Source organism: Phoenix dactylifera, unplaced genomic scaffold, assembly GCF_009389715.1.
Source record: "Phoenix dactylifera cultivar Barhee BC4 unplaced genomic scaffold, palm_55x_up_171113_PBpolish2nd_filt_p 000291F, whole genome shotgun sequence".
NCBI lineage: Eukaryota > Viridiplantae > Streptophyta > Magnoliopsida > Arecales > Arecaceae > Phoenix > Phoenix dactylifera.
Window position 1 is genome coordinate 364,090 of NW_024067771.1, and position 72,089 is coordinate 436,178.

Below are 72,089 nucleotides of genomic sequence, written 5' to 3' on the forward strand. Positions count from 1 at the left end.
ATATTCAAAGAAGCATGAATGGAAATCCAACCTTCCTCTTTTTTTGAAAGATCTTTAATAACAATTATGAAGGCTTGTTCATTTAAGATCTTTTGCCTAATATATTAATTATATAGCAATATGAGAGCAATCTAATCAATTTTTTAGAGTATTAATATCAAAACTTATATACTCAAAAAATATAACATCATGTTGGATCATTAATTCTTAATGACTTCAAAAAATTTTTATGATATAAAAAACATTATGGCACAAATACCAAAACATGAATTCATGCAATTTATGATATATCTTAGAGTATACATAAAATGCAAAGCTTTGAAAGTTCTTATAGATCTTTTTTAAAGACTTTCTTTTGCTCCGTTAAAGAGAATAACACCAAAATCAATTAAAAGGAATTGGCACAGGATAGAAACTCTAAAGTGCAAGCCAATAAGAGCTCATTAGTGAATTCCAAAATAGATTTTCTAATAGAGACAGATGGAATTCTTTTTTTAAATAATTTTTAAAATAGTTGATTTGCCAATTAGGTGCATTTTAAAATCTATAAATCTATCACATGTAGTAGTTACTTTAAAATTGTGTTCATAAAAGATACTGAAGGAAATTTAGCTCAACACATTATTCTCCTCCTCTTTCATTAAACTAGAGGGTCTTAAGATCAACTGTTTGAATTGTAATTTGGTTCATGAAAGTTATATTAACCAAATAGCAAGCCTCTAGGTGTATCATAAAGATTTTCAGATTTAAATTTTAGATGATACATATTGGAGGGTATTAGAATCACTTCTTATTTAGTATTCTTTCTCCCTCCTTTAGTTATGGATTTATGCGATTAAGTTCCATATGATCTCTCCCCCTAAAATTTTTTTCTCTCCCTTAATTGAGCATTCCATTTAAGAGTTTAGAATTTAAAGATAATTTTCAATAAAACATTCAAATTATTAATCTTGAAAATATGTTTTCTACAAATTTCAGCATATTTTCCACTTAATCCATTGAGAGCATATTTGCAAGTATCAAATCATATTCATTTGAGATAATAAATGCTCTATAGAATTAAACTCAAAGTATAGGCTATATATAACTAAGACAAGTAATGGCAACACAAGGAGGTTCATCAAAATCAATTCATAAAATATTCAAGGTATGAATCATATGATGGTGATTTTTAAATAAGATGCAAATCTAGAGAGATTGATATGTCTAAAGCTTTCTCTCAAAAGATGCATTCTTCTTTAATCATTCTTTTCTTTTTGTTGAATTTCAGATTTTAATAATAAGTGTGAATAAAACTGAAATTCTATGATATCAAGAATGTAAAGTGATCTAGAGTTTTTCAAAATTTATAGCAATCACTCTTTTTCATCTTTCATGAACAAGTTATGCTTCCTCTTAATCTTTGAAAAAATGTACTGAAATATTAATCAGAAAATAATTCATTTGAAGCTCAATTTCTTTCAAAAGCAATTACATTTTCTTTCTTTTAAAAGTCATTTAAGTGAGCTAAAATGTTTCTAGCTTTAAGATCATTCACTCTTCTTTAAAAAAAATATTTTTTTTTTAACGATAGAGGCCCTTAATTATACAGAAGAGAAAACATATAGATGATCATTGAAGTGTATATTTATAGAACTCAATTTCTTAATCATAGTTTCACAGCAATGTATGCATAAAATACAATGAATCCTTTTAATATCAACATAAAATCATATATTTAGAAACATTTGTTCGCAATCAAGATCATTGAAAGACACATCATTTAGACCAATATTAGTACACTTTAAAGATAAGAAATGATATGTTTCAGATGCATATCAGAGCAATCAACCAAGGCATCAAAATTAATTCTGTTTTTCTTAAGTTATAATTTTCATCTAGGAATCATGTTGAGTTATTCTCCTGAATGATGCGATTATTGAAGCATATAACTAAAGTTACAAAGATGCAATGATATAAGTATTTTTAATTAAGTTTAAGCTTTACACAAAATCAGATTCTGAATTTCATAAGAATTTCCAAGAAAGCTTTCAAAATTATAATTTGAGATATGTATTTTCTACATTGTAGCTCATCTTAAAATACTAAGATTGAAAACACATATTTCAATAACATTAGAGCACATTCAGAATCTTTATTTTAATATTGAGTTTTGGTACAAATTGGAGGATATTTTAATAAGTATTAGGACATTATGTACCAAAGTTAGGCAAGTAGAAAGATAGATCAAGATCAATTCATTTTGCCTAAATTGAAATATCCTTCTCTTCTCCTTTTTGTAAATTTATTTAACTTTCAGATTTCAAAGATAATCGTGAACGATAAATCTGAATTTTTTTTTAATATTACTTATAAAAACTTTATGTAGTATTTCAAACATTCAAGCATTGGAACTGATTTAATGAAGAAAATTTTTGATTAGAAGAACACAAGATGAATTCAAATGCAACTGAAAATAATTTTCATTAAGCTTTGGAATACAAGTTATTTTAAAGCAAGGGTGAAACAAAGACTTGTGTGCAAAGTCAAAACATATTCCAAGTTATTAATATCAAATTGTTGTTGATAAAAATGTTTCAATCAACTTATCCAAGCATGAAGCATTGCAACTTATATTTAAGGAAGATCTTTGTTATCTGAATATTGTAAGCACATAATTCAAAGCATGCCAATCATAACAAGCATTTCATGGATCAAAATCAATTATTTTTAAATAACCTTTTCCTATTTAAATATAATTCTACATTGATTTTATCCTTGAGGTGTGTTTTCAAGTGATTGAAGCTTCATTTGATTCTTCTTGTGTACTTTTATTTATTTTATCATCATTTTTTTAAAATTTCTTTCATTAACCAATCAATGAACATTTTGATTTTATTTTTTGTTTTTACTTTCTTATGCTCTATACTCTATTGCTCCCTATCCGGTGAAGTTGGAAGGGGCACGAGGTACTACCACTAGCCTCCCTCTTGTGCCGTTCCTAATATATCCTACACCGAATAGTTGGGTCAAATAGTGCCGGGTACCACCACTAGCCTCCCCATTGGCACCATCCCTATGATAAGCAATATAGAAAGGTTAAATCGTTCCTTTTAACAACAAAGTATTCACTCCAAACTCTTCCTGTTTAAATATAGTTATTATGGATTTTATCCCTTCCAAGAATAAGTTTCACAAATGTGCTGAATATATTTACTTATGGTTGGAGTATTTAATTTTACTTAGTTTTTTATTTTTCTTGAACATGTTAATTTTCATTTTCTTTATCTTTCTTTTCTTTCTCTTTTTATGAAAGAGTAGAATAAAGATATAATCTTATATGCTGCATACAACATAAATATATATCATGCAAACAAATTCTTATTATGCTCAAAAGATCACAAATTAAGTTTTAATCTGATTATCAGTTGTTTCTATCAAAATTCTGATTTATTTGTTATCAATAAAAATATGATTCGTTAGAGTTAGATTGAAGTCTTGCACAAGGGCACATTAATGAGCATACAATCTGGTCTACTAGCTGCATGATAAAATAATTATTCTATCATACTTTAATACAGCTTCAAACAATAGATCTACCTTGTTCATCCTTTTCAAATTCTACAAATTGGGGTCATAGACATACCTTCTTTATGCCAATCTTCCATAAGAGTTTTCTTGTAGACTTACTTTGGCCAATGAAGATCCCCTTTCTTGTTTGTCTTAATTTGGAGTTCGAGAGAGAATGTTAACTCATTCATCATACATATTTCGAACTCACCCTGCATGAGCTTAGTAAAACCTTCATATAGAGCTTCAATAGTAGAACTAAAAATGATGTCATCAATGTATACTTTAAGCAGATAAAATATCACAGATTTTTCTTTTTGATGCATAGACTTATCAATATTGCTTTCTATCAAAAAGTTACTCAAGGTTTCATATCATGCTTTTGGTGCTGTTCCAAATCATATATTGCTTTATCATATTTGTAATGAGTGTTTTCAAATAAGATGGTTATTTTACATAGATCTTCTTTAATGAAATAACCACATAGGAGTGCATTCTACACATTCATTTGACAGAATATAAAGCTCATAAAGCAAGCAAATGATAATGGTGATCTTTACTTCTAATCATGCAAGAATTTCATCAAGATCTATTTCATATTTTTTGATTGAATCTTTTAGTAGTCACCAATTTTTCTTTCATTAAGTGCATTTGGTGAAAAACTCAATTTGGTTCTAATTATTAACAAATTTTCAGATTTTATCAACAAGATTTCAAATTCTATCTCTTTCAAAAAATGATTTAGTTTAACTTGACCAATTATAATCTTGTTCATTCTTCTTAAGTGTTTTAATTTCAGATTGTTATATGTAAGCAAAAAGATTAATCATATACATATCATATAATCTGATTTTAGTGTCTTGATGAAAGATCATTAGCCTCATAAAAAATAAAATGAATTGAAATTTCTATAACTAGGATCTTTTCATTGAATATTCTATATACATTGCTTGATGATACCCGAAGACAGGAGTATCTTTATCAAATTTGGCATTATTTTCATAAGAACATATCAAGCAGAACATGTACGACTGAAAAATATGAAAGATATGCAATAGTTAATTTTTTATTTTCAGAAGGTCAAAAGAAGTTTTCATCAAAATATGTCTAATAGAAACCATATGTATGACAAGCAGTGATGATAGCTTTTAACAAAAATCATTTAAGCAGATGACTATCATACAACATTGTTTTTTTTCATTTCTTCAAGAATTCTATTAACCCTATTTTACTTATGGCATTCTTGGTGCAGAAACAATTATATTCAATATTATTTTCTGTGCAAAACTTAACAAGAAATTGGTTTTCAAAACTATTTCATGATTCACAGTTTGCAAACCTTTTTCATTTGAACCCTTTTGTGAGTTTATGCCAATGCAGAAAATATTTCAATTTAAGTGCCAAGAACAAAACCAACGTTAGCTTTGACAAATCATCCACAATTACAAAATCAAGAAATTTATCTCCTAGGTTCATAATTTTAGAGATCCAAATAAGTTCTTATGGAGAATTTTCAAGGACTATGAGGTAGAAACAATGTTTTTAGATTTAGAAATGATTCTAGTTTGTTTTCCTAGATGACATGCATAGAAAACTTTTGATCTTGCAGAAATTAATCTAAGTAAACCAATGACAAGGTCTTTTGAGATTAAGTCCATACTAGTATGAGTTGATTTATATGCCAAAACTAGTTTTCTTAATCTTGGTATTCATAATACATATATCTAAAAATATACCAAGTACACATTCTTATGCCTAAGATCAATAAAAGATAATACCATGGATATAAAAATTCTCAATCAAGCATATGGAGAATTTCATAGAGTTATTCTTATAAAATTGATTGATCATTTAGCAACTTATCCAACAGTAAGTAAAGCATACTATAAAATGAAGTAATTTAAATATATTTCCAAAAATATTTCCTATATCACAAAATTGATTAATACCTGCAATTCATGTTTTAATCAAATACTAAAGCAAAGAGAATGATGAGATGCAAGGATTACTGATTTCATTATTATTATTTTTTAATTTACTTTTATTAAGTATATTTTAAGTTCATTGTCTAATATGTGTCTAGAGCACCCAATGTCCAAATAACATTTTTGTTGGATCCTTGAGTGCTAGACACTCCTATAAAAATATTCAGATTTTCAACCTAGGAACCGAAGCTCTTTTGGTCCTTGTAGGTTAGCAATAATTATTCCTTTGGAACCTATATTTCTTAATAGCTATTTTGTCCATAGGCTTGCAGATTTTAGGATTACAAGGAGTGTATTTCTGCATCCTCTTGTTAAATTTAACAAACATAGATTTAACATGAGTAGTAGATAAACTTCAGTTTTCTGTTTTTGCTTTTAGGTTCATTAAATTTGTAATGTACAGATTTAGGAACAACAGAAGAGATTTTGCTTAGCTTTTGTTCCTGTTTATCAGCATTATAAGAATCTGTTTTAAAATAATTAGAAACTGTTTTAACAAACATATTCTTGAAAGATTTTTGGGTGTACCAAGGTTGATATTCCCAATCCAACTTTATCAATTCAGCTCTTTGATATATTTATCATTAGGTTCAACTTTTCAGAGCTGAAAGTAAATCTTTCAACAACAGGTTTCAATTTGTCAGTTTCTTATTGGGAACCCGCCCATGCCGCAGAAAGTTAAAAAATTTCAGATGGCAGTAGAATTGGCATGCGCGGGATCAACGTTCATCTCATGAACATTATTCAAAAACCGTTCGTAGATAGATGAGGATTAGAAACTTTTAAAAACATTAGAAGATCAGATCTTCATCTTGTGCGGGTAGATGATCACCGCAAACTGAAGTTCGTGGTCTAGGATGAAGGTTCGCTTGTAGCCACACACGTGTCCGGCCTCTACGGGTATCCACACGAATCAGAAACCGATCCAAGCTTCTTTGTCTCCCCGGGGTGCTAGCTCCCTTGCAGAGACAACTTTAATGGCTAATGTCCTCCCTTTGAATCAATCCTTGATTGTGCTTGGGAGGAGGAAGAAGAAGGATGAAGGAGAGAAGAGGGAACGAAGTCCCTGCAGCCTTCTTCCTTTTCCCCACATTGGAACCAAGGAGGAGGGAAGAAGATGGCCGCCAACACCTTGGATTTTCTTCCTTGCTTGCAGCTAAAAAACAAGAGGAAGAAGGGGGCCACGGCACAAGGGAGAGGAGAGAAAGAATGCCCTAGGTGCTGCCCCTTTGATCCTTTAAATAAACATGTGGAGCTCCTAACTTTAGGAGCTCCCTTGAAAATTTTCCAAGAGGGGCGCCGGCCCCTCTTGTGTTGCCGCACCAAGGAGTATAAAGGGGGAGGGGCGCACGCCCCTCCCTCATGGTAACCCTAATCCTCCTCTAAGGAGGATTGGGGATGCCCTAATGTGGCTAAGCCCTAATCTAATTAGGCTTAGTCCAAGGGTGAACCATTTTGGGTTTGATCCATGCAATGTCCTAATCCAATTAGAACTCAATGAATCATGACTCAATTGAACCCTTCAATCCTAATCTAATTAGCAGTCATCTTGATTCATTAGATTAATAATTAATTAGGACTTAAGAAATCCTAATCCAATTAGGACTTATTTAATCTTATCCTAATCCATTAGATTTCTAATTTGAATCTGAAGTCCTAATCTGATTAGGACTTCTTAAGAATCCTATTCTAAGTAGGAATCCAAGTTGGATTCAAAATCCAAATTTAATTAGGATTGTAGGAATCCTACTCTACGTAGGACTCCCAGTCCTAATCCAATTAGGACTCCAGGAATCCTACTCCAAGTAGGATTCGTGTTTAAGTCCAATTAATTAATTTTCCATTGTTCCTTCTTCAACTGATTATCAATCGAATTGATTACTTGTGATTCATAATCACAATTCAACCATCGGATCAGTCAATACCTCTAGTGTGTGTGACCCATAGGTTCTATTCTGACTGTAGTGAGAATATATCGCGATCTCTATCACAATATCATTGAAAACTTCTTTTCAATGGGTTGGAACGATTCCAACTCTATTCATTAGGATTTATCGAACCATCGAGATATTTCTGTGAGTCTCACCATCCACCAGTGACACCTAGCAGTATGTAGTGGCTATCCAGCAGAATGGAATGACGAACCTCTAGGTGCAGTTATCGTATGATACAGTCCTACTATCGTGGATCCCTAAGGGACGGAGTTCATAGACAACTCGTCAAATCCCATCGTCTGTCATATGTCAAGATTTATTCGACTTAAGTTCGAGAGTAAAAAACTCTTTCTCCACTATTTTTACTGTCCCGACCGAGGTCTTACGAACTCAGTCTTATAAATCACATAAGATCTCTCCTTATCTACCAAGGTCGATAGATTCCATATAGGTGCATACCCTACTCCTACAATGAATCTATTGCAGCCAATCTACACTGCATGGACCCGCATGTCTAGAGACCATGTGTACGTGCAGTCAAACTATAATAACCTCATTGTGAGTAGCCGAAGCACCGCAGGTCAAAGGACTAGTCACACTACTGCAACATCAAGCAAATTACTAACGAGTGGATAGATATCCAAGTAACTTCTTATCTTGGTCACGCTCAGTACCCTTGTTCTTTAACAAGCACCTGCACTATTACTTCAGTGTCATCACACCGTGGACTCGAGTCTCGTTCATCCATAAGAAAAGCAATGTGTGCACTGATCCCATCGGATCGATCACCATCCTCGTGATGATCCATCGATCAGGAGCATTTAGAAATTAATCACCAATGATATATGGCTCAAATTTTCAACTCTTGAGAATATGCATCATCATCTTATTAATTCCTTGGACGATTCATAGACACATAAACAATATGAATGAAAAAGATGCCTTTTATTTATTCAATAATAAATAGTCAAGTATAAAATTATGTCCTACAATTAACAATGTGTCAGCTAGATTGGCTTCTAGGGCATACATCTAACAATCTTCCACTTGCACTAAAGCCAATCAGTCATATATCTAAGTCCCATCTTCTCAAGATGGGCTTCAGTGTTTTGTTGACTCAGCTGCTTAGTGAATGGGTCCACCACGTTGTCCGCGGAGTCTACTCTCTGCAGCTCGACATACTTCTTCTCAACATAGTCGCGTATGAGATGGAAGCGCCGCTCTATATACTTGGACATCTGATGAGACCTTGGCTCCTTAGCAAGAGCTATGGCGCCATTATTATCGCAGTAGAGTGTTATGGCATCTGATGATATTACATCCAATTCCTCAATGAATTTCTTGAACCAGAAGCCTTCCTTAGCAGCTTCAGAGGCGGCGATATATTCAGCTTCCATAGTAGAATCAGCAATGATCGGTTGTTTAGAACTTTTCCAATTTACCGTACCACCATTGTACAAGAACACATATCCAGATGTAGACTTTTTATCATCGATATCAGTCATGAAGTCTGAATCTGTGTACCCTTCTATCTTTAACTCTGATGTTTCTCCAAAAACTAAGAATAAATCTTTAGTTCTTCTTAAGTACTTAAGAATATTATTCACAGCTGTCCAGTGCTCTTCACCTGGATTCGACTGATATCTACTAGTGACACTCACAGCTAGGGCTATATCAGGTCGTGTACACAGCATGGCATACATGAGGCTCCCTATTGCCGTTGCATAAGGGATCTTGCTCATGCGTTAAATCTCTTCAGATGTGTTGGGGCACATCTTCTTGGAGAGATGAATTCCATGCCTAAGGGGTAAGAGACCCTTTTGGAGTTTTCCATGCTTAACCTTTTCAGCACTTCTTCTATGTACATTTTCTGTGATAGGCTAATCATCCTTTTAGATCTATCTCTATAGATCTTTATCCCCAAAATATAGGATGCTTCCCCAAGGTCTTTCATGGAGAACTCTTTTGATAACCAGACCTTGACCGAGGTTAGCATGGGAATATCATTTCCTATCAAGAGAATGTCGTCCACGTACAATACGAGAAACACGACAGCACTCCTACTAACCTTCTTGTAAACACATGGTTCCTCTTCATTTTTGATGAAATCAAATGTTTTGATTGCATCATTGAAACGAGTGTTCCAACTCCGAGATGCTTGTTTTAGTCCATAAATGCACCTTTTGCAGCTTGCAGACTTTGTGATCTCCATTATTGGAAGTGAAAACTAAAGGCTGCTCTAGATATCTTCATCAAGATATCTATTAGGAAAGCAGTTTTCACATCGATCTACCAAATTTCATAATCATGAAATGCTGCAATGGCGAGCAATGTTCGATGGATTTTAGCATAGCTATAGGTGAAAGGTCTCCTGATAGTCAATGCCTTCGCATTGACTATACCCTTTCGCCACTGTCTTGCCTTATAGGTCTCTACCTTTCCATCCGAACCTATCTTTTTTTTGTAGATCCATTTGCATCTAATAGGTACAATACCTTCTGGTGGATCCACTAAAGTCCAGACTTGGTTGGAATGCATGGAGTCTAATTCTGACTCATAACTTCCAACTATTTCTCGGAATAGATATCTGATATTGTTAGATGTATGCCCTAGAAGCCAATTTTGGCTGACACATTATTAATTCTAGGGACATAATTTTGTACTTGACTATTTATTATTGAAATAAATAAAGGCATCTTTCTATTCATATTATTTATGTGTCTATGATCGTCCAAAAATTAATAAGATGATGATGCGTTATCTTAAGAGTTAAAGAATTTGAGCCATGCATCATTGGTGATTAATTTACTGATGCTCCTGATCAATGGATCATCACAAGGACGGTGATCGATCTGATCAGTGCACACATTGCTTTTCTTATGGATGGACGAGACTCGAGTCCACAGTGTAGCGACATTGAAGTAATAGTGCAGGTTCTTGTTAGAGAACAAGGGTACTGAGCGTGACCAACACAAGAAGTCACTTGGATGTCTATCCACTCGTCAGTGACTTGCTTGATGTTGCAGTAGTGTGACTAGTCCTTTGACCTGCGATGCTTCGGCTACTCACAGTGAGGTTATTGTAGTTTGACTTGCACAAATACATGTCTCTAGCCATATGGGTCCATGCAGTGTAGATTGGCTGCAGTAGATTCACTGTAGGAGCAGGGTATGCATCTACAAGGGAATCTATCGACCTTGATAGAAAAGGAGAGATCCTATGTGATTTATATAAGACTGAGTTCGTAAGACCTCGGCCGGGGCAGATTACACAGTGGAGAAAGAGTTCTCGCTCTCGAACTTAAAGTCAAATAAATCTTGACATATGACAGACGAAGGGTTTGACGAGTTATCCATGACCTCCGTCCTATAGGGATCCGCGATAGGAAGGACTGTATCACAAGATAATTGCACCTAGAGGTTCATCATTCTTATTCTACTGAGTAGCCACTACATGCTACTAGGTGTCACTGGTGGATGGTGGGACTCACAGGGATTATCTCGATGATCGATAAACCCTAATGAGTAGATGTTGGAATCGTTCCGACCCATTGAAAGGAGTTTTCAATGATATTGTGATAGAGATCACAATATATCTCACTACCAGTCAGAGTAGAACCTATGGGGTCACACACACTAGAGGCATTGACCGATCCGATGGTTGAATCGTGATTAAGAATCACAAGTAATCAATTCGATTGATAATAAGTTGAAGAAGGAACAAAGGGAATTGATTAATTGGACTTAAACAAGAGTCCTACTTGGAGTAGGATTCGTAGAGTCCTAATTTGGATTAGGACTAGAAATCCTACTTGGACTGGAATTCCTACTTGGACTGGAAATCCTATTTGAGTAGAACTAGGATTCCTACTTGGAGTAGGATTCCTATAATCCTAATTAGATTAGGAGTTTTAAATTAAATTTGGATTCCTACTTGGAGTAGGATTCCTAGAGTCCTAATCGGATTAGGACTTCGAATTCAAATTAGAGTCCTAATTGGATTAGGACTAGAATTAAGCAAGTCCTAATTGGATTAGGATTTCTTAAGTCCCAATTAATTATTAATCCAATGAATCAAGATGACTCCTAATTAGATTAGGATTGAAGAGTTTCAATTGAGTCATGGTTCATTCAAGTTCTAATTAGATTAGGACTAGCATAGATTGAACCCAATTGATTCATGATTTGGACTAAACCAAATAGGAGCCCTAGATGCCCTTTAAAAAGGCTTTTGAAAGGAGGTGCCCTAATGATAGGTGAAGCCCTCCTCCTCTCCAACTCGTGGCCACCCTTCTCCCCTCTTGGTTTCAGCGCCATCAGCAAAAAGGTGAGAAGAAGAAAGCTTGGCGGCAGCCTCCTCCCTCCTCCTTTGCTTCATCCAACGCAGGGGAAAGAAAAGGGCTGCAAGGTGCTTTGATTCTTCTTCAAGATCCCTCCTTCTTCTTCCTCCTCCCAAGCACAATCAAGAGTTGATTGAAAGGGAGGTGATCAGCCATCAAAAACATATCTCTGCAAGGGAGCTAGCACCCCGGGGAGATTGGAACGTTTGGATCAGTTTCTGCTTCGTGTGGATACCCATAGAGGCCGGGCACTTGAACGGCTTCAAGCGAACTTCATCCAAAAACCACGATCATCAGTTTGCGGTGATCATCTACCCGCACAAGGGTGAAGATCTGATCTTCTAATGTTATTTAAAAGTTTTAATGCTTATCTATCTACGAACGGTTTTTAAACAACGTTCATGCGATGAACGGTTTGATCCCCCGCATGCCTCTTCCGCTGCATCTGAATTTTTTTGAATTTTCTGTGGCATGGGCGGGTTTCTAACAATGGTATCAGAGCCCAGGCATCGTAGATTAAGGTAAGGATTAATTATTAATAGGCTTATTAGATCTAAAATTTAAATGATTATGCATGCTGAAAATTTTCTGCATGCAGATATTTTCTAGGGTGCTAATTTTTGCATGCTGATTTTTATATGATAAAAAGGATGATTCTAATTGCATTGTTAATGGGATTAACAAGGTTTAGAATCATGATTAGCATGATCAGCACCTATGTCATGAGATAATCAATTAGATTTTAGATCCAAAAATTATAATTGCTGCATGTGGTGATGATCATAGGATTCAAACCCTTTTGGTATCAAATGTAATGACCTGCGATGTGATCTGTAATGTCATGTAATTTTTCAGATGCTTGCATGCATCTTATTTTGATGTTTTGAGAGGCCTGCGTGCCTCCTAAAAGGAGATGTAAATTTATTATTATTTTTATTTTACATCTGGTTGTATTTCTGTGATGTGATATACGTCAACGATCAAGTTGAAGACAAGGCATGAGATGAACGGCGATCTAAGCGGTTGATGGCGATTGGATCAAGAGTTGATCAAGGATCGAATCAAGGAGGCTTGGAACCAATTCAAGAGTTGAAGACCAATTGATCGATTGACGTGCATGTGCTTGTAATATGACCTAATTAGAATCCATGATCATCACTTATTTAAAGTTTAGCTTTATTTGATGCTACGATTATAACTGCCTGTGATGTGCCATTTGCATGTGATGTGAATGAGAGCGGGGTAGATAGGTTTAACATGTGATGTAACAAACCCAATTGAGACCTAAATTAAAACCTTCTCAATCAAGTCGAGAGTGAACCAACATGAGCGAGTCATATTAGATTAATTGATCTAATTGGTGTCTAGGAAAGCATGAAAGGTGGTTACTTAATTAGGACCTTACTCTCTGAGTAAGGGGAGCCTCCCACCTGCTTACCTGGCTAATTGTTCGATTATCTCTTATGAAGAGCTCAAGTGGCAAACACTATGACCTGATTAACCAATATTAAGTCAATAGGTCTTCCACTGTAGTAGAGCTGCTAAGGTCTTTCTGATGTTGATTTGTCTCGGCTGGATACAGTGGGCAAGTTGCATCGGGGGGGCTGGACCTCTCTATAGACATGAGATGTTGTAGGGTAAAGGTGGGGTTGGGCACCAATAACTGTTAGGTGAGGATCCAATGATGACTTTATTTCTACAGTTATACGGTGGGTCTGACTTAACTAAGAAATGGGACCAATAACTGTTAGGTGAGGTCTTCATGGCTTAGAGACCAAATTGCACTGCAATATGCTTGAGAAGCATTGTATAAGAGTTTGTACACTCATCCATCTATGTGTCACCAATAACTGTTAGGTGAGGTGCCATGTAGATTGGTTGAGACTGCAGTACCTACTAGAAACCCTAGTCGCGTAGGATTTCCATTTTTCTTACCAGGGGAGTGTAAGAGATTCGAGAAAATAGTGGAAGGTACATTTGTTCTAAAAGACCTTAAAACAGATTAAGTATCAAGTACAAAAGTCTAACTAGAATCTTTACTCTCTACAGATCATAATGTCAGCCTCAAACCCTTTGACCCGTATTCTAGAGACGAACTGACTGACCGGAACCAATTACAAGGTCTGGCTTAGAAACCTCAAAATTATTTTGAATTGTGAGAAACTGGGCTACATACTCGAAAAATGATATCCCTAGACTACCAGCACGTCCTACTGATGATCAGCGTGTGACGCATCAAAAGTGGACGGATGATGACATCAGAGTCAAGTGCTATATCATGGCATCCATGTCCAATGAACTACAATGCCAGCATGAAAATATGAAGACTGCTAGGGACATACTGGCACACCTGCAATAGTTGTATGGTGAGCAGAGTCGCACAGCTTGTTTTGAAGTGTCCAAGAGGCTCTTCAAAGCAAAGATGCGCGAGGGGCAGTCTGTCCATGATCACGGTCTGACTATGATCAAGGACCTAGAGGAGCTTGAGAAAGCTCGGTATGAACATGCACAAGGAATTGCAAGTAGATCTGATTCTTCAATCCCTACCTGATTCATTTGGACAGTTTATAGTAAACTACCACATGAATAAGATTGAATGCACTAAGACTGAACTGATAAATATGTTGGTAACTGCTGAGGGAGCCTTGAAAGGTTCAAGGGGCAATGTCCTTGCTGCTGAGTTGACTTCTGGTTCCAAGAGAAAGTCTACTTGGAAGAAAAAGAAGCCTGCTAAGAAGCAGAAGAAAGACAAGAAGCCAAAAAAGGAAGTTCAAAAGAAAAAGGCTAATGACAAAGAAAAAATGTTTCCACTGCAATGTCGACGGCCACTGGAAGAGAAACTATCCTTCATACCTCGAGAGCCTGAAGAACAAGAAAGGTGACACACCTTCAGAAGGTATAGACTTGCTCATAATTGAAACTAATCTAATGGTTTCTTCTACTTCTAGTTGGGTTATAGATTCTGGTTCTAGTGCTCATTTGTGCAACTACCATGGCAGGGTCTAAAGGAAAGTAGAAGGCTGGCGGAAGGTGCGGTAACCCTTCAGGTTGGCAACGGGGGGAAAAAGTTGCTGTTGTGGCTGTGGGCACCTACCATCTGCGACTACCGTCTGGTTTTAGTTTATTACTTAGAGACTGCTATTAATGTACCTGCTGCTAGCAAGAAATTTAATTTCTGTTTCATGTCTAGCACAGGAAGGTTATGTTTTTATATTTGACAAAGACTGCTATTCTATTTATTTCAGAAATAAAATAGTAGCACGTGGTTTTATGATTGACAGTCTCTATCATTTGTATATAGATGTATCTGTAAATGTGTCTGAGCAAGAAGTGAGTGCCAAAGGATCCAAGGAGATCCAGGGATGAGATAAACCAAAAAATATTTGTGGCACCTCAGGCTTGGCCCTATTGGAGAGGACAGAATAAACAAAATGGATAAAGATGGGCTTCTCGGCTCATTGACTTCCGAGTCATATTCAGTTTGCGAGTCTTGTCTTCAAGGAAAAATGGCTAGATTGCCCTTTGTAGGACATGGGGAGAGGACCACTGAAATACTTACCCTGGTACACACAGATATGTGTGGCCCATTCGATGTGCAAGCCAGGGGACGTTATTCGTACTTCATTACCTTTACCGATGATTATTCACGGTATGGGTATGTGTATCTTATGAGACATAAATTTGAATCTTTTTGAAAAGTTCAAAGAGTTCAGAAATGAAGTAGAAAAACAAACTGAAAAACCTCTTAAGGCTCTTCAATCAGATCGAGGAGGAGAATACTGTTAGTACCCGCCCATGCCGCTGATATTTCAAAAACAAAATCAGATGGCAGCAGAAGGGGCATGTGCGGGATCGACGTTCATCACATGAACATCGTTTGATAACCGTTCGTAGTTAGGTAAGGATTAAAAACTTTAATAACTTTAGAAGATCAGATCTTCACCTTGTGCAGGTAGATGATCACCGCAAATCTGAGTTCGTGGTTTTAGGAAGAGGGTTCGCTTGAAGCCGTTCAAGTGTCCGGCCTCTACAAGTATCCACACGAAGCAGTGATCCGATCAAAGCTCTCTTGTCTTTCCCCGGGGTGCTAGCTCCCTTGCAAAGACTTCTTTTGATGGCTGATTTCCTCTCTTTCTTTCAACTCTTGAATGTACTTAAGAGGAGGAAGAAGAAGGATGAAGAAGAGGAAGAAGAAGATCCCCACGCAGCCTTCTTTTCTTCCTTGCGTTGGATGAAGGAAGGGAAGGGGAGGAGGCCGCCAACACTTGGAGTTGTTCTTCCTTTGCTTGCAGCCGAAACCAAGGGAGGAGAGGGGGTGATGACGGCTGAAGAGAGGAGAGGAAGCACCTTAGGGGCGTCAGCCCATGATCCCTCCCTTTTTTATAGCCATCACTACAGAAAAAAGGACCTATCCCCGACGCTTTTTTGGACCTTTAGCGACGCTTTTTCGCGTCGGCTAAAGTACCCCCGACGCAAACAGAAGCGTCACCAAAGCGTCGGCCATACCGGAGTGGAAAAAGTTTTTTCCGATGCTCTGAGAAGCATTGTAAAAGGTTGATTTTTAGCGACGCTTTTTAGCGACGCTTAAAAGCGTCGCTAAAAACCAAGACGTGGGGAGCCACATCATAACGGAGGAGCCCAATGCCGCACATCGTAACGGAGGAGCCCAACGCCGCCGCCGTCTCCAAGTTGCTCGATATGCCCCTGCGGCACATCGTAACAGAGGAGCCCAACGCCGCACATCGTAATGGAGGAGCCCAACGCCGCCGCCGTCTCCAAGCTGCTCGAGATGCCCCTGCGGCAAGTACACCACCACTCTCCCCTTCCTCGGCAAGAAAGGCCCCGCGCAGGCGTGCTAGAGCTCCAAGCACACCGGCAACTACTCCGCCCGACGCCGCAGCCGGCGGTGGAGGATGAGGGGGCTGCCGCCGGTGGTGGTGGTGGGTTTGCGGTGGCTGGAGTGAGGTCGGGTGCTCCGCTGCCTCCTCCTCCTCCTCCTCGATCGTGTTCAAATCGATCCCCATCCTCTCCCTCCCAACACCCCACGCCAAACAGAAGCAGAAAGAAGAACGGAGAAGCCCAAAGGTGCAGTAGATAAAGAAAAGGGGAGAACGGGTGGGGTCTCCGGTGTGGGATTAAAAGAAGAACTTCGGCGGATGGAGCGGCTGGGTGAAAAAGGAGGAATCGGGGGAGCGGCTGGGTGAAGAAGGAGGGATCGGGGGAGTTGGGCCCCTTTTGGCCTCCGACGACGCTTTAAAGCGTCGTCGTCTCTAAGATCGGGGGAGTGGCTGGGTGAAGAAGGAGGGATCGGGGGAGTTTGGCCCCTTTTGGCCTCCGACGACGCTTTAAAGCGTCGTCGTCTCTAAATTTCACCCGACACTAACGAAAAGCGTCGTCGAGTTTCGACCGCCGCTCGAAATTCGCCGACGCTTTTTGATAGCGTTGGCGGGGAAGAGTCGGGAAAACCATATTTTTTTGTAGTGCATCTAGGGCTCCTACAATTTAGGAGCCCTAGACTAGATTCCTTAAGAGGGGGCGTCGGCCCCCTTCTCTCTTCATCCCGCACCAATCAAGAGGAGAGGGGCTCATGCCCCTCTCACTTGGTTAACCTAATCCTCTTCCAATGAGGATTGGGTGCCCTTCTCATGGTTTAGTCCTAATCTAATTAGGATTAACCAAATCATGAATCAATCGGGTTCAATCTATGCTAGTCCTAATCCAATTAGAACTTGAATGAACCATGACTCAATTGAACTCTTCAATCCTAATCCAATTAGGAGTCATGTTGATTCATTAGATTAATAATTAATTAGGACTTAAGGAATTCTAATCCAATTAGGATTTTTTTAATTCTAGTCCTAATCCAATTAGGACTTTAATTTGAATTCAGAGTCCTAATCCGATTAGGACTCTAGGAATCCTACTCCAAGTAGGAATCCAAACTTAATTCAAAAACTCCTAATCTAATTAGGATTATAGAAATCCTATTTCAAGTAGGAATCCCAGTCCTACTCCAACTAGGATTCCCAGTCCTAATCCAATTAGGACTCTAGTAATCCTACTCAAAGTAGGATTTGTGTTTAAGTCCAATTAATCAATCCCCTTTGTTCCTTCTTCAACTGAATATCAATCGAATTGATTACTAGTGATTCCTAATCACGATTCAACCATCGGATCGGTCAATACTTCTAGTGTGTGTGACCCCATAGGTTCTACTCTGACTGGTAATGAGATATATTATGATCTCTATCACAATATCATTGAAAACTCCTTTCAATGGATTGGAACGATTCCAACTCTACTCTTTAGGGTTTATCGATCATCGAGATAATCCCTGTGAGTCCCACCATCCATCAGTGACACCTAGCAGCATGTAGTGGCTACCCAGTAGAATAGAATGATGAACCTCTAGGTGCAGTTATCGTGTGATACAGTCCTACTATCGTGGATCCCTACAGGATGGAGGTCATGGACAACTCGTCAAACCCCATCGTCTGTCATATGTGAAAATTTATTCGACTTAAGTTCGAGAGTGGAAAACTCTTTCTCCATTGTGCATACTGCCCCGGCCGAGGTCTTACGAACTCAGTCTTATAAATCACATAGGATCTCTCCTTATCTATCAAGGTCGATAGATTCGTTATAGGTGCATACCCTACTCCTACAGTGAACTTACTGCAGCCAATCTATACTGCATGGACCCATATAGCTAGAGACCATGTATGTGTGCAGTCAAACTACAATAACCTCACTGTGAGTAGCCGAAGCACCGCAGGTCAAAGGACTAGTCACACTACTGCAACATCAAGCAAATCACTGACGAGTGGATAGACATCCAAGTGACTTCTTGTATTGGTCACGCTCAGTACCCTTGTTCTTAACAAGCACCTGCACTATTACTTCAGTGTCGCCACACTATAGACTCGAGTCTCGTCCATCCATAAGGAAAGTAATCTGTGCACTGATCTCATCGGATCGATCACCATCCTCGTGATGATCCATCGATCAGGAGCGTTCAGAAATTAATCACTAATGATACATGGCTCAAATTCTCAACTCTTGAGAATATGCATCATCATCTTATTAATTTCTTAGACGATTCATAGACACAATAATTATATGAATGAAAAAGATGCCTTTCATTTATTCAATAATAATAAATTCAAGTACAAATTATGTCCTAGAATTAATAATGTGTCAGCCAAAATTGACTTCTAGGGCATACATCTAACAATCTCCCACTTGCACTAAAGCCAATCAGTCATATATCTTAGTCCCATCTTCTCAAGGTGGACTTCAGTCTTTTGCTGACTTAGCTATTTAGTGAACGGGTCTGCCACGTTGTCCGCGGAGTCTACTCTCTGCACTTCGACATACTTCTTCTCAACATAGTCGCGTATGAGATGGAAGCGCCGCTCTATATGCTTGAACTTCTGATGAGACCTTGGCTCCTTAGCAAGAGCTATGGCGCCATTATTATCGCAGTAGAGTGTTATGGCATCTGATGACATTACATCCAATTCCGCAATGAATTTCTTGAACCAGAAGCCTTCCTTAGCAGCTTCAGAGGCGGCGATGTATTCAGCTTCCATAGTAGAATCAGCAATGATCGGTTGTTTAGAACTTTTCCAATTCACCGTACCACCATTGCACAAGAACACATATCCAGATGTTGACTTCCTATCATCGACATCAGTCATGAAGTCTGAATCTGTGTATCCTTCTACCTTCAACTCTGATGATCCTCCAAAAACCAAGAATAAATCTTTAGTTCTTCTTAAGTACTTAAGAATATTCTTCACATCTGTTCAGTGTTCTTCACCTGGATTTGACTGATATCTGCTTGTGACACTCACAGCAAGAGCTATATCAGGTCGTGTACATAGCATGGCATACATGAGGCTCCCTATTGCTGATGCATAGGGAATCTTGCTCATGCGTTGAATCTCTTCAGATGTGTTGGGGCACATCTTCTTGGAGAGATAAATTCCATGCCTAAGGGGTAAAAGACCCCTTTTGGAGTTTTCCATGCTGAACCTTTTCAGCACTTCCTCTATATACATTTTCTGTGATAGGCCAAGCATCCTTTTAGATCTATCTCTATAGACCTTTATTCCCAAAATATAGGATGCTTCCCCAAGGTCTTTCATGGAGAACTCTTTTGACAACCAGACCTTGACCGAGGTTAGCATGGGAATATCATTCCCTATCAGGAGGATGTCGTCCACGTACAGTACGAGAAATACGACAGCGCTCCCACTAACCTTTTTGTAAACATGTTGCCCAGATAGACAACCCAAGAGGGGGGGGGGTGAATTGGGTTTTAAAATAATTTTGCAATTAAAATGTTTGTGGATGACTAATTAATACTGTTGCAAGATGATTAATTAGTTGCTATGTGCTGTGAGTGAAATGAGAGTAAGAGAGAGAGAGACACAAGCAATCACAAACACAATATTTTTATAGTGGTTCGGAGCTAACCCTTACTCCTACGTCCACTCCCCAAGTCTCACTTGGGAATTCACTATAACCCCTCGGATTACAGCCGGTTGTTTTCCAAGCTCACAACCAAACTTGTTGTTTTACGAGGTCACAACGAACTCGGTCGGTTTTCCCAGGCTCACCGACTAGAACCACCCCGATTATTTTTTCGGGATCACAATCGAACCCTTACACCGTTGGTTTCAACCTAGGCTCACCAACAAACCTATATATCCTTGATTCAATCCCCTGATTGAATCAAGTAAGGACAAGATGGAAAGAACAAAGACAAATAGAAAAACAGAGCTTCTAAAAAGTAGATATACAGCGATATTAATAAAAGTAAAGTTAAGAGCCCTCAAACACATTTGAGTTGGAGAAGAGAAGGGCTTCTTGAACTTTGGGTCTCCTCTTGAAAATCTGGAAGACTTGAAGGTAGGAGGAGACTTCTTTTAATGCTGGAAAGAGTCGGTTGAATGGAGTTAATGGCCCTCTTCCTTCTTTTCCGTTGAAATCAGTTTGCAGAGAAAGGATGCTTGATTTCTTTGAGTGGAATGGTACTTCTCTGCCTTGCTACAGTCCTCTGTGGCTATTTAAGCCATCCCCCACGGAAACTAGCCGTTAGACACATTTTTCTGCCCATTCTGCACACTCTGCACATCCTGACAATATGTCCGTTGGGGTCGGAGTCGACTCGCGCGATCTGGAGTCGACTCGGCTGTAACAGGAGTCGACTCATGCTTTTCTGGAGTCGGCTCGGCAACTGTTCCGAATTTGAATTAAAGTGACCTCCTCGACTGGGAGTCGACTCGACTTAACCCGGAGTCGACTCGCCAAAAACTGGAGCTGACTTGGCATTCTTGGAGTCGGCTCATCCCATGGAATTCATGGAGCTATTTTTCAACTTGGCCCACTCGAGTCGACTCGACAGTCCTGGGAGTCGACTCGGCGCTCAGAGCCCAAACTCCCTATCTTCTGTCTTTTGGCTCGTCCAGTCTTGGAGTCGACTCGAACTGTTCCAGAGTCGACTCGGCTCTCAGTTTCTGAAACTCAGTCTTCTGCCTTTTTGGTGTAGCGCTGCCTTGGAGTCGACTCGAGCTGTCTTGGAGTCGACTCGGCTCTCAGAGACAACAATTTGGTCTTCTGTCTTTTTGGGGTCGCGTTGTCTCGGAGTCGACTCGCGCATTGCGGGAGTCGACTCGGATCTCAGTGTCCGAAAACTACTCTCTGACTTTTGCCTTGAATACAACTGAGAGTCGACTCTCGCTTTCTTTGGTGTCGACCTGCCAACCATCGGAGTCGACTCGCGTTCCTCAGGAGTCGACTCGGCTCTCAGGGTCGAAACTTGCTCTCTGACTTTTTGTCTGTAACTCCCTGGAGTCGACTCAAACTACTCCGGAGTCGACTCGGTAAGCATCGGAGTCGACTCGCGCACTTCAGGAGTCGACTCGCTGACAGGTTTTAAATTGTGTCTTTCTGTTCATCTGTCTGTTCTCAGTCGGAGTCGACTCGTAATGTTCCGGAGTCGACTCGAGCCTGTGCCAATGCTTCTGATATGCTTGGAGTCGACTCGTAATATCCCGGAGTCGACTCGAGTCTCAGACTTTGGTTCATATAGACTTCTTAACTTATCCAAATTGTCTTGAACCAAATCTAGAGACTCTTAACCATAAATTTACAAGATTTTCACTGAAACACTAGATTGAATTCATTAGTAAACATAAGATATACTCAAATGCTTTGAGCTCATCAAAATCAAATAGGGTTACAATCAATCACTCCACAATCTTCTCCTTTTTGATGATGACAAAACATTGAGTATATGTAAAGTGAATTGCTCAACCAAAAAGAAAATTTACAGTAAAATTTCAAAATGAATTCAAGTGTCTAGTTATTTGATTTATCCAAAACTGAAAGGTGTGAAACAGTAAATTTTGAAGTTAAAGCTCCCCCTTTCATTTGGAATTATATAAGCCTTCATATCATGCAATCAATTGTTTGGCTAATATATATTTAATGATTTTGCTTTCTTAAAAATTCAGATTCTCCCCCTTAACATATGCATTCAACTTTGTTTTGATTCTCTGAATTTTCTTTTAGTGCATTGAAACTTTTGAATTGAAATTTTTGGTTTTTAGAGGAAAAATCTGTCAATTTGTTTTAAGAGTTTTTTTTGATTTTCATTTTGATTCCTTTTCCATATCTATTAAATATTTCTCCCCCTTTTTGTCATCATATCAAAAAGGAGGCAAGCAGAACACACAAGCAAGTAGAGATCAATGTGCACAATATTGAAGAAAAGCTGTCTACTCATTGTATTGATGTATATGTAAGTACATTTGTGAATACAATAAGTAGAGCAGTAAATACATGTCAGGATAAACAAAATAAACTAGGGCTTCCTCGAGGAGGATGCGGTTCCCTTGGGCAGTCTGGACTGTTGTTCCATGAGTAGGGTGACCGCATTGGTGACGTGCTCTAACTGTCTGATAATGGCTGAGGTGGCCCTGCTGTGTGTCGTGGAGAGCTCAGTCACTGTCTCCTGGAGTGTGTCCAGCTTGGCGATGAGCACATTCGCCAAGCGCTCGGCCCCCTGACTAGTGGTGCCCATATCCTGTCGGATGCTATCTCGCAACTTTCGTGTGTTGCTTGTGATATCGCTCATGTTTGAGAATTGGGCTTGTACCAGGCTTCTGACATTGAAGATCTCCTCCTTCACATGAGCCGTCATCTCGGTCACGGCTGAGAATGAGGAAACTAATGCAGAAGATGGGGCACTGGCTGGACCTCGGAGCTCCCTCAGTAGGTCATCCCGAAGATCCCTGACGATCTCCTGTCGCAACTCCCGGAGCTGCTCAGGTGATATTCGGACCTCTAATGGCTGAGTAGGTGGAGCAGTGGAGGGTCCGGCAGAGGTGGATGGTGCTGAGGTGGAGGAAAAGGTGGGAATGTCTGAATCAGGGTCAGGACTGGGGGAGTGTCTGGTAGTATGTGTGGAGGTAGATGGTTTTCTAACCCAGGTTTCCTCTACCTTACGAAACCCCATCCTGTGTAGGGTTCCCGGACGCATGCGATCGGTCCATCGCAATGCGCGAGAGGGTTCCCCCTCAGGAATAGGAATCTCGGCCTCCCTAAAGATAAGTGTGTATAGCATGCCATAGGGGAGGGTGAGCCTAGGTCTATCTAGTGGCTCATATAGATATCTATAAATGAGTTTCGGAAAGTTGATTGGGGTGTCCTGGAGGATGTAGAACATAAGGGCTAGGTCCCTCTCAGAAACAAAATCGAAGCGGCCAGTCTTCGGAAAGAGGGTCCTAGAGATGATGCTAAGGAGGAGCCGCATCTCAACAGAAAGTGAGCTAGCGGACACCTCATCTAAGGGGGACTGGGGTGGATATCTTAGAATGGCCGTAAGGGCCTCAGTCCTATCCTCGGGGTGTGTGGGAGCTACCCCTACTTATGAAAGGTGGAGGATTTGGGCTATGAAATCCTCGGAAATAAACAATGGGACACCGGCTACAGTTTCCTCTATTCCCCCATTGCCCCTATGGACAGTACCATAAAACTCTCTAACTAGGCCAGGGTATGTGGGGAGATCTAAGGAACAAAAATACTCTAAACCCTATTTAAGGAACAAAAATACTCTAAACCCTGGGCCCGCAATCTCTCTCCTATGGTAAAGCCCTCCCGGGAGAGATAGTCAAAATCGACGTATCTCCCGGTGGAGACCGCCTTCCCGGCGCACGGCCTCGAGGGAACCTCCCTCGGCGGGGAACGAACTGGAGGTTGTGGCCTCACGGGATCGTTCCGAGCCTTGGAACGTCTCTCGGCACCGGTCGCGGGTTGGGACCTCTTTCCTTGTGTGGAGTGATTGATCATAACCCTATTTGATTTTGATGAGCTCAAAGCATCTGAGTATATCTCTTGTTTACTAATGAATTCAATTGAGTGTTTCAGTGAAAATCTTGTCTAAAGTGTTTCTAGACTTGGTTCATAATATTTTGGATAAGTTAAGAAGTCAGTTTGAACCAAAGTCTGAGACTCGAGTCGACTCCAGAGTATTACGAGTCGACTCCAAGCGTATCAGAATCACTGGCACGGGCGCGAGTCGACTCCGGACCATTACGAGTCGACTCCGACTGAGAACAGACAGACGGACAGAAGGGCACAACTTAAAACCTGTCAGCGAGTCGACTCCTGAAGTGCGCGAGTCGACTCCGATGTTTACCGAGTCGACTCCAGAGTAGTATGAGTCGACTCCAAGGAGTTATAGACAGAAAAGTCAGAGAGCGTTATTTCGACCCTGAGATTCGAGTCGACTCCTGTGGAACGCGAGTCGACTCCGATGGTTGGCAGGTCAACTCCAAAGAAAGCGAGAGTCGACTCTCAGTGGTACACAAAGAAAAAGTCAGAGAGGAGTTTTCGGACTCTGAGATTCGAGTCGACTCCCGCAATACTCGAGTCGACTCCGAGACAGCGCGACACCAAAAAGGCAGAAGGCCATATTTCGGAGACTGAGAGGCGAGTCGACTCCCAGACAGCTCGAGTCGACCCCAAGGCAGCGCTGCACCAAAAAGGCAGAAGGCTATGTTTCGGAAACTGAGAGCCGAGTCGACTCCAGAACAGTCCGAGTCGACTCCAAGACTGGACGAGCCAAAAGACAGAAGATCGGGAGTTCGGGCTCTGAGCGCCGAGTCGACTCCCAGGATTGTCGAGTCGACTCGAGTGGGCCAAGTTGAAAATTGGCTCCATGGACTTCATGGGATGAGGCGACTCTGAAAATGCCAAGTCAGCTCCAGAAGTTGGCGAGTCGACTCCGGGTCAAGACGAGTCGACTCCCAGTCGAAGAAGCTACTTTAATTCAAATCCGGAACAGTTGCCGAGTCGACTCCAGAAAAGCATGAGTCGACTCCCGCTACAGCCGAGTCGACTCCAGAAAAGCATGAGTCGACTCCGACCCCAACGGACACATTGTCAGGTTGTGCAGAGTGTGCAGAACGGGCAGAAAAAGGTGTCTAACGGCTAGTTTCCGTGGGGGATGGCTTAAATAGCCACAGAGGACTGTAGCAAGGTAGAGAACAACCATTCCATTCAAAGAAATCAAGCATTCATTCCCTGGAAGTGGTTTTTCAACGAAAAGAGGGAAGAGAGCCATAACTCCATCCTACTACCTCTTCCCAAACATTGAAAGAGATCTCCTCCTGCATTCAAGTCGACCAGACATTTAAGAGGAGACCCGAAGTTCAAGAAGCCCTACTCTACTCGAACTCAAAAGTGTTTGAGGGCTCTAAACTTCTCTCCAGTTTATATTGTAGCAAATCTGCTTTTTAAGAAGCTCAGTTTTTCTGTTTGTTTCTTATTCTTTCCATATTGTCTTTGCTTGGTTCAATCGGGGGATTGAATCAAGTGTGTAGAGGTTGGTTGGTGAGCCGAGGGTAAAACCAACGTGCAAGGGTTCGATTGTGATCCCGGAAAAACAATCGGGGCGGTTCTAGTCGGTGAGCCAGGGAAAACCGACCGAGTTCGTTGTGAGCTCGTAAAACAACAAGTTTGGTTGTGAGCTTGTAAAACAACCGGCTGTAATCCAAGGGGTTATAGTGAATTTCCAAGGGCGACTTGGGGAGTGGACGTAGGAGCAAGGGTTAGCTCCGAACCACCATAAAATCCTTGTGTTTGTGATTGTTTGTCTCTTTCTTTTACTCTCATTTCATTCACAACACACAGCAATCAATTAGTCATCTTGGTAAAGCATTAATCAGTCATCCACAATGTTTTAATTGCAAAATTATTTTAAAACCCAATTCACCCCCCCTCTTGGGTTGTCTAACTGGGCAACAAGTGGTATCAGAGCCTAAACTCTTCTATCCTAAGAGTCAAAGATCAAAATGACAACCCCATTTGGATCTTCCCACATCGAGGGTCAGTCCACCCAAAGACCTCCTTTCTTTAATGGATCCGACTACTCATATTGGAAGGCTAGGATGAGAATATTTATCCAAGCCCAAGATTATGAGATGTGGACCATTATAGTGAATGGGCCATACATCCCATCCATCTATGTAGAGGGTGTCAATGTACCCAAACTAGAAAAGGATTGGGATGACCATGACTTTAGGAAGGCACAACTCAATGCGAAAGCAATGAATGTGCTTTATTGTTCACTAGATAGAAATGAATTCAATAGGGTCTCTACTTGCAATTCTGCAAAAGAGATTTGGGATAGACTTGAAGTGACCCATGAGGGCACGAATCAAGTCAAAGAATCCAAAATAAATATATTAGTTCATAAGTATGAACTATTTAAGATGGATTCAAATGAAACAATCACTAGCATGTTCACTAGGTTTACTGACATTGTCAATGGCCTAAAAAGCCTTGGCAAAAACTATACTAACAGTGATCTTGTCAGGAAAATTCTTCGCTGTCTACCAAGATCATGGGAAGCCAAGGTGACGGCAATCCAAGAAGCTAAGGACTTGAACAAGCTTCCACTTGAAGAGCTCCTTGGATCCCTAATGACTCACGAGCTAACCATGAAGCAACACTGCGAAGAAGAGTCCTCCCATAAGAAAAAGGTAATAGCTCTTAAATCTACATCATCTAACAAAGACTTGTCTTGCAGTAGCAGCAGTGAAGAAGAGGACCATGAGGGAGATGATGATGAAGCTCTTCTCGTGCGCAAGTTCAGAAAATTCATCAACAACAAAAAGTCCTTTCATCAAAGGAGAGGCCCCTCAAATTTCTATCGCAAGGATAAAGGTAAGGAAAGGGAAAATGAGGGGATTGGTTGTTATGAGTGCAAGAAGCCGGGGCACATCAGAGCTGAGTGTCCTCTACTAAAGAAGGGGAGCAAGTACAAGAAGAAGAAAGCACTTGTCACCACCTTATCGGACTCCGACGCATCATCATCATCATCGGATGATGAACAAGAAGAAAAGGCCAACTTCTGCTTCATGGCCAATGAAAATGAGGTAACGTCCGAATCGCATCTAGATTTTATATTTGATGAATTGTATGATGCATTTAACGAACTAATGATTGAATATAAGGCCATAAATTTTAAGAATAAAGAGCTAAAGATAGCTAATCAATCATACCTACATAAATATGATAAATTAGTTAAGGATAAGGACTTTATCATCAAAGAAAATTTAGAACTTAAGACAAGCAACCAACTCCTAATTCAAAAATTTAATACCTTGAGTAAAGATAATGAAAAACTAACTAAGGAAATTTCAGAACTTAAAAACCATAAACAAATCTTAAACAAGGATCTCACAAAAGAACTAAATGATCTAAAAGCAGAAAAACAAACACTAACTAAAGAACTTGAAAAATACAAACCTTTGGTAGAAAAATTTACATATAGTTCTGAAAAATTAAATATGATACTTAATAGTCAACGAGCGGTATTTAATAGAGCGGGTTTAGGGTATAAACCTAAAAAATAAGCAAAAACTTCTTAGTAACTTCTTTGTTAAAGCAGGAGAAAGTAAAACTAAGAAAATAACCTGTTTTTGTTGTGGAACTCTAGGACATAAAGCAAATGTGTGCAATTATAGAAAAGGAAAAACAAAAAGAAAAATTAAAAGGGTATGGGTTCCAAAAGGAACCAACATGACTAACCATGAAGGACCCAAGAAAACTTGGGTACCTAAGATTATATGATTTGCTTGTGTAGGAGTGTCTTGCAGCCAAGGTCAACAAAAATTGCTGGTATTTGGACAGTGGCTGCTCAAGACACATGACGGGTGACAAGGATCAATTCTTCACCCTTGAAGCTAAGAAGGGAGGTGCTGTGACTTTTGGAGACAACAACCAAGGTCACATCATTGGTATAGGTAAAGTACAAATTACCCTTTTTACTTTTATTGATAATGTTCGATATGTTGATGGTCTTAAGCATAATTTATTAAGCATTAGTCAATTATGTGATAGAGGCTATGATGTTATGTTTAAACCATCACTATGCATTGTAACAAACCCAAATGACAATAGTTTAGTTTTTAAAGAAATAAGACGTGGAAATGTGTATGTTGTAGACCTTGAGGATCTTGCCAAACACAACCCATGCTTAGTTGTTAATGAAACTAAGGACAATGATGCTAGTTGGTTATGGCACCGTAAGTTAGGTCATGCAAGCATGGACACAATATCCAGACTAGTTAAAAGAGATTCTGTGATAGGTTTGCCAAAATTAAAGTTTGAAAAGAATAAAATTTGTGAAGCATGTCAATTTGGCAAACAATCAAGGAACTCCTTTAAATCTATAAATTGTGTCTCAACTTCTAGACCTCTAGAACTACTACACATGGACCTATTCGGACCAACTAGAACCACAAGCCTAGGTGGAAATAAATATGGTCTAGTTATTGTAGATGATTATTCTAGATACACTTGGGTCATGTTCTTAACTCATAAGGATCAAGCTTTTTCAGTTTTCAAGAAATTTCATAAAGAAGTAACCAATGCTAGGGATACTTCAGTAATAGCTATTAGAAGTGACCATGGTACCGAATTTGAAAATTATTTATTTGAAGAATTTTGTAGTAAAAAGGGGATAACACACAACTTTTCTGCACCTAGGACACCACAACAAAATGGAGTTGTGGAGAGGAAAAATAGAACTCTAGAGAAAATGGCTAGAACTATGTTATGTGAAAGTAACCTCCCTAAGTACTTTTGGGGAGAAGCCATTAATACTTCCTGTCATATACTAAATAGAGTTTTATTGAGACCTATTATAAAGAAAACACCTTATGAACTTTGGAAAAACAGAAAACCAAAGGTAAACTATTTTCATATCTTTGGATATAGGTGTTTTGTTCATAATAATGGGAAAGATAATCTGGGAAAATTTGATTCTAAATCTGATGAGTGTTGGGAACCCGCCCATGCCGCAGAAAATTAAAAATTTTTCAGATGCAGCGGAAGAGGCATGCACGGGGTCATACGTTCATCTCATGAACGTTATTTCAAAAACCGTTCGTAGATGGATTAGGATTAAAACTTTTTAAACAATTAGGAAGATCAGATCTTCACCTTTGTGCGGGTAGATGATCACCGCAAACTGATGATCGTGGTTTAGGATGAAGGTTCGCTTGAAGTCGTTCAAGTGCCCGGCCTCTACGGGTATCCACACGAAGCAGAAAACCGATCCAAGCTTTCTATCTCCCCGGGGTGCTAGCTCCCTTGCAGAGATAATTTTGATGGCTGATATCCTCCCTTTCAATCAATCCTTGATTGTGCTTGGAAGGAGGAAGAAGAAGGATGAAGAGAAGAAGAGGAACGAAGCCCTGCAGCCTTCTTTTTCTTCCTTGCGTTGGAACCAAACGGTGGAGGAAGAAGGAGGCCACCAAGATCCTTTTCTTCCCTTTGTTGTTGGTGGCTGAAAAGAGAGGAGAGGAGGGTGGCCACGTGATGGAGAGGAGGAGGGCTTCACATATGAATTAGGTCAGCCCCCAAGCCTCCTCTTAAATAGCATCTAGGGCTCCTATTTGGTTTAGTCCAAATCATGAATCAATTGGGTTCAATCTATGCTAGTCCTAATCCAATTAGAACTTGAATGAACCATGACTCAATTGAACTCTTCAATCCTAATCTAATTAGGAGCCATCTTGATTCATTGGATTAATAATTAATTGGGACTTAAGAAATCCTAATCCAATTAGGACTTGTTTAATTCTAGTCCTAATCCAATTAGGACTCTAATTTGAATTCGAAGTCCTAATCCGATTAGGACTCTAGGAATCCTACTCCAAGTAGGAATCCAAATTTAATTCAAAACTCCTAATCTAATTAGGATTATAGGAATCCTACTCCAAGTAGGAATCCTAGTCCTACTCCTAATAGGATTTCCAGTCCAAGTAGGAATCCCAGTCCAAGTAGGATTCCTGTCCTAATCCAATTAGGACTCTATGAATCCTACTCCAAGTAGGACTCCTAGTCCTACTCCAAGTAGGACTCCTAGTCCTACTCCAAATAGGATTCCCAGTCCAAGTAGGAATCCCAGTCCAAGTAGGATTTCTAGTCCTAATCCAATTAGAACTCTATGAATCCTACCCCAAGTAGGACTCTTGTTTTAAGTCCAATTAATCAATTTCCTTTGTTCCTTCTTCAACTTATTATCAATCAAATTGATTACTTGTGATTCCTAATCACGATTCAACCATCGGATCGGTCATTACTTCTAGTGTGTGTGACCCCATAGGTTCTACTCTGACTGGTAGTGAGATATATTATGATCTCTATCACAATATCATTGAAAACTTCTTTCAATGGATTGGAACGATTCCAACTCTACTCTTTAGAGTTTATCGATCATCGAGATAATCCCTATGAGTCCCACCATCCACCAGTGACACCTAGCAGCATGTAGTGGCTACCCAGTAGAATAGAATGATGAACCTCTAGGTGCAGTTATCGTGTGATACAGTCCTACTATCGTGGATCCCTACAGGACGGAGGTCATGGATAACTCGTCAAACCCCTTCGTCTGTCATATGTCAAGATTTATTCGACTCGAGTTCGATAGTGGAAAACTCTTTCTCCACTTTATATTACTGCCCTGGCCAAGGTCTTAGAACTCAGTCTAACAAATCACATAGGATCACTCCTCTTCTATCAAGGTCGATAGATTCCATGTAAGTGCATACCCTACTCCTACAGTGAACTTACTGCAGCCAATCTACACTACAAGGACCCATATGACTAGAGACCATGTATTCGTGTAGTCAAACTACAATAACCTTACTGTGAGTAGCTGAAGCACCGCAGGTCAAAGGACCAGTCACACTACTGCAACATCAAGCAAGTCACTGACGAGTGGATAGACATCCAAGTGACTTCTTGTGTTGGTCACGCTCAGTACCCTTGTTCTCTAACAAGCACCTGCACTATCACTTCAGTGTCCCTACACTGTGGACTCGAGTCTCGTCCATCCATAAGGAAAGCGATGTGTGCACTGATCAGATCGATCACCGTCCTCGTGATGATCCATTGATCAGGAGCATTTAGAAATTAATCACCAATGATACATGGCTCAAATTCTCAACTCTTGAGAATATGTATCATCATCTTATTAATTCCTTGGACGATTCATAGACACATAAACAATATGAATGAAAAGAATGCCCATTTATTAATCAATAATAATAAAGTCAAGTACAAAATTATGTCCCAGAATTAATAATGTGTTAGCCAGATTGGCTTCTAGGGCATACTTCTAACAATCTCCCACTTGCACTAAAGCCAATCAGCCATAAACCTAAGCCCCATCTTCTCAAGATGCGCTTCAGTTTTCTGCCGACTTAGCTGCTTAGTGAATGGGTCCGCCACATTTTCTGTGGAGTCTACTCTCTGATCCTCTACTTATTTCGTTTTGAGGTAGTCGCTTATTAGGTTAAATTGCTGCTCTATGTGCTTCGTTTTCTGGTGAGACCTTTGGCTCCTTAGCTAGTGCTATGGTGCCTTTGTTATCGCAGTAGAGTGTTATGACATCTGATGACATTACACCTAACTCTGCAATGAACTTCTTAAACCAAAAGATTTCCACTGCACCCTTAGAGACGGCTTAACATTCAGCTTCTAAGGTAGAATCTATAATGATCGGTTGTTTGGAACTCTTCCAATTTATTGAACTACCATTGCACATATTCTGATGTAGACTTTCTATCATCAATATGTGTGCATCCTTCTACCTTCAACTCTGATCTTCTTCCAATGACCAAGAACATGTCCTTAGTTCTTCTCAAGTACTTAAGACTGTTCTTCACAGCTATCTTGCACTTCTTGCCTGGATTTGACTGATATATGCTCGTGACACTCACAGCATGTACTATATCAAATCACGTATATTGCATGGTATATGTGAGGCTCCCTATAGCCGAAGCATAAGGGATCTTGCTCATCCGTTGAATCTCTTCATATGTGTTGGGGCACATCTTCTTGGAGTGATTTATCCCATGCCTAAGGGGTAATAATCCCCTTTTAGAGGTCTTTCATGCCGAACCTCTTCAGCACTCCCTCTATGTACATATGCTGTGATAGGACAAGCATCCTCTTAGATCTATCTTTATAGACCTTAATTTAAAATATAGGATGCTTTCCCAAGGTCTATCATGGAGAATTCCTTACACAACCAAAACTTGACCTAAGTTAGCATGGAAATATCATTGCCAATTTGAAGGATATCATCCACGTACAATACGAAGAATGCAATAGTCCTCCCACTAACTTTCTTGTAGACACATGGTTCCTCTTCGTTCTTGATGAAATCAAACGATTTGATTATATCGTTGAAACGAGTGTTCCAACTCCGAGATACTTGTTTTTGTCCATAAATGAACCTTTGCAGCTTACAGACCTTGTGATCACCATCATCGTATCATGATATGCTGCAACAACAAGCAATATTCGAATGGACTTTTGCAATGCTACAGGTGAAAAGTATCCTTATAATCAATGCCTTCGCACTGACTATAACCTTTCGCCACTAGCCTTGCTTTATAGGTCTCTACCTAGCCATCCAAACTTAATGTTCTCTTGTAGATCCATTTACACCCAATAGGTACTATACCTTCTGGTGGATCCACTAAGATCCAGATTTGGCTGGAATGCATGGAGTCCATCACTAACTTCATCGCTTCCAGCCATCTCTCAGAATTGATGTCTAACATCGCCTCGTTGTAGGTTTTAAGATCCTTACCTTGATCCCTATCTCTCATGAGAAACACTTCCTCTACATCCTCTGTAAGCATACCTAAGTACCTTTCAGACGGACGGGAGATCCTACTATATTTTCGAGGTGGAGGAGGTACTACGTGTACTGGCTTAAATAGGTTCTATAGGCACAATGGCTCGTTGCTGTTTAGAGACTTTCTCTTCAAGCTCAAATTTTCCTCCCACTATCTCTGTCAAGGATAAACTATTTCCATGAAGATAGCATCTAGGTTCACAAACACTTTGTGATCCTTTGGGACGAAAAGTCGTATCCTAATGACTCTTTAGGATATCCAATAAAACGAGCATTAATTGTCCTATCCTCTAACTTGTCCGCCTGTTGTCGCTTGACGTGGGCCGGACATCCCCAAATCTTGAGATGACCAAGACTCGGCTTCTTACCATGTCATATCTCATATGGTGTGGTAGGAACGGACTTTAGAGGGAATTCTATTCAATAAGTAAATAGCTGAAAATAGGGCATCTTCTAAAGAAACAATGGTAAATCAGTGAAGCTCATCATGGATCGGACCATATCCAATAGAGTCCGATTCCTCCTCTCCGACACTCCGTTGAACTGAGGTGTACCGGGAGGAGTCCATTATAAAACTATACCATTCTCCTTGAGATAATCACGGAACTCTCCACTAAGGTATTTACCTCTTCAATCTGATCGAAGAACCTTAGTGAGTTTTTCTGTATGTTTTTCTACTTCATATTTAAACTCTTTGAACCTTTCAAAAGTTTCAGATTTGTGTATCATACACATATCCATATCGTGAGTAATCATCGGTAAATGAAGTAAAAAATTATAACCCCTAGCCTGCACATCGAATGGGCAACACACATCAGTGTGTACTAGGATAAGTATTTTAGTGGACCTCCCTGTGTCCTACAAAGGATAACTTGGCCATCTTTCCTTGAAGGCAGAATTCACAAATCAAATATGACTCGAAAGTCAATGAGCCCAAAAGCTCATGTTTCTCCAATTTGTTTATTCTGTCTTCTCCTATATGGCCAAGCCTGAGGTGCCACAAATACTTTAGTTTTATCTCATTTTTGGATCTATTAGATCCTATGGTATTCACTGTTTGCTCAGATATATTCACAGATACATCCATATGTATGTGATAGAGACTGTCAATCATAAAACCACATTGAACCTAATTTATTTCTCAAATAAATGGAATAGCAGTCTTAAAAAGATCTTTCTGTGCTAAGATACAGAAATCAAATTTCTGCTAGCAACAGATAACAGTTCCTAAGTACCCTGAGCATATCTGACATACCTTCTGAAGGTCTGTCACCCTTTATGTTCTTTATGCTTTTTCATGTATGTAGGACAGTTCCTCTTCCAATGGCCGTCCATGATGCAATGGAAACATTTTTCCTTGCAATTGGCCTTTTTCTTGGAACTTCCTTATTTGGCATTTTCTCGGTCTTCTGTTTCTTCGCAGGCTTTTTCTTCTTCCAAATAGACTCTCTCTTGGAAGTAGAAACCAGCTCGACAGTGAGAACGATGCCCCTTGAACTCTTCAAGGCCCCTAAGGTAGTTACCAATTTATTTAACAATTCTGTTTTGGTGCATACAATCTTGTTCATATGGTAATTTACTATAAACTGTTCATATGAAGCTAGAAGGGATTGTGGGATCAAATTCGTTTGCAATTCCTTGTGCATGGTCATGCCGAGCTTCTCAAGCTTCTCTAAGTCCTTTATCATGGTCAAACCATGATCATGGACAGACTGTCCATCGTGCATCTTTGCCTTGAAGAGCCTCTTGGACACTTCAAAACATGCTGCGCGACTCTGATCGCCATACAACTCTTGCAGGTGATTTAATATGTTCCTGGCAGTCTTCATGTTCTCATGCTGGCATTGTAATTCATTGGACATGGATGCCATTATGCAGCACCTAACCTTATTGTCATTGTTCGTCCACTTTAGCATGCGTCTTACGCTGATCAGTGATCGGACAGATTGGTAACATAGGGATTCCATGGTCTAGCACATACCCTAATTTCATAATTCAAAATTATTTTTGAAATTTGCTGAGCCAGTCTTTATAATTGGGTTTGGTCAAACGGTTGTTCTATAGGATATGAGTTAAAAGTCTAGAAGCTGACTTTATAATCCTCAGAGAGTAAAGATTCTAGTTAGAATTTTGTACTTGATCCTAATTTGTTCTAGGGTCTTTTAGAACAAATGTACCTCCCACTATTTTCTCGAATCCCTCACACTCCCCTGGTAGGAAAACGGAAATCCTACGCGACTAGGGTTTCTAGTGGGTACTGCGGTCCCACCGATTTACATGCCACCTCACCTAACAGTTATTGGTGACACATAAATTGATGAATGTACAACTCTTGTACAATGCTTCTCAAGCATGTTGCAGTGCTACTTGGTCTCTAAGCCATGAAGACCTCACCTAACAGTTATTGGTCCCATTTCTTAGTTAAGTCAAACCCACCGTATAATCGTAGGAATAAAGTCGTCATTGGGTCCTCACCTAACAGTTATTGGTGCCCAACCCCACCTTTACCCTACAACATCTCATGTCTATAGAGAGGTCCAGCCCCCCGATGCAACTTGCCCACTGTATCCAGCCGAGACAAATCAACATCAGAAAGACCTTAGCAGCTCTACTACAGTGGAAGACCTATTGACTTAATATTGGTTAATCAGGTCTTAGTGTTTGCAACTTGAGCTCTTCATAAGAGGTAATCGAACAATTGGCCAGGTAAGCAGGTGGGAGGCTCCCCTTACTCAGAGAGTAAGGTCCTAATTAAGTAACCACCTTTCATGCTTTCCTAGACACCAATTAGATCAATTAATCTAATATGACCCGTTCATGTTGGTTCACTCTCGATTTGATTGAGGAGGTTTTAGTTTAGGTCTCTTTCGATTGGCAACTCGCATCTTATGCACACTTCTATCTACCCGCTATGCATAGGCATAAACATTAAACATCCAGGCATATATATAAGAAAGTAAATGTAACTGGTGATGATCATGGATCCATGATGGGTCATAGTACAAGCACATGCACGTCAATTGGTTTGATCGTCTTCAACTCTTGACTCGATCTTGATCCCTTAGGTTCAATTGTAATCAATTCCTTGATCCATCTTCAATCAACCTATGATCTCAATCCGCGCAAGGCTTGCTTGTAGGAGGCATACATCGATCAACCATCGACGTGCAACATACATCACAGATTACATCCCAGATAAAATTCAAAATAAAAGAATAATTACAACCCTTTTTCGATGAGACACGCAGGTCTCTAATACATGAATTTAAGATGCTCGCAGGCATCTGAAAAAATGATTTACATGTTATCACATAACATCACAGAACATTTCAGGCATTGCAGAACATTTCAGCACATTCACAAAAGGGTCATCCATGATCATCACCATTCGCATCACATGCATAATTTTAATTTACAGATCTGAAACTTAATTGATTACCTCATCTCATGAGTCGCTGATCATGCAAGGGATGATTCTTAAATAATTGTAATCATATTAATTACATAACAGAATCATTAATCAATGCATACCAAAATTCAGCATGCAGAAAAATTCTGCAACCTGAAATTTTGCATGCATAAAAATCAGCAGGCATAATCCTTTAATTTTCAGATCTAATATGCCTTGATCCTTTTAATCCTAATCATAATCTACGAAGCCTAGGCTCTGATACCACTGTTGGGAACCCGCCCATGCCGCAGAAAATTAAAAATTTTTCAGATGCAGCGGAAGAGGCATGCACGGGGTCATACGTTCATCTCATGAACGTTATTTCAAAAACCGTTCGTAGATGGATTAGGATTAAAACTTTTTAAACAATTAGGAAGATCAGATCTTCACCTTTGTGCGGGTAGATGATCACCGCAAACTGATGATCGTGGTTTAGGATGAAGGTTCGCTTGAAGTCGTTCAAGTGCCCGGCCTCTACGGGTATCCACACGAAGCAGAAAACCGATCCAAGCTTTCTATCTCCCCGGGGTGCTAGCTCCCTTGCAGAGATAATTTTGATGGCTGATATCCTCCCTTTCAATCAATCCTTGATTGTGCTTGGAAGGAGGAAGAAGAAGGATGAAGAGAAGAAGAGGAACGAAGCCCTGCAGCCTTCTTTTTCTTCCTTGCGTTGGAACCAAACGGTGGAGGAAGAAGGAGGCCACCAAGATCCTTTTCTTCCCTTTGTTGTTGGTGGCTGAAAAGAGAGGAGAGGAGGGTGGCCACGTGATGGAGAGGAGGAGGGCTTCACATATGAATTAGGTCAGCCCCCAAGCCTCCTCTTAAATAGCATCTAGGGCTCCTATTTGGTTTAGTCCAAATCATGAATCAATTGGGTTCAATCTATGCTAGTCCTAATCCAATTAGAACTTGAATGAACCATGACTCAATTGAACTCTTCAATCCTAATCTAATTAGGAGCCATCTTGATTCATTGGATTAATAATTAATTGGGACTTAAGAAATCCTAATCCAATTAGGACTTGTTTAATTCTAGTCCTAATCCAATTAGGACTCTAATTTGAATTCGAAGTCCTAATCCGATTAGGACTCTAGGAATCCTACTCCAAGTAGGAATCCAAATTTAATTCAAAACTCCTAATCTAATTAGGATTATAGGAATCCTACTCCAAGTAGGAATCCTAGTCCTACTCCTAATAGGATTTCCAGTCCAAGTAGGAATCCCAGTCCAAGTAGGATTCCTGTCCTAATCCAATTAGGACTCTATGAATCCTACTCCAAGTAGGACTCCTAGTCCTACTCCAAGTAGGACTCCTAGTCCTACTCCAAATAGGATTCCCAGTCCAAGTAGGAATCCCAGTCCAAGTAGGATTTCTAGTCCTAATCCAATTAGAACTCTATGAATCCTACCCCAAGTAGGACTCTTGTTTTAAGTCCAATTAATCAATTTCCTTTGTTCCTTCTTCAACTTATTATCAATCAAATTGATTACTTGTGATTCCTAATCACGATTCAACCATCGGATCGGTCATTACTTCTAGTGTGTGTGACCCCATAGGTTCTACTCTGACTGGTAGTGAGATATATTATGATCTCTATCACAATATCATTGAAAACTTCTTTCAATGGATTGGAACGATTCCAACTCTACTCTTTAGAGTTTATCGATCATCGAGATAATCCCTATGAGTCCCACCATCCACCAGTGACACCTAGCAGCATGTAGTGGCTACCCAGTAGAATAGAATGATGAACCTCTAGGTGCAGTTATCGTGTGATACAGTCCTACTATCGTGGATCCCTTCAGGACGGAGGTCATGGATAACTCGTCAAACCCCTTCGTCTGTCATATGTCAAGATTTATTCGACTCGAGTTCGATAGTGGAAAACTCTTTCTCCACTTTATATTACTGCCCTGGCCAAGGTCTTAGAACTCAGTCTAACAAATCACATAGGATCACTCCTCTTCTATCAAGGTCGATAGATTCCATGTAAGTGCATACCCTACTCCTACAGTGAACTTACTGCAGCCAATCTACACTACAAGGACCCATATGACTAGAGACCATGTATACGTGTAGTCAAACTACAATAACCTTACTGTGAGTAGCTGAAGCACCGCAGGTCAAAGGACCAGTCACACTACTGCAACATCAAGCAAGTCACTGACGAGTGGATAGACATCCAAGTGACTTCTTGTGTTGGTCACGCTCAGTACCCTTGTTCTCTAACAAGCACCTGCACTATCACTTCAGTGTCCCTACACTGTGGACTCGAGTCTCGTCCATCCATAAGGAAAGCGATGTGTGCACTGATCAGATCGATCACCGTCCTCGTGATGATCCATTGATCAGGAGCATTTAGAAATTAATCACCAATGATACATGGCTCAAATTCTCAACTCTTGAGAATATGTATCATCATCTTATTAATTCCTTGGACGATTCATAGACACATAAACAATATGAATGAAAAGAATGCCCATTTATTAATCAATAATAATAAAGTCAAGTACAAAATTATGTCCCAGAATTAATAATGTGTTAGCCAGATTGGCTTCTTGGGCATACTTCTAACAATGAGGGCATATTCTTAGGGTACTCTACAACTAGTAAAGCATATAGAGTCTTTAATAAAAGGACCCTAGTTATAGAAGAATCCATACATGTTGTCTTCGATGATTCTAGTGATATTTCTTCTAGCAAGAGAGTTAACTTTGATGATGATTCTGAAATTCTTGAAGAAAAGATAGATGAGATGACATTACAAGATAATAATCAAAAATTAATTGTAGATGCATCATCAAGCCAAGAGACTATAGTAGATCATGGGCTAACTAAGGCTTGGAGGTTTGCTCACGGGCATCCTAAGGAATTAATTCTAGATGATCCATCTCAACCCGTTAGGACAAGAGCATCCCTTAGGAACTTAAACACTCATCTAGCTTTCGTTTCACATTTTGAGCCCAAACACATAGAAGAAGCTGAAAAAGATGTAAATTGGATAAATGCAATGCAAGAAGAATTAAACCAATTTACTAGAAACAAGGTATGGAATCTAGTCGAAAGACCTTCTGAATATCCAATTATAGGTACCAAATGGATTTATAAAAATAAACTTGATGAAAATGGAATTGTAATAAGGAATAAGGCTAGACTAGTAGCAAAGGGATATAATCAAGAAGAAGGTATAGATTTTGATGAAACCTTTGCTCCTGTAGCTAGACTTGAGGCTATTAGATTATTATTAGCATATGCATGCTCTAAGGACTTCAAACTATTTCAAATGGATGTAAAAAGTGCATTTTTAAATGGGTATATTAATGAGGAGGTATATGTAGAACAACCTCTTGGTTTTGAAAATCATCAATACCCTAATCATGTATATAAATTGAACAAAGCACTCTATGGTTTGAAACAAGCACCTAGAGCATGGTATGAGAGGCTTAGCAAATTCCTATTAGAACATGAATTCTCTAGGGGTAATGTAGATACAACACTATTTCTGAAAAAGCAAAACAAAGATATGTTGTTAGTGCAGATTTATGTTGATGATATTATTTTTGGTGCTACTAACAATCGCCTCTGCGAAGAATTTGCTGACTTGATGCAGAGTGAATTTGAGATGAGCATGATGGGAGAGCTGAATTACTTCCTCGGGCTTCAAATCAAACAATCTGAAGGGGGCATCTTCATCAATCAAGCCAAATACATCAAGGAGATGCTTAAGAAGTTTGATATGGAGGGAAACAAGTCAATCAGCACCCCCATGAGCTCATCATGCAAATTAGACCAAGATGAATCAGGTAAATCTGTAGATCAGAAACTATATAGAGGTATGATAGGATCTTTATTGTATCTTACAGCAAGTAGACCTGATATCATGTTTAGTGTTTGCATGCGTGCTAGATATCAGTCTAATCCTAAGGAATCACATCTAATTGCAGTTAAGAGAATCTTTAAATACCTAATAGGAACTAAGAATATAGGTTTATGGTATTCTAAAGAATCTAGCCTAAAATTAATAGGATACACAGATTCAGACTTTGCTGGATGTAAACTTGATAGAAAAAGTACCAGCGGGTCTTGTCAATTTCTAGGAGAAAACTTAATCTCATGGTTTAGCAAGAAACAAAACTCGGTTGCATTATCTACTGCTGAAGCTGAATATATTGCAGCCGGAAGTTGTTGTGCTCAAATCTTATGGATCAAACAACAATTAGAAGATTATGGCATTAAACAAGATAAAATACCCATTAATTGTGATAATACAAGTGCCATTAATCTAACTAAGAATCCAATTCAGCATTCAAGAACTAAACATATTGAGATAAGACATCACTTCATAAGAGATCATGTACTAAATGGTGATGTGACACTACAATTTGTTTGTACTGATGATCAATTAGCTGACATTTTTACAAAACTCCTAAGTGAAGAGAGATTTAGTGTGCTTAGGAGGGGATTAGGAGTGATTGATCCATGCTAGTGGTGTTTTCCACTAGTTCATTGATTTTGATGATTAGATTGTGGTTAATTTAGAGTTTCTTTACAATGATCATCAAATCAGATCATAACTTAGTGATTTTTCCTTATACGGCACGAACATAGCATGATTTTTAGGTGCATGCCAGGGTTCGAGACGACTCGAGCAAGTTTCAGAGTCGGCTCGTAAGGGAGAGTCGACTCGCACATTTACGGGAGTCGACTCGAGAACGATAGCATACAGTCGGGAGTCGACTCGAGGTAAACAGGCGCATAAGGAGAGTCGACTCGCGCATATTTTGGAGTCGACTCGAGGTCGAGTCGACTCGCGACTCAGTGGAGTCGACTCGCAGTCGGGATCCGACTTTTTAACCCTAACTCCATCGTTTAGAAAACACTTATTTTCACCGCCGCCACTGTTCAAAACCCTAGAGCCGACTCCTAGATCGTCTCCGGCCGCCCCTAGGTCTTTTTTCGTCGATCTTTTATAGTCCATTAGGTTTCTCATCCCATTCTAGGTCAACCATGCCTCGCAAAGCCACTGTCCCAAGCCGGAAGAGGCCCCATTCCGCGACCGGTGTCGAGCGGCGTTCCAAGGCTCGGAACGACCCCGTGAGGCCACAACCTCCGGCTCGTTCCCCGCCGAGGGCCGTTCCCTCGAGGCCGTGTGCCGGGAAGGCGGTCTCCACCGGGAGATACGTCGATTTTGACTATCTCTCCCGGGAGGGCTTCACTATAGAAGATAGACTTAGGGCCCAGGGTTTAGAGTACTTTTGTTCCCTAGACCTCCCCACATATCCTGGCCTGATTAGAGAGTTCTATGGTACTGTCCATAGGGGGGATGGGGGAATAGAGGGAACCGTAGCTGGTGTCCCACTGTTTATTTTCGAGGATTTCATAGCCCAAATCCTCCACCTTCCACAGTTAGGGGTGGCTCCCACACACCCCGAAGATAGGACTGAGGCCCTTACGGCCATTCTAGGGCATCCACCCCAGTCCCCTTTAGATGAGGTGTCCGCCAGCTCACTTTCAGTTGAGATGCGGCTCCTCTTGAGCATCATTTCTCGGTCTTTGTTCCCAAAGACCGGACGGTTCGACTTTGTGTCTGAGAGGGACCTAGCTCTCATGTACTACTTTCTCCAGGATACCCCCATAAACTTTCCCAAGATGATATATAGATACCTATGTGAGCCACTAGATAGACCTAGGCTCACCCTCCCCTATGGCATGTTGTTCACCCTTATCTTTAGGGAGGCCGAGATTCCTATTCCTGAGGGGGAACCCTCTCGCGCATTGCGATGGACAGATCGCATGCGTCCGGGGACCCTACACAGGATGGGGTTTCGGAAGGTAGAGGGGACCTGGGTTAGGAAGTCTTCCACCTCCACACATACCACCAGACATTCTCCTAGTCCTGAGCCAGACTCAGATTATCCTGACTTTCCCTCCACTTCTGCTCCTACCACCTCAGCCGGACCCTCCTCCTCAGCTCCTCAGCCCATGGAGGTCCGGATCGCTCCTGAGCAGCTCCGGGAGTTGCGCCAGGAGATAGTTAGAGACCTGCGGGATGATCTACTTCGGGAGCTCCGGGGTTCAGTGCCTGCTCCCTCTCCTGCACCATCTTCAGCGTTGGTCCCTTCCTTGACAGCCGTGACTGACATGACGGCCCATGTGCGGGAAGAGATCGACAATGTACGGTTCCTGGTCCAAGCCCAGTTCCATAGCATGAGCGAAGTCTCGAGCACCACTCGGAAGATGCGCGATAACGTCCGACAGGACATGAGCACCACTACTCAGGGGGCTGAGCGCTTGTCGAATGTGCTCATCGACAAACTAGACACACTTCAGAAGTCGGTGACCGAGCTCGATACGACACATAGCAGGGCCACCTCGGCCATTATCCGACAGCTCGAGCACGTCACCAATGCAGTCACATTACTTGCAGAGCGCATGCCCCGGGGACCCGCATCCTCCTCGAGGAAGCCTTAGATCATTTTGTGTTATTTTGACATGTACTTTTTTGCGTTACTTATTGTATTCTAAAATGTATTTACATACACATCAATACAATGAGTAGACATATTCTCTTCAATTGTGTGCAATTTGTTCTGCTTACCTCCTTTTTGATATGATGACAAAAAGGGGGAGAAATATTTAGTAGATATGTAAATGGAATCAACATAAAAGAACTCAAAATGAGAATCAAAAATTAAAACATAATTTGTTCTTAGTGGATTTGGTACCTCGAGGCTTATTATCTCTCTGTTGGTGCTCCTAATGGAGTAATCTCCAGAATCTATTCAAGGGATATTCGGAGATTAGCTGAATCCTACTCAAGAACAAATTGACAGATTTTCCCTCTAAAAACCAAAAATTTCAGTTCAAGAACTTCAATGCATTAAAAGAAAATTCAGAGAATCAAAACAAAGTAGAATGCGTATGTTGAGGGGGAGAATCTGAATTTTTAAGAAAGCTAAATCATTAAATATATATAAGCCAAACAATTGATTGCATGATATGAAGGCTTATATAATTCCAAATGAAAGGGGGAGCTTTAATTCCAAAATTTATTGTTTCACACCTTTCAAGCTTGGATAAATTAAATAACCAGACACTTGAATTCATTTATGGATTTTATTTCCTTGTTTATTGAGCAATTCACTTTACATATACTCAATGTTTTGTCATCATCAAAAAGGGGGAGATTGTGGAGTGATTGATCATAACCCTATTTGATTTTGATGAGCTCAAAGCATCTGAGTATATCTCTTGTTTACTAATGAATTCAATTGAGTGTTTCAGTAAAAATCTTGTCTAAAGTGTTTCTAGACTTGGTTCATAATATTTTGGATAAGTTAAGAAGTCAGTTTGAACCAAAGTCTGAGACTCGAGTCGACTCCAGAGTATTACGAGTCGACTCCAAGCGTATCAGAATCACTAGCACGGGCGCGAGTCGACTCCGGACCATTACGAGTCGACTCCGACTGAGAACAGACAGACGGACAGAAGGGCACAACTTAAAACCTGTCAGCGAGTCGACTCCTGAAGTGCGCGAGTCGACTCCGATGTTTACCGAGTCGACTCCGGAGTAGTATGAGTCGACTCCAAGGAGTTACAGACAGAAAAGTCAGAGAGCGTTATTTCGACCCTGAGATTCGAGTCGACTCCTGTGGAACGCGAGTCGACTCCGATGGTTGGCAGGTCGACTCCAAAGAAAGCGAGAGTCGACTCTCAGTAGTACACAAAGAAAAAGTCAGAGAGGAGTTTTCGGACTCTGAGATTCGAGTCGACTCCCGCAATACTCGAGTCGACTCCGAGACAGCGCGACACCAAAAAGGCAGAAGGCCATATTTCGGAGACTGAGAGGCGAGTCGACTCCCAGACAGCTCGAGTCGACCCCAAGGCAGCGCTACACCAAAAAGGCAGAAGGCTATGTTTCGGAAACTGAGAGCCGAGTCGACTCCAGAACAGTCCGAGTCGACTCCAAGACTGGACGAGCCAAAAGACAGAAGATCGGGAGTTCGGGCTCTGAGCGCCGAGTCGACTCCCAGGATTGTCGAGTCGACTCGAGTGGGCCAAGTTGAAAATTGGCTCCATGGACTTCATGGGATGAGGCGACTCCGAAAATGCCAAGTCAGCTCCAGAAGTTGGCAAGTCGACTCCGGGTCAAGACGAGTCGACTCCCAGTCGAAGAAGCTACTTTAATTCAAATCCGGAACAGTTGCCGAGTCGACTCCAAAAAAGTATGAGTCGACTCCCGCTACAGCCGAGTCGACTCCTGATCGCGCGAGTCGACTCGGACCCCAACGGACACATTGTCAGGTTGTGCAGAGTGTGCAGAACGGGCAGAAAAAGGTGTCTAACGGCTAGTTTCCGTGGGGGATGGCTTAAATAGCCACAGAGGACTGTAGCAAGGCAGAGAACAACCATTCCATTCAAAGAAATCAAGCATTCATTCCCTGGAAGTGGTTTTTCAACGAAAAGAGGGAAGAGCGCCATAACTCCATCCTACTACCTCTTCCCAAACATTGAAAGAGATCTCCTCCTGCATTCAAGTCGACCAGACATTTAAGAGGAGACCCGAAGTTCAAGAAGCCCTACTCTACTCCAACTCAAAAGTTTTTGAGGGCTCTAAACATCTCTCCAGTTTATATTGTAGCAAATCTGCTTTTTAAGAAGCTCAGTTTTTCTGTTTGATTCTTATTCTTTCCATATTGTCTTTGCTTGGTTCAATCGGGGGATTGAATCAAGTGTGTAGAGGTTGGTTGGTGAGCCGAGGGTAAAACCAACGTGTAAGGGTTCGATTGTGATCCCGGAAAAACAATCGGGGCGGTTCTAGTCGGTGAGCCAGGGAAAACCGACCGAGTTCGTTGTGAGCTCGTAAAACAACAAGTTTGGTTGTGAGCTTGTAAAACAACCGGCTGTAATCCAAGGGGTTATAGTGAATTCCCAAGGGCGACTTGGGGAGTGGACGTAGGAGCAAGGGTTAGCTCCGAACCACTATAAAATCCTTGTGTTTGTGATTGTTTGTCTCTTTCTTTTACTCTCATTTCATTCACAACACACAGCAATCAATTAGTCATCTTAGTAAAGCATTAATCAGTCATCCACAACGTTTTAATTGCAAAATTATTTTAAAACCCAATTCACCCCCCCTCTTGGGTTGTCTATCTGGGCAACACCTTGATGTATTTGGCTTGATTGATGAAGATGCCTTCTTCAGATTGTTTGATTTGAAGCTCGAGGAAATAGTTCAGCTCTCCCATCATGCTCATCTCAAATTCACTCTGCATCAAGTCAGCAAATTCTTCGCAGAGGCGATTGTTAGTAGCACCGAAAATAATATCATCAACATAAATCTGCACTAACAACATATCTTTGTTTTTCTTCTTTAGAAACAATGTTGTATCTACATTTTCCCTAGAAAACTCATGTTCTAATAGGAATTTGCTAAGCCTCTCATACCATGCTCTAGGTGCTTGTTTCAAACCATAAAGTGCTTTGTTAAGTTTATACACGTGATTAGGGTATTGATGATTCTCAAAACCAGGAGGTTGTTCTACATACACCTCCTCATTAATATACCCATTTAGAAATACACTTTTTACATCCATTTGAAATAACTTGAAATCCTTAGAACATGCAAATGCTAATAATAATCTAATTGCCTCGAGTCTAGCTACACGAGCAAAGGTTTCATCAAAATCTATACCTTCTTCTTGATTATACCCCTTTGCTACTAGTCTAGCCTTATTCCTTATTACAATTTCATTTTCATCAAGTTTGTTTTTATAGATCCATTTGGTACCTATGATTGAATATTCAGGAGGTCTTTCAACTAGATTCCATACCTTGTTTCTAGTAAATTGGTTTAATTCTTCTTGCATTGCATTTATCCAATTTACATCTTTTTCAGCTTCTTCTATGTGTTTGGGCTCAAAATGTGAGACGAAAGCTAGATGATTGTTTAAGTTCCTAAGAGATGCTCTAGTCCTAACAGGTTGAGATGGATCATCTAGAATTAATTCCTTAGGATGCCCGTGAGCAAACCTCCAAGCCTTAGTCAGCCCATGATCCATAATAGCATCTTGGCTTGATGATGCATTTCCAATTAATTTTTGATTATCATCTTGTAATGTCATCTCATCTATCTTTTCTTCAAGAATTTCAGCATCATCATCAAGATTAACTCTCTTACTAGAAGAGATATCACTAGAATCATCAAAAACGACATGTATGGATTCTTCTATAACTAGGGTTCTTTTATTAAAAACTCTATAGGCTTTACTAGTTGTAGAGTACCCCAAGAATATACCCTCATCCGATTTAGAGTCAAATTTTCCTAGATTATCTTTTCCATTATTATGAACAAAACACCTACATCCAAAGATATGAAAATAGTTCACTTTTGGTTTTCTGTTTTTCCAAAGTTCATAAGGTGTTTTCTTTATAATGGGTCTTAATAAAACTCTATTTAATATATGACATGAGGTATTTATGGCTTCTCCCCAAAAGTACTTAGGGAGATTACTTTCACATAACATGGTTCTAGCCATTTCCTCTAGAGTTCTATTTTTTCTTTCCACAACTCCATTTTGTTGTGGTGTCCTAGGTGCAGAAAAATTATGAGTTATCCCCTTTTTACTACAAAACTCATCAAATAAATAATTTTTAAATTCGGTTCCATGGTCACTTCTAATAGCTATGACTGAAGTGTCTCTAGCATTTGTTACTTCTTTATGAAATTTCTTGAAAATTGAAAATGCTTGATCCTTATGACCTAAGAACATGACCCAAGTGTATCTAGAATAATCATCTACGAAAACTAGACCATATTTATTTCCACCTAGACTTGTGGTTCTAGTTGGTCCAAATAGGTCCATGTGTAGTAGTTCTAGAGGTCTAGAGGTAGAGACACAATTTATAGATTTAAAGGAGTTCCTTGATTGTTTGCCAAATTGACATGCTTCACATATTTTATTCTTTTCAAACTTTAGTTTTGGCAAACCTATCACGGAATCTCTTTTAACTAGTTTTGATATGGTGTCCATGCTTGCATGACCTAACTTACGGTGCCATAACCAACTAGCATCATTTTTCTTAGTTTCATTAACAACTAAACATGGGTTATGTTTGGCAAGATCCTCAAGGTCTACAACATACACATTTCCACGTCTTATTCCTTTAAAAACTAAACTATTGTCATTTGGGTTTGTTATGATGCATAGTGATGGTTTAAACATAACATTATAACCTCTATCACACAATTGACTAATGCTTAGTAGATTATGCTTAAGGCCATCAACATATCGAACATTATCAATAAAAGTTGAAGGGGTAATTTGTACTTTACCTATACCAATGATGTGACCTTGGTTATTGTCTCCAAAAGTCACAACACCTCCCTTCTTAGCTTCAAGGGTGAAGAATTGATCCTTGTCACCCGTCATGTGTCTTGAGTAGCCACTGTCCAAGTACCAACAATTTTTGTCGACTTTGGCTGCAAGACACTCCTACACAAGCAAATCATATAGTTTTAGGTACCCAAGTTTTCTTGGGTCCTTCATGGTTAGTAGTGTTGGTTCCTTTTGGAACCCAAATTCTTTTAATTTTTCTTTTAGTTTTTTCTTTCCTATAATCACATACATTTGCTTTATGTCCTAAAGTTCCACAACAAAAACAGGTTATTTTCTTAGTTTTACTTTCCCCTGCTTTAACAAAGAAGTTACTAAGGAGTTTTTGCTTATTTTTAGGTTTATACCCTAAACCCGCTCTATTGAATACAGCTCGTTGACTATTAAGTATCATCTCTAATTTTTCTGAGCTATATGTAAATTTTTCTACAATGGGCTTGTATTTTTCAAGTTCTAGTGTCAATTTTTGTTTTTCTGTTTTTAGATCATTTAGTTCTTTTGTGAGACTCTCATTTATATATTTATTGTTTTTGGGTTCTAATGTTTCTTTGTTCAGCCTTTCATTTTCTTTAGTTAAGGTGTTATTCTTTTGTATCAAGATTTGGTTGCTTGTTTTAAGTTCTGCATTTTCTTTGATAAGAACATCTTTATCCTTAACTAATGAATCATACTTACGGAGATGAGTTTGGTTAGTTACTTTTAGTTCTTTGTTTTTAACATTTATTGTTTTGTATTCATCCATTAATTCATTGAAAGCATCATATAATTCATCGAAAGTAAAATCTAAATGTGGTGCGGATGTTACCTCATTGTCGTTGGCCATAAAACACAGATTGGCCTTTTCTTCTTATTCTTCATCCGATGATGATGATGAAGTGTCGGAGTTCGATAGGGTGGAGACGAGGACTTTCTTCTTCTTGTACTTGCTCCCCTTTTTCAGCAAGGGACACTCAGCTCTGAAGTGCCCCGGCTTCTTGCACTCATAACAACCGATCCCCTCATTTTCTCTTTCCTTACCTTTATCCTTGTGATAGAAATTTGAGGGGCCTCTCCTTTGATGTGAGGATTTCTTCCGGTTGATGAATCTTCTGAACTTACGCACGAGAAGAGCCTCATCATCATCTCCCTCATGATCTTCTTCTTCACTGCTGCTACTGCAAGACAAGTCTTTGTTAGATGATGTAGATTTGAGAGCTATTACCTTTTTCTTATGGGAGGACTCTTCTTCGCTGTGTTGCTTCATTGTTAGCTCGTGCGTCATTAGGGATCCAAGAAGCTCCTCAAGTGGTAGCTTGTTCAAGTCCTTGGCTTCTTGGATTGCCGTCACTTTGGCTTTCCATGACCTTGGTAGACAGCGAAGAATCTTCCTGACAAGATCACTGTTAGTATAGTTTTTGCCAAGGCTTTTTAGGCCATTGACAATGTCAGTAAATGTAGTGAACATGCAAGTGATTGTTTCATTAGAATCCATCTTAAATAGTTCATACTTATGAACCAATATATTTATTTTGGATTCTTTGACTTGATTCGTGCCCTCATGGGTCACTTCAAGTCTATCCCAAATCTCTTTTGCAGAATTGCAAGTAGAGACCCTATTGAATTCATTCCTATCTAATGCACAGTAAAGCACATTCATTGCTTTGGCATTGAGTTGTGCCTTTCTCATGTCATGGTCATCCCAATCCTTTTCAAGTTTGGGTACAGTGACACCCTCTACATAGATGGATGGGATGTATAGTCCATTTAATATAATGGTCCACATCTCATAGTCTTGGGCTTGGATAAATATTCTCATCCTAGCCTTTCAATATGAGTAGTCGGATCCATTAAAGAATGGGGGTCTTTGGGTGGACTGACCCTCAATGTGGGAAGATCCAAATGGGGTTGTCATTTTGATCTTTTACTCTTAGGGTAGAAGAGTTTAGGCTCTGATACCACTTGTTGCCCAGATAGACAACCCAAGAGGGGGGGGGGTGAATTGGGTTTTAAAATAATTTTGCAATTAAAACGTTTGTGGATGACTAATTAATACTGTTGCAAGATGATTAATTAGTTGCTATGTGCTGTGAGTGAAATGAGAGTAAGAGAGAGAGAGACACAAGCAATCACAAACACAATGTTTTTATAGTGGTTCGGAGCTAACCCTTGCTCCTACGTCCACTCCCCAAGTCTCACTTGGGAATTCACTATAACCCCTCGGATTACAGCCGGTTGTTTTTCAAGCTCACAACCAAACTTGTTGTTTTACGAGGTCACAACGAACTCGGTCGGTTTTTCCAGGCTCACCGACTAGAACCACCCCGATTGTTTTTCCGGGATCACAATCGAACCCTTACACCGTTGGTTTCAACCTAGGCTCCCCAACAAACCTATATACCCTTGATTCAATCCCCTGATTGAATCAAGTAAGGACAAGATAGAAAGAACAAAGACAAATAGAAAAACAGAACTTCTAAAAAGCAGATATACAGCGATATTAATAAAAGTAAAGTTAAAAGCCCTCAAACACGTTTGAGTTGGAGAAGAGAAGGGCTTCTTGAACTTTGGGTCTCCTCTTGAAAATCTGGAAGACTTGAAGGCAGGAGGAGACTTCTTTTAATGCTGGGAAGAGTCGGTTGAATGGAGTTAATGGCCCTCTTCCTTCTTTTCCGTTGAAATCAGTTTGCAGAGAAAGGATTCTTGATTTCTTTGAGTGGAATGGTACTTCTCTGCCTTGCTACAGTCCTCTGTGGCTATTTAAGCCATCCCCCATGGAAACTAGCCGTTAGACACATTTTTCTGCCCGTTCTGCACACTCTGCACATCCTGACAATGTGTCCGTTGGGGTCGGAGTCGACTCGCGCGATCTGGAGTCGACTCGGCTGTAACAGGAGTCGACTCATGCTTTTCTGGAGTCGGCTCGGCAACTGTTCCGAATTTGAATTAAAGTGACCTCCTCGACTGGGAGTCGACTCGACTTAACCCGGAGTCGACTCGCCAAAAACTGGAGCTGACTTGGCATTCTTGGAGTCGGCTCATCCCATGGAATTCATGGAGCTATTTTTCAACTTGGCCCACTCGAGTCGACTCGACAGTCCTGGGAGTCGACTCGGCGCTCAGAGCCCGAACTCCCTATCTTCTGTCTTTTGGCTCGTCCAGTCTTGGAGTCAACTCGAACTGTTCCAGAGTCGACTCGGCTCTCAGTTTCCGAAACTCAGTCTTCTGCCTTTTTGGTGTAGCGCTGCCTTGGAGTCGACTCGAGCTGTCTTGGAGTCGACTCGGCTCTCAGAGACAACAATTTGGTCTTCTGTCTTTTTGGGGTCGCGTTGTCTCGGAGTCGACTCGCGCATTGCGGGAGTCGACTCGGATCTCAGTGTCCGAAAACTACTCTCTGACTTTTGCCTTGAATACAACTGAGAGTCGACTCTCGCTTTCTTTGGAGTCGACCTGCCAACCATCGGAGTCGACTCGCGTTCCTCAGGAGTCGACTCGGCTCTCAGGGTCGAAACTTGCTCTCTGACTTTTTGTCTGTAACTCCCTAGAGTCGACTCAAACTACTCCGGAGTCGACTCGGTAAGCATCGGAGTCGACTCGCGCACTTCAGGAGTCGACTCGCTGACAGGTTTTAAATTGTGTCTTTCTGTTCATCTGTCTGTTCTCAGTCGGAGTCGACTCGTAATGTTCTGGAGTCGACTCGAGCCTGTGCCAATGCTTCTGATACGCTTGGAGTCGACTCGTAATATCCCGGAGTCGACTCGAGTCTCAGACTTTGGTTCATATAGACTTCTTAACTTATCCAAATTGTCTTAAACCAAATCTAGAGACTCTTAACCATAAATTTACAAAATTTTCACTGAAACACTAGATTGAATTCATTAGTAAACATAAGATATACTCAAATGCTTTGAGCTCATCAAAATCAAATAGGGTTACAATCAATCACTCCACAAAACACACAGTTCCTCCTCGTTTTTGATGAAATCAAACATTTTGATTGCGTCATCGAAACGAGCGTTCCAACTCTAAGATGCTTGCTTTAGTCCATAAATGGACCTTTGCAGCTTGCAGACTTTGTGATCTCTATCACTGGTAGTGAAACCCAAAGGCTGTTCCATATAGATATCTTCATCAAGATATCCATTCAGGAAAGCAGTTTTCACATCCATCTGCCAGATTTCATAATCATGAAATGCTGCAATGGCAAGCAATGTTCGGATGGATTTTAGCATGGCTACAGGTGAAAAGGTCTCCTGATAGTCAATGCCTTCGCGCTGACTATACCCTTTCGCCACAAGCCTTGCCTTATAGGTCTCTACCTCTCCATCCGAACCTATTTTCCTTTTGTAGATCCATTTGCATCCAATAGGTACAATACCTTCTGGTGGGTCTACTAAAGTCCAGACTTAGTTGGAATGCATGGAGTCTAACTCTGACTTCATGGCTTCCAGCCATTTCTCGGAATCGATATCAGATATCGCCTCGTCGTAGGTTTTGGGATCTTGTGTATGATCCCTATCTCCTACTAGGAACATTTCCTCGGTATCCTCTTCTAGTATACCTAAGTATCTATCGGGAGGATGGGAGACCCTACTAGATCTACAAGGTGGTTGAGGGACATCGTGTACTGGCTCTGTATTAATGGGTTCGATAGGATCCATGACTCGTTGCTTTTCAGAGACTTTCTCTTCAAGCTCAATTTTCCTCCCACTGCCTCTGTCAAGGATAAACTGATTTTCCAAGAAGATGGCATGACGGCTCACAAACACATTGTGATCCTCTGAGATGTAAAAATTGTATCCTAATGACTCTTTAGGATATCCTATAAAACGAGCACTTATGGTCCTAGCCTCTAGTTTGTTCGCTTGTAGTCTTTTGACGTGGGCCGGACATCCCCAAATCTTGAGATGACCAAGACTTGGTTTCTTACCATGCAATATCTCATACGGTGTGGTAGGAACGGATTTAGAGAGAACTCTATTCAGTAGATATACTGCGGTAAGTAAGGCATCTCCCCAAAGAAACATAGGTAAATCAGTGAAGCTCATCATGGACCTGACCATATCCAATAGGGTCCGATTTCTCCTCTCTGACACTCCGTTGAGTTGAGGTGTACCCGGAGGTGTCCACTGTGAGACTATGCCGTTTTCCGTGAGATAGTTCCGGAATTTCCCACTAAGGTATTCTCCTCCTCGATCTGATCGAAGAGCCTTAAGAGGTTTTCCAGTTTATTTTTCTACTTCATTCTTGAACTCTTTGAACTTTTCAAAAGATTCAGACTTGTGTCTCATAAGATACACATACCCATACCGTGAATAATCATCGGTAAAGGTAATGAAGTACGAATAACGTCCCCTGGCTAGCACATCGAATGGGCCACATACATCTGTATGTACTAGGGTAAGTATTTCAGTGGTCCTCTCCCCATGTCCTACAAAGGACAGTCTAGCCATTTTTTCTTGAAGACAGAATTCGCAAACTGGATATGACTCGGAAGTCAATGAGCCGAGAAGCCCATCTTTATCCATTTTGTTCATTCTGTCCTCTCCAATATGGCCAATGTGGAGTGATTGATTAAAACCCCATTTGATTTTGATGAGCTCAAAGCATTTGAGTATATCTTGTGATTACTAATGAATTCAATTGAGTGTTTCAGTGAAAATCCTGTCCAAGTGTCTTTAGATTTGGTTCATAGTATTTTGGATAAGTTAAGAAGTCTGCTGAACCAAAGTCTGAGACTCGAGTCGACTCCCGAGTATCACGAGTCGACTCCAAGCGTATCAAGTTCACTGGCACGAGCTCGAGTCGACTCCAGACTAGTACGAGTCGACTCCGACTGAGAACAGAAAGAAGAACAGAAAGCCTCATCTCAGAATCTGTCAACGAGTCGACTCCTGAAGTGCGCGAGTCGACTCCAATGTTCAACGAGTCGACTCCAGGATAGTAAGAGTCGACTCCAAGAGGTACACAAAGAAAAGTCAGAGAGCAGTTTCTCGGGTCTGAGATTCGAGTCGACTCCAGTGGAACGCGAGTCGACTCCGATGGTTGGCAAGTCGACTCCAGAGAAAGCAAGAGTCGACTCTCAACCGTACACAAAGAAAAGGTCAGAGAGCATTTTATGGACTCTGAGATTCGAGTCGACTCCCGCAATACGCGAGTCGACTCCGAGACTGTGCGACCATCGACAGACAGAAAACCATGTTACTGCCTCTGAGATTCGAGTCGACTCCCAGACAGCTCGAGTCGACTCCAAGACAAGCTTCACGTCAAAAGGCAGAAGACCAACTTTCGGAAACTGAGAGCCGAGTCGACTCCAAGGAAGTTCGAGTCGACTCCAAGACTGGATGAGCCAAAAGACAGAGAATCGGGAGTTCGGGCTCTGAGATTCGAGTCGACTCCAAGGACAGTCGAGTCGACTCGAGTGGACAAAATTCAAAATTGGATCCACGGACTTCAGTGGATGAGCCGACTCCAAAATTGCCAGGTCAGCTCCAGAAGTTGGCGAGTCGACTCCGGGTCAAGACGAGTCGACTCCCAGTCGTGACGGCAACTTTAATTCAAATTTGGAACAGTTGCCGAGTCAACTCCAGAAAAGCTTGAGTCGACTCCCGCTACAGCCGAGTCGACTCCTGATCGCGCGAGTCGACTCCAACCCACCAACGGTCATATTGTCAGGCTGCGCAGAGTGTGCAGAACGGGCAGAAAAAGCAGTGTAACGGCTAGTTTCCGTGGGGGTTGGCTTAAATAGCCATAGAAGACTGTAGCAAGGTAGAGAACAGTCATTCCACTCCAACTAATCAAGGATTCAAGCTCTGCAACGTGCTCTTCAACGAAAAAGGGAAGATCTGCATTTACAGCTCCACCTACATCTTTCCAGCAATTAAAGCCTTCTCCTCCAGCATTCAAGTCGACTACACATTCGAGAGGAGACCGGAGTTCAAGAAGCCATTCCTCTACTTCAGCTTAAAAGCGTTTGAGGGCTTCTAAACTCCTCTTTTGATTATATTGTTTTACATCTGCTTTTGAGAAGCTTATTTTCCTTTCTTTCTATAACTTGTATTTACTTGGTTCAATCGGGGGATTGAATCAAGGGGACTAAGGTTGGTTGGTGAGCCAAGTTAAAAACCAACGCGTGTAAGGGTTTGATTGTGAGCCCAGAAAAACAATCGGGGTTGGTTCTAGTCGGTGAGCCTGGAAAAACCGACCGAGTTCGTTGTGAGCTCGTAAAACAACAAGTTTGGTTGTGAGCTTGCAAAACAACCGGCTGTAATCCAAGGGGGTTATAGTGAATTCCCAAGAGAGACTTGGGGAGTGGACGTAGGAGCAAGGGGTAGCTCCGAACCACTATAAAACTCTGTGTTTGCATTAGATTGTCTCTCTTCTTCTTTCCCTCACATCACTCACAGCACTTAGCATTAATTAAATAACTAGCAATAGTTTTTAATTAATCAACCACATCGTTTTAATTATCTAAATTATTTTAAAACCCAATTCACCCCCCCCTCTTGGGTTGTCTATCTGGGCAACAAGTGGTATCAGAGCCAAAAACTCTTCCACTCAAGAGTTAAAAGATCAAAATGATAACCCCATTTGGATCTTCTCACATTGAGGGTCAGTCCACCCAAAGACCCCCTTTCTTCAATGGATCCGACTACTCATACTGGAAGGCTAGGATGAGAATATTCGTCCAAGCCCAAGACTATGAGATATGGACCATTGTAGTGAATGGCCCATACATCCCATCCACATATGTAGAGGGTGTTAAGGTACCCAAATTAGAAAAGGATTGGGATGAACATGACATGAGGAAGGCACAATTAAACTCTAAAGCTATGAATGTGTTTTATTGTGCCTTAGATAGAAATGAATTCAATAGGGTCTCTACTTGCAACTCTGCAAAAGAGATCTGGGATAGACTTGAAGTGACCCATGAGGGCACGAATAAAGTTAAAGAATCCAAAATTAATATATTGGTTCATAAGTATGAACTATTTAAAATGGATTCTAATGAGACAATCACTAGCATGTTCACTAGGTTTACTGACATTGTCAATGGCCTAAAAAGCCTTGGCAAGAGCTATACTAACAGTGATCTTGTCAGAAAAATACTTCGCTGTCTACCAAGGTCATGGGAAGCCAAGGTGACGGCAATCCAAGAAGCTAAAGACTTGAACAAGCTTCCACTCGAAGAGCTCCTTGGATCCCTAATGACTCACGAGCTAACCATGAAGCAACACAGCGAAGAAGAGTCCTCCCATAAGAAAAAGGTAATAGCACTTAAATCTACTTCATCTAACAAGGACTTGTCCTGCAGTAGCAGCAGTGAAGAAGAAGAACATGAGGAAGATGATGGTGAGGCTCTTCTTGTGCGCAAGTTCAAGAGATTCATCAACCACAAGAAGTCCTATCATCAAAGGAGAGGCCCCTCAAATTTCTACCGCAAGGACAAAGGTAAGGAAAGGGAAAACGAGGGGATTGGGTGTTACGAGTGCAAGAAGCCGGGTCACATAAGAGCAGAGTGCCCCTTACTGAAGAAGGGGAGTAAGTACAAGAAGAAGAAGGCTCTTGTCACTACACTATCCGACTCCGACTCATCATCCTCCTCATCAGATGATGAACAAGAAGAGAAGGCCAATTTCTGCTTCATGGCCAACGAAAACGAGGTAACTTCCGATACGCATCTTGATTTTTCTTTTGATGAACTTTATGATGCATTTAATGAGTTAATGGTAGAATATAAGGCTATAAATCTTAAGAATAAAGAACTGAAAATAGCTAATCAATCATACCTACATAAATACGATAAATTAGTTAAGGATAAGGACTTAATCACCAAAGAAAATATTGAACTTAAAACAAACAACCAACTTTTAACTCAAAAGACTAACACCTTAACTAAAGATAATGAAAAACTAACTAAGAAATTTTCAGAACTTAAAAAATATAAACAAACCTTAGATAAGGATCTTACAAAAGAACTTAATAATCTAAAAGCAGAAAATCAAACACTAACTAAAGAACTTAACAAATACAAACCCTTAGTTGAAAAATTTACATATAGTTCTGAAAAATTAAACATGATACTAAATAGTCAACGAGCAGTATTTAATAAAGCGGGTTTAGGGTATAAACCAAGAAATAAACAAAAACTTCTTAGTAACTTCTTTGTTAAAGCTGGAGAAACTAAAACTAAGAAAATAACCTGCTTTTGTTGTGGAACTATAGGACATAAGGCAAATGCATGTGACTATAGGAAAAGTAAAACAAAAAGGAAAATTAAAAGGGTATGGGTTCCAAAAGGAACCAACTTGACTAACCATGAAGGACCCAAGAAAACTTGGGTACCTAAGATGACATGATTTGCTTGTGTAGGAGTGTCTTGCAGCCAAGGTCAACAAAAACCGCTGGTATTTGGATAGTGGCTGCTCAAGGCACATGACGGGTGATAAAGATCAATTTTTCACCCTTGAAGCTAAGAAGGGAGGTGCTGTGACTTTTGGAGACAACAACCAAGGTCATATCATTGGTATTGGTAAAGTTCAAATCACCCCTTCTACTTTTATAGATAATGTTAGATATGTTGATGGTCTTAAGCATAACTTGTTAAGCATTAGTCAATTATGTGATATAAGATATGATGTTATGTTTAAACCATCACTATGCATTATAACAAATCCTAATGATAATAGTTTAGTTTTTAAAGGAATTAGACGTGGAAATGTATATGTTGTAGACCTAGAAGATCTTGCAAAACATAACCAATGTCTAGTTGTAAATGAAACTAAAGATAATGATGCTAGTTGGTTATGGCACCGTAAGTTAGGTCATGCAAGCATGGACACAATAACTAAACTAGTTAAAAGAGACTCCGTGATAGGTTTGCCAAAATTAAAATTTGAAAAGAACAAAATATGTGAAGCATGTCAATTTGGCAAACAATCTAGGAACTCTTTTAAATCCATAAAATGTGTCTCTACTTCTAGGCCTCTAGAATTACTACACATGGACCTATTTGGTCCAACTAGAACAACAAGCCTAGGTGGAAATAAATATGGTCTAGTTATAGTAGATGATTACTCTAGGTACACATGGGTCATGTTTCTAGCACATAAGGATCAAGCATTTTCTGTTTTTAAGAAGTTCCATAAGGAAGTAACAAATGCTAGAGAGTCTTCAGTCATAGCCATTAGAAGTGACCATGGTACCGAATTCGAAAATCAATCATTTGATGAATTTTGCAGTAAAAAGGGGATAACCCATAATTTCTCAGCACCTAGGACACCACAACAAAATGGAGTTGTGGAAAGGAAGAATAGAACACTAGAGGAAATGGCTAGAACTATGTTATGTGAAAGTAACCTCCCTAAGTACTTTTGGAGAGAAGCCATTAATACCTCTTGTCACATATTAAATAGAGTTCTATTGAGACCCATTATAAAGAAAACACCTTATGAACTGTGGAAAAACAGAAAACCAAAGGTTAATTATTTTCATGTTTTTGGATGTAGGTGTTTTGTGCATAATAATGGGAAAGATAATCTAGGGAAATTTGACCCTAAATCTGATGAAGGAATATTCTTAGGTTATTCTACAACTAGTAAAGCCTATAGAGTATTTAATAAAAGAACCTTAGTCATAGAAGAATCTATACATGTAGTATTTGATGACTCTAGTGACATCTCCTCTAGTAAGAAAGTTAATTTTGATGATGATGTTGAAATACTTGAGGAAAAGATAGATGAGATAGAATTACAAGATGATAATCAAAAGTTGATTGACGGAGAATCATCAAGCCAAGAGGCTATTGTGGATCATGGGCTAACAAAAGCTTGGAGGTATGCTCACGGGCATCCTAAGGAACTCATTCTAGATGATCCATCTCAACCGGTTAGGACTAGAGCTTCACTTAGAAATCTAAATAACCATCTAGCTTTTGTTTCACACTTTGAGCCCAAACATATAGAAGAAGCCGAAAATGATGTAAATTGGATAAATGCAATGCAAGAAGAACTAAACCAATTTACTAGAAACAAAGTGTGGGATCTAGTAGAGAGACCTTCTAAATATCCAATTATAGGTACAAAATGGATATATAAAAATAAGCTAGATGAAAATGGAATTGTTATAAGGAATAAGGCTAGACTAGTGGCAAAGGGTTATAATCAAGAAGAAGGCATAGATTTTGATGAAACCTTTGCTCCCGTAGCTAGACTTGAGGCTATTAGACTATTATTAGCATATGCATGCTCTAAGGATTTCAAACTATTTCAAATGGATGTAAAAAGTGCATTTTTAAATGGATATATTAATGAGGAAGTGTATGTAGAACAACCTCCTGGTTTTGAAAATCATCAATACCCTAATCATGTGTATAAACTGAACAAAGCACTTTATGGATTAAAACAAGCACCTAGAGCATGGTATGAGAGACTTAGTAAATTCCTATTAGAACATGAATTCTCTAGGGGAAATGTAGACACAACATTATTTCTGAAAAAGCAAAATAAGGAGATGCTATTAGTACAGATTTATGTTGATGATATCATTTTCGGTGCTACTAACAATCGCCTCTGCGAAGAGTTTGCTGATTTGATGCAGAGTGAGTTTGAGATGAGCATGATGGGAGAGCTGAACTACTTCCTCGGGCTTTAAATCAAACAATCTGAAGGAGGCATCTTCATCAATCAAGCAAAATATGTCAAGGAGATACTCAAGAAGTTTGATATGGAAGGAAACAAATCAATCAGCACCCCCATGAGCTCATCATGCAAATTAGATCAAGATGAATCAGGTAAATCTATAGATCAAAAACTTTATAGAGGTATGATAGGATCTTTACTATATCTTACTGCAAGTAGACCTGATATTATGTTTAGTGTTTGCATGTGTGCTAGATATCAGGCTAATCCTAAAGAATCACACTTAGCTGCAGTCAAGAGAATTTTTAAATACTTAATAGGAACTAAGAACATAGGGCTATGGTACTCTAAAGAATCTAGCCTAAACTTAATAGGGTACACAGATTCAGACTTCGCTGGATGTAAGCTTGATAGAAAAAGTACCAGCGGGTCGTGTCAGTTTCTAGGAGAAAACCTAATCTCATGGTTTAGCAAGAAACAAAACTCGGTTGCATTATCCACTGCAGAAGCTGAATATGTGGCAGCCGGGAATTGTTGTGCTCAAATCTTGTGGATTAAACAACAATTAGAAGATTATGGCATTAAACAAGATAAAATCCCCATTAATTGTGATAATACAAGTGCCATAAATCTAACTAAAAATCCAATTCAACATTCAAGAACTAAACACATTGAGATAAGACATCACTTCATAAGAGATTATATATTGAATGGTGATGTGTCACTCCAATTTGTTTGTACTGATAATCAATTAGCAGATATTTTTACAAAATCCCTAAGTGAAGAGAGGTTTAGCGTGCTTAGGAGGGGATTAGGAGTGATTGATCCATCCTAGTGGGAGTTTCCACTAGATTAATTGATTTTGATGATTAGAATGCGGTTAAAATAGAGTTTACATTCAATGATCATCAAATCAGATCCCAATTAGGTGATTTTCCCTCATTTGGCACGGTTATAGCATGACTTTTAGGTGCGTGCCAAGGTTAGAGACGACTCGAGTAAGTTTCAGAGCCGGCTCCTAAGGGGGAGTCGACTCGCGCATTTGCGGGAGTCGACTCGCAAAGATGGCAGCTGAGGGGGAGTCGACTCGCACATTGTCGGGAGTCGACTCGAAGTCTACAGGCGCATAAGGAGAGTCGACTCGCGCATATTCTGGAGTCGACTCGAGGTCGAGTCGACTCGCGACTCAGGGGAGTCGACTCGCAGTCGGGATCCGACTTTTTAACCCTAGGTTTGTCGTTTCGCAAACACTTTTCTTTCAAGCCGCCACTGTTCGAAAAGCCCTAGAGCCGACTCCTAGGTCTTCCCCGATCGTCTCCAACCTCTGTTCGGTCGATTTTTCACCGGTTCTTAGGGTTTTCGTCCATTCCTAGGTCGTCTCCGGTCCGTCCCGAGTCTCCTCCGTCGACCTTTCTCCGTCCTTTAGGTGTTTCTTCCCGTTTAGGTCAAGATGCCTCGTAAGACCGTGGTTAGGAAGAGGTCCCGTCCCGAGGCCGGTCCCGAGCGGCGCTCCAAGGCGCGGCACGATCCCGCGAGGCAACCACCTCCGGCTCGTTCCCCGCCTAGGGCGGTTCCCGCGAGGCCATTGGCCGGGAAGGTCGTCTCCACCGGGAGGTATGTCGATTTCGACTTCCTCTCCCGGGAAGGGTTCACCATAGGTGATAGGCTTAGAGCCCAGGGCTTAGAGTTCTTCCTTACATTGGACCTCCCCACATATCCAGGGCTCGTTAGAGAGTTTTACGGTACCGTCCATCGGGGAGATGGGGGTATCGAGGGCACAGTAGCCGGTGTCCCTGTGTTTGTCACGGAGGATCTTATTGGCCACATCCTCCACCTTCCACTAGTAGGGGTGGCTCCCGCACACCCTGAGGATAGAGTTGAGGCCCTTACGGTCGTCTTAGGGCATCCACCTCAGTCCCCCCTAGACGAGGTATCTGCTAGCTCACTTCCTGTTGAAGTGAGAATCCTTTTGAGTATTCTGTCCAGGTCTGTCTTCCCTAAGACAGGAAGATTTGATTTTGTAAATGAGAGGGACCTAGCTATTATGTCTTACATTCTTCAGGACACCCCGGTCAACTTTCCCAAACTCATATATAGGTATATGTGTGAGCCCCTAGATAGACCTAGGCTCACCCTCCCATACGGCATGATTTTTACTCTTCTCTTTAGGGAGTACGAGATTCCCATTCCTGAGAGGGAACCCTCTCGTGCATTGCGATGGACAGATCGCTTGTGTACGGGGACCATGCACAGGATGGGGTTTCGGAAGAGAGAGGGGGTATGGGTTAGGAAGTCTACCCTCACCGCTCAGACCACCAGACCTTCACCCAGTCCTGAGCCCGATTCAGACTACCCAGACCCTCCAGACCATCCAGACCTTCCATCCACTCCTCCTGCTCCTACCACCTCCGCCGGACCTTCCTCCTCGGCACCACCCTCTATGGCGGTCCGGATTGATCCTGAGCAGCTCCGGGAGCTGCGACAGGAGATAGTCAGAGAGGTGAGGGATGAGCTGCTTCGGGAGCTCCGAGGTGCGGTGCCTGCTCCCACTCCTGCACCCGTATCTTCTCAGTTGGTCCCTTCCTTGACAGCCGTGACTGACATGACGGCTCATGTACGGGAAGAGATCTACAATGTCCGGAGTTTAGTCCAGGCCCAGTTCCACAGCATGAGTGAGGTCACGAGCTCCACTCGACAGATGCGAGAGGAGATAGGTCGTGACATGCACACCACCACCGAGGGGGCCGAGCGCTTGGCGAATGTACTCATCGACAAGCTGGACGCACTTCAGACATCGGTGACTGGGCTTCAGGCGTCGGTGACAGAGCTCTCCACTACACATAGCAGAGCCACCACGTCTATCATCACACAGCTTGGCCATGTCACAGATGCAGTCACCCTCCTCATGGAGCAGAGCCGATTGAGAGGAGGAGCACCATCCTCGAGAGGAGGAGCCACATCCTCGAGAGGAGGAGCCACATCATCAAGAGGGGGAGATACATCCTCGAGGGGGGGATCTTCATCCTCGAGGAGACCATAGATGTTCTTTTTGCTTTGTTTTGTATTGCTTTGCTTTACGTATTGTATGCTCAACTGTATTCACATTCATATCAATACAATGAGTAGACATCTTATCTTCATTTCTGTGCCATTTGATGATTGGTTGTGCCATTGATTGTGTGTGATTACCTCCTTTTTCGTATGATGACAAAAAGGGGGAGAAATATGTATACAATATGTAAAAGGGGGAGAAATATGTATAAAATGTGTAAAAGGGGAGAAAAATAAAAAAAAATATATGTAAAAGAAATCAATGGAAATAAATAAAAAGATAAACTCTTAAAAACACACACAAATTTGTTCTAAGTGGATTCGGTACCTCGAGGCTCATTATCTCTCTTTTGGGGCTCCTAATGGAGTAATCTCCAGAATCTATTCAAGGGATATTCGGAGATTAGCTAAATCCTACTCAAGAACAAATTGACAGATTTTCCCTCTAAAAACAAAAAATTCAGTTCAAAAACTTCATAGCATTAAAAGGAAATTCAGAGAATCAAAACATAGTTGAATGCATATGTTGAGGGGGAGAATCTGAATTTTAATCAAGCTAAATCATTAATGACATATAAGCCAAACAATTGATTGCATAATATGAAGGCTTATATAATTCCAAATGAAAGGGGGAGCTTTAACTCCGAAATTTGCTGTTTCACTCCTTTCAAACTTGGATAAATTAAATTATCAGATATTTGAATTCATTTATGGATTTTATTTTATTATTTATTGAGCAAGTCATTTTACATATACTCAAAGTTTTGTCATCATCAAAAAGGGAGAGATTGTGGAGTGATTGATTAAAACCCCATTTGATTTTGATGAGCTCAAAGCATTTGAGTATATCTTGTGATTACTAATGAATTCAATTGAGTGTTTCAGTGAAAATCCTGTCCAAGTGTCTCTAGATTTGGTTCATAGTATTTTGGATAAGTTAAGAAGTCTGCTGAACCAAAGTCTGAGACTCGAGTCGACTCCCGAGTATCACGAGTCGACTCCAAGCGTATCAAGTTCACTGGCACGAGCTCGAGTCGACTCCAGACTAGTACGAGTCGACTCCGACTGAGAACAGAAAGAAGAACAGAAAGCCTCATCTCAGAACCTGTCAACGAGTCGACTCCTGAAGTGCGCGAGTCGACTCCAATGTTCAACGAGTCGACTCCAGGATAGTAAGAGTCGACTCCAAGAGGTACACAAAGAAAAGTCAGAGAGCAGTTTCTCGGGTCTGAGATTCGAGTCGACTCCAGTGGAACGCGAGTCGACTCCGATGGTTGGCAAGTCGACTCCAGAGAAAGCAAGAGTCGACTCTCAGCCGTACACAAAGAAAAGGTCAGAGAGCATTTTATGGACTCTGAGATTCGAGTCGACTCCCGCAATACGCGAGTCGACTCCGAGACTGTGCGACCATCGACAGACAGAAAACCATGTTACTGCCTCTGAGATTCGAGTCGACTCCCAGACAGCTCGAGTCGACTCCAAGACAAGCTTCACGTCAAAAGGCAGAAGACCAACTTTCGGAAACTGAGAGCCGAGTCGACTCCAAGGAAGTTCGAGTCGATTCCAAGACTGGATGAGCCAAAAGACAGAGAATCGGGAGTTCGGGCTCTGAGATTCGAGTCGACTCCAAGGACAGTCGAGTCGACTCGAGTGGACAAAATTCAAAATTGGATCCACGGACTTCAGTGGATGAGCCGACTCCAAAATTGCCAGGTCAGCTCCAGAAGTTGGCGAGTCGACTCCGGGTCAAGACGAGTCGACTCCCAGTCGTGACGGCAACTTTAATTCAAATTTGGAACAGTTGCCGAGTCGACTCCGGAAAAGCTTGAGTCGACTCCCGCTACAGCCGAGTCGACTCCTGATCGCGCGAGTCGACTCCAACCCACCAACGGTCATATTGTCAGGCTGCGCAGAGTGTGCAGAACGGGCAGAAAAAGCAGTGTAACGGCTAGTTTCCGTGGGGGTTGGCTTAAATAGCCACAGAAGACTGTAGCAAGGTAGAGAACAGTCATTCCACTCCAACTAATCAAGGATTCAAGCTCTGCAACGTGCTCTTCAACGAAAAAGGGAAGATCTGCATTTACAGCTCCACCTACATCTTCCCAGCAATTAAAGCCTTCTCCTCCAGCATTCAAGTCGACTACACATTCGAGAGGAGACCGGAGTTCAAGAAGCCATTCCTCTACTTCAGCTTAAAAGCGTTTGAGGGCTTCTAAACTCCTCTTTTGATTATATTGTTTTACATCTGCTTTTGAGAAGCTTATTTTCCTTTCTTTCTATAACTTGTATTTACTTGGTTCAATCGGGGGATTGAATCAAGGGGACTAAGGTTGGTTGGTGAGCCAAGTTAAAAACCAACGCGTGTAAGGGTTTGATTGTGAGCCCGGGAAAACAATCGGGGTTGGTTCTAGTCGGTGAGCCTGGGAAAACCGACCGAGTTCGTTGTGAGCTCGTAAAACAACAAGTTTGGTTGTGAGCTTGCAAAACAACCGGCTGTAATCTAAGGGGGTTATAGTGAATTCCCAAGAGAGACTTGGGGAGTGGACGTAGGAGCAAGGGGTAGCTCCGAACCACTATAAAACTCTGTGTTTGCATTGGATTGTCTCTCTTCTTCTTCCCCTCACATCACTCACAGCACTTAGCATTAATTAAATAACTAGCAATAGTTTTTAATTAATCAACCACATCGTTTTAATTATCTAAATTATTTTAAAACCCAATTCACCCCCCCCCTCTTGGGTTGTCTATCTGGGCAACAGCCAAGCCTGAGGTGCCACAAATATTTTTGGTTTATCTCATCTCTGGATCTTTTGGATCCTTTGGCACTCACTTCTTGCTCAGACACATTTATAGATACATCCATATGCAAATGATAGAGACTGTCAATCATAAAACCACGTGCGACTATTTTATTTCTTAAATAAATAGAACAGCAGTCTTTGTCAAATGTAAAAACATGACCTTCCTGTGCTAGACATGAAACAGAAATCAAATTTCTGCTAGCAACAGGTACATAATAGCAGTCTCTAAGTAATAAACTAAAACCAAACGGTAGTCGCAGATGGTAGGTGCCCACAGCCACAGCAGCAACTTTTGCCCCGTTGCCAACCCGAAGGGTTACCGCACCTTCCGCTAGCCTTCTACTTTCCTTTAGACCCTGCATGGTAGTGCACAAATGAGTACTAGAACCAGAATCTATAACCCAACTAGAAGTAGAAGAAACCGTTAGATTAGTTTCAATTAGGAGCAAGTCTATACCTTCTAAAGGTGTGTCACCTTTCTTGTTCTTCAGGCTCTCGAGGTATGAAGGACAGTTTCTCTTCCAGTGGCCGTCAACATTGCAATGGAAACATTTTTCTTTGTCGTTAGCCTTTTTCTTTTGAACTTCCTTTTTTGGCTTCTTGTCTTTCTTGTGCTTCTTAGCAGGCTTCTTTTTCTTCCAAGTAGACTTTCTCTTAGAACCAGAAGTCAACTCAGCAGCAAGGACATTGCCTCTTGAACCTTTCAAGGCTCCCTCAGCAGTTACCAACATGTTGATCAGTTCAGTCTTAGTGCATTCAATCTTATTCATGTGGTAGTTTACTATAAACTGACCAAATGAATCAGGAAGTGACTGTAGGATCAAATTCACTTGCAATTCCTTGTGCATGTTCATTCCGAGCTTCTCAAGCTCCTCTAGGTCCTTGATCATAGTCAGACCGTGATCATGGACAGACTGCCCTTCGCGCATCTTTGTCTTGAAGAGCCTCTTGGACACTTCAAAACGAGCTGTGCGACTCTGCTCACCATACAACTCTTGCAAGTGTGCCAGTATGTCCCTAGCAGTCTTCATATTTTCATGCTGGCATTGGAGTTCATTTGACATGGATGCCGTCATATAGCATTTAACTCTAATGTCATCATCCATCCACTTTTGATGCATCTGTCGCTGAACATCAGTAGGACGTGTTGGTAGTGTGGGGATATCTGAATCGAGTATGTAGCCTATTTTCTCACAGTCCAAAACAATTTTGAGGTTTCTAAGCCAGTCCTTGTAATTGGTTCCGGTCAGTCGGTTGGTCTCAAGAATACGGGTCAAAGGGTTTGAGACTGACATTATGATCTGCAGAGAGTAAAGATTCTAGTTAGACTTTTGTACTTGATCCTAATCTGTTCTAAGGTCTTTTAGAACAAATGTAACTCCTACTATTTTCTCGAATCCCTCACACTCCCCGGGTAGGGAAACAGAAATCCCACACGACTAGGATTTCTAGTGGGTACTGCGGTCCCACCGATTTATATGCCACCTTACCTAACAGTTATTGGTGACACATAGATTGATGAATGTACAACTCTTGTACAATGCTTCTCAAGCATGTTGCAGTACAACTTGGTCTCTAAGCCATGAAAACCTCACCTAACAGTTATTGGTCCCATTTCTTAGTTAAGTCAGACCCACCGTATAACCGTAGGAATAAAGTTGTCATTGGGTCCTCACCTAACAGTTATTGGTGCCCAACCCCACCTTTACCCTACAACATCTCATGTCTATAGAGAGGTCCAGCCCCCCGATACAACTTGACCACTGTGTCCAGCCGAGACAAATCAACATCAGAAAGGCCTTAGCAGCTCTACTACAGTGGAAGACCTATTGACTTAATATTGGTTAATCAGGTCTTAGTGTTTGCAACTTGAGCTCTTCATAAGAGGTAATCGAACAATTGGCCAGGTAAGCAGGTGGGAGGCTCCCCTTACTCAGAGAGTAAGGTCCTAATTAAGTAACCACCTTTCATGCTTTCCTAAACACCAATTAGATCAATTAATCTAATATAACTTGCTCATGTCGGTTCACTCTCGACTTGATTGAGGAGGTTTTAATTTAGGTCTCAATTGGGTTTGTTACATCACATGTAAACCTATCTACCCGACTCTCATTCACATCACATGCAAACGGCACATTGCAGGCAGTTATAATCGCAGCAATAATTAAAGCTAAACTTTAAATAGGTGATGATCATAGATTCTAGTTAGGTCGTATTACAAGCACATGCACGTCAATCGATCTACTGGTCTTCAACTCTTGAATTGGTTCCAAGCCTCCTTGATTCGATCCTTGACCAACTCTTGATCCAATCGCCATCAACCGCTTAGACCCCTGCTCATCTCGTGCATCATCTTCGACTTGATCGTTGACGTACATCACATCACAGAAATACAACCAGATATAAAATAAAAATAAAATAAATTACATCTCCCTTTTAGGAGGCACGCAGGCCTCTCAAAACATTAAATAAGATGCATGCAAGCATCTGAAAAATTACATGACATTGCAGATCACATCGCAGGTCTTTACATTTAATACCAAAAGGGTTTGAATCCTATGATCATCACCATATGCAACAATTATAATTTTCAGATCTGAGAATTAATTGATTATGTTATGACATAGGTTGCTGATCATGTTAATCATGATTCTAAACTTTGTAATCTCATTATCAATGCAATTAGAATCATCATCTTATCACATAAAAATCAGCATGCAAAAATTCAGCAACCCTGAAAAATCTGCATGCAGAAATTTTCAGCATGCATGATCATTCAATTTTCAAATCTAATAAGTCTTTAGATAATTAATTCTTACCTTAATCTACGAAACCTAGGCTCTGATACCACTGTGAGTACCCGCCCATGCCGCTGATATTTCAAAAACAAAATCAGATGGCAGCGGAAGGGGCATGTGCGGGATCGACGTTCATCGCATGAACATCGTTTGATAACCGTTCGTAGTTAGGTAAGGATTAAAAATTTTTAATAACTTTAGAAGATCAGATCTTCACCTTGTGCAGGTAGATGATCACCGCAAATCTGAGTTCGTGGTTTTAGGAAGAGGGTTCGCTTGAAGCCGTTCAAGTGTCCGGCCTCTACGGGTATCCACACGAAGCAGTGATCCAATCAAAGCTCTCTTGTCTTTCCGGGGTGCTAGCTCCCTTGCAAAGACTTCTTTTGATGGCTGATTTTCTCTCTTTCTTTCAACTCTTGAATGTACTTGAGAGGAGGAAGAAGAAGGATGAAGAAGAGGAAGAAGAAGAATCCCCATGCAGCCTTCTTTTCTTCCTTGCGTTGGATGAAGGAAGGGAAGGGGAGGAGGCCGCCAACACTTGGAGTAGTTCTTCCTTTGCTTGCAGCCGAGCCAAGGGAGGAGAGGGGGTGATGACGGCTGAAGAGAGGAGAGGAAGCACCTTAGGGCGTCAGCCCATGATCCCTCCCTTTTTTATAGCCATCTAGGGCTCCTACAATTTAGGAGCCCTAGACTAGATTCCCTAAGAGGGGGCGCCGGCCCCCTTCTCTCTTCATCCCGCACCAATCAAGAGGAGAGGGGCTCATGCCCCTCTCACTTGGTTAACCTAATCCTCTTCCAATGAGGATTGGGTGCCCTTCTCATGGTTTAGTCCTAATCTAATTAGGATTAACCAAATCATGAATCAATCGGGTTCAATCTATGCTAGTCCTAATCCAATTAGAACTTGAATGAACCATGACTCAATTGAACTCTTCAATCCTAATCCAATTAGGAGTCATGTTGATTCATTAGATTAATAATTAATTAGGACTTAAGGAATCCTAATCCAATTAGGATTTGTTTAATTCTAGTCCTAATCCAATTAGGACTTTAATTTGAATTTAGAGTCCTAATCCGATTAGGACTCTAGGAATCCTACTCCAAGTAGGAATCCAAACTTAATTCAAAACTCCTAATCTAATTAGGATTATAGGAATCCTATTTCTAGTAGGAATTCCAGTCCTACTCCAACTAGAATTTTCAGTCCTAATCTAATTAGGACTCTAGGAATCCTACTCAAAGTAGGATTTGTGTTTAAGTCCAATTAATCAATTCTCTTTGTTCTTTCTTCAACTGAATATCAATCGAATTGATTACTAGTGATTCCTAATCACGATTCAACCATCGGATCGGTCAATACTTCTAGTGTGTTTGACCCCATAGGTTCTACTCTGACTGGTAGTGAGATATATTATGATCTCTATCACAATATCATTGAAAACTCCTTTCAATGGATTGGAACGATTCCAACTCTATTCTTTAGGGTTTATCGATCATCGAGATAATCCCTATGAGTCCCACCATCCACCAGTGACACCTAGCAGCATGTAGTGGCTACCTAGTAGAATAGAATGATGAACCTCTAGGTGTAGTTATCGTGTGATACAGTCCTACTATCGTGGATCCCTACAGGACGGAGGTCATGGACAACTCGTCAAACCCCATCGTCTGTCATATGTGAAGATTTATTCGACTTAAGTTCGAGAGTGGAAAACTCTTTCTCCACTGTGCATACTGCCCCGGCCGAGGTCTTACGAACTCAGTCTTATAAATCACATAGGATCTCTCCTTATCTATCAACGTCGATAGATTCCTTATAGGTGCATACCCTACTCCTACAGTGAACTTACTGCAGCCAATCTACACTGCATGGACCCATATGGCTAGAGACCATTTATGTGTGCAGTCAAACTACAATAACCTCACTGTGAGTAGCCGAAGCACCGCAGGTCAAAGGACCAGTCACACTACTGCAACATCAAGCAAGTCACTGACGAGTGGATAGACATCCAAGTGACTACTTATATTGGTCACGCTCAGTACCCTTGTTCTTAACAAGCACCTGCACTATTACTTCAGTGTCTCCACACTGTGGACTCGAGTCTCGTCCATCCATAAGGAAAGTAATCTGTGCACTGATCTCATCGGATCGATCACTGTCCTCGTGATGATCCATCGATCAGAAGCGTTCAGAAATTAATCACTAATGATACATGGCTCAAATTCTCAACTCTTGAGAATATGCATCATCATCTTATTAATTCTTTGGACGATTCATAGACACAATAATAATATGAATGAAAAAGATGCCTTTCATTTATTCAATAATAATAAAGTCAAGTACAAATTATGTCCTAGAATTAATAATGTGTCAGCCAAAATTGACTTCTATGGTATACATCTAACAAATACCTTAGTGGAGAATTCCGGAACTATCTCAAGGACAATGGCATAGTCTCACAATGGACTCCTCCGAGTACACCTCAACTCAACGGGGTATCAGAGAGGAGAAATCGGACTCTATTGGATATGGTCCGGTCCATGATGAGCTTCACTGATCTACCAATGTTTCTTTGGGGAGATGCCTTACTTACCACAGTATATCTACTGAATAGAGTTCCCTCTAAATCCGTTCCTACTACACCGTATTAGATATGGCATGGTAAGAAACCAAATCTTGGTCATCTCAAGATTTGGGGATGTCCGGTCCACGTCAAAAGACTACAGGCGGACAAGCTAGAGGCTAGGACCATAAGTGCTCGTTTTATAGGATATCCTAAAGAGTCATTAGGATAATTTACGTCTCAGAGGATCACAATGTGTTTGTGAGCCGTCATGCCATCTTCTTGGAAAACCAGTTTATCCTTGATAGAGGCAGTGGGAGGAAAATTGAGCTTGAAGAGAAAGTCTCTGAAAAGCAACGAGTCATGGATCCTATAGAACCTATTCATACAGAGCCAGTACACGTTGTTCCTCCTCCACCTCGCAGATCTAGTAGGGTCTCCCATCCTCCTGATAGATACTTAGGTATACTAGAAGAGGATACTGAGGAAATGTTCCTAGTGGGAGATAGGGATCACATACAGGATCCCAAAACCTACGACGAGGGGATATCTGATATCGATTCCGAGAAATGGTTGGAAGCTATGAAATCAGAGTTAGACTTCATGCATTCCAACCAAGTCTGGACCCTAGTAGATCCACCAGAAGGTATTGTACCTATTGGATGCAAATGGATCTACAAAAGAAAGATAGGTTCGGATGGAAAGGTAGAGACCTATAAAGCAAGGCTAGTGGCGAAAGGGTATAGTCAACGAAGGCATTGACTATCAGGAGACCTTTTCACCTGTAGCCATGCTGAAATCCATCCGAACATTGCTTGCCATTGCAGCATTTCATGATTATGAAATCTTGCAGATGGATGTGAAAACTGCTTTCCTGAATGGATATCTTGATGAAGATATCTATATGGAACAGCCTTTGGGTTTCACTTCCAGTGATGGAGATCACAAGGTCTGCAAGCTGCAAAAGTCCATCTATGGACTAAAGCAAGCATCTCGGAGTTGGAACACTCGTTTCGATGATACAATCAAAACGTTTGATTTCATAAAAAACGAAGAGGAATCATGTGTTTACAAAAAGGTTAGTGGAAGTGCTGTCGTTTTTCTCGTACTGTACGTGGACGACATCCTCCTGATAGGAAATGATATTCCCATGCTAACCTCGGTCAAGGTCTGGTTGTCAAAAGAGTTCTCCATGAAAGACCTTGGGGAAGCATCCTATATTTTGGGAATAAAGGTCTATAGAGATAGATCTAAAAGGATGCTTGGCCTATCACAGAAGATGTACATAGAGGAAGTGCTGAAAAGGTTCAGCATGGAAAACTCTAAAAAGGGTCTCTTACCCCTAAGGCATGGAATTCATCTCTCCAAG